Source organism: Mytilus trossulus, chromosome 6, assembly GCF_036588685.1.
Source record: "Mytilus trossulus isolate FHL-02 chromosome 6, PNRI_Mtr1.1.1.hap1, whole genome shotgun sequence".
NCBI classification, from domain to species: domain Eukaryota; kingdom Metazoa; phylum Mollusca; class Bivalvia; order Mytilida; family Mytilidae; genus Mytilus; species Mytilus trossulus.
In genome coordinates, this window is record NC_086378.1 from 55,186,415 (window position 1) to 55,258,503 (window position 72,089).

Sequence of the window (72,089 nt, forward strand, 5' to 3'; positions counted from 1 at the left end):
TGTTTCTTGAAACAAGCGAGAAAGAAACAAATGAGATCGTGGACTCCATATTAAACACATGAGACGGAAACATGCACTGACTGATTGGTTGGTTGGCTAAACATGTTGATTGGTTGATTAAACACGTTGGTTGGTTGGTTAAACACGTTGGAAAGTGTTTCTTGAAACAAGCGAGAAAGAAACAAATGAGATCGTGGACTCCATATTAAACACATGAGACGGAAACATGCACTGACTGATTGGTTGTTTGGTTGGTTGGTTGGTTTGCTAATTATGTTGATTGGTTGATTTAACACGTTGGTTGGTTGGTTAAACACGTTGGAAAGTGTTTCTTTAAACAAGCGAGAAAGAAACAAATGAGATCGTGGACTCCATATTAAACACATGAGACGGAAACATGCACTGACTGATTGGTTGGTTGGTTGGTTGGTTGGTTGGCTAAACATGTTGATTGGTTGATTAAACACGTTTGTTGGTTGGTTAAACACGTTGGAAAGTGTTTCTTGAAACAAGCGAGAAAGAAACAAATGAGATCGTGGACTCCATAATAAGATTTATTCCTATGAAGAATAAATCCGGTTATCGGAGGAAAGTGGGCTTACGTTTTGGGAGTTGTCCCGCTTTGCACACGTGGTGGAACTTGTTATGTATTATGAGTCACGTTAATTATTTTAACCTTGATAACTGTGACGTCATCATTCTTTCTTTACCACGTACGATACAGCAGAGGGAAGACGCAAACAATTGGGTTCCGTATGAATGAACTAATGTTTGTTTCAAAAGTTCAATGTTGCCATGGTACATGTATAGAAATAACAGAAACTAAACTAAAATATTGTTAACAGTATGAAATGCAAAGACCAAAGGTTAAAGTTCCCTTATTCTCTGTCTTTGGTGAAAAGTACCAGTGTTCATGTGCTCTAAGTTTTAAAGGTTTGAATACATGTAGGCATAATGGATTCAGTTTCAATTTGAATCAAAGATATGGTAAAAACCAATAAGCACGAATTAAGCAGCCACAAGAATGTACACCTTTGCCGCTTAGCTATGAATACAATTGGGAGGTTGTTACATAAAATAGCCTGAAATATATAATACGCCCGGTATATTCACATCTGACGGCATTACTTTATCTCATGTGGGCAATTGTTTTTCTTATTTCATTACAGGGTAATTTAGATATAAATATATGTGTGGTCATTTAAAAGTACGGTCACGGCGGGTGTGTTGTGTCGCTACCGCATTGGTGGCGGTGGTCGAACTAAGTGTCCAATAACTCTTGGTATAGCCACTGAATTCGACCATGTGGCGAAAATAGCGACACAACATCTACAAATATATTATGCTTCTTATAATGGAATTATGTATCCGCTGAGCTTCTGTTTCCCAGGGCCAGCATCCGATATATTTTGGAAGCAATAATGTTCAGTAATAAGGATATTATATTGATATATAAGGAAATGACATTATAAGGAATAACAATAAGGTGGAAATAAGGAATAAGAATAATGTGGAAATAAGGAATAAGGAATGGACAATAATGTGGAAATAAGGAATAAGGAATGGACAATAATGTGGAAAAAAGGAATAAGGAATGGACAATAATGTGGAAATAAGGATTAAGGAATGGACTATAAGGTTTAATTATATATACTAGGGACTTGCCAATTATGTTTCTCGGCAGTCCCATTCTTTGTCAAGCCGTGGCCGTACAATTTTGTACTTTTGCCAAATAAATATTTCTTACTTTATATGTGTATCTCATTTGGCCCCACGTTGTCTCAGATAATAAGATTTATTCCTACGAAGAATAAATCCGGTTATCGGAGGAAAGTGGGCTTACGTTTTGGGAGTTGTCCCGCTTTGCACACGTGGTGGAACTTGTTATGTATTATGAGTCACGTTAATTATTTTAACCTTGCTAACTGTGACGTCATCATTCTTTCTTTACCACGTACGATACAGCAGAGGGAAGACGCAAAAAATTGGGTTCCGTATGAATGAACTAATGTTTGTTTCAAAAGTTACCCACCCACCCACCACTTAGATTAAAGACATACTCCTAAAATGTAGTTAATATGCACGTGTTAAAATGTTACTAGAACACACCCGCGAAATCGCGGGCATTCAGATTTGAAAGGATGTAAAGTGTTGTAGGAAGAATTTTGTAAAAGATTTAATGACTTGAGAATTTCAGGAAAAGTATCAAAAGTACTAAAAGGTACTTGGGGACAGGAAAATGTTTTTTTTAACCCTCCTCCTTTATTTCCAAAATTCCCATTTTTTGTTTTCTATTAATTTCATTCTGAACATAAATTTAGTGTACATGTATTATGAACATTCCAGTCAGGAGCCTGTAATTCAGTGGTTCAGTGATATTTGTTTTTCGTTCATTTTTTGTACATAAATAAGGCTGTTAGTTTTCTCATTTGAATTGTTTTACATTGTCATTTTGGGGCCTTTTCTTATCAGACTATGAAGTATCGGCTTTGGCTTATTGTTGAAGGCCGTAAGGTGACCTTTTAAAAATGTTAATTTCGGTGTCATTTTGGTCTCTTGTGGAGAGCTGTCTCATTGGCATTCATACCACATCTTCTTTCTTTTTTTTGGCAAAACATTTAGTGACTTGAGAATTTCAGAAAAGATATCAAAAGTCATAGGTAATTTGTGACAGGTTAATTGTTTTTCTAGCCCTGCTCCTCCTTTTTCCACAAAAAAATCCTTTTTTGTTTGTTTGTTTGTTCTCTATTAATTTTAATGACACATGAATAATTCTAGCGTTTATCTGTATATAATGAACTTGCATTAAAGGGGGTTGGGGTCGGGACTTGACGGATTTAGGGGCCCGCCCTGCCCCCCCCCTTCTGGAAAATAATTGGTTGCTTATATAGGGAATTACTGAAGCATTACCCGGAGCGGGCCCCTCTTAGGCAGTCAACGGGCCCCTGCGTATGAAAAATTTCAGAAAAGATATCAAAAGTCATAGGTAATTTGTGACAGGTTAATTGTTTTTCTAGCCCTGCTCCTCCTTTTTCCACAAAAAAATCCTTTTTTGTTTGTTTGTTCTCTATTAATTTTAATGACACATGAATAATTTTAGCGTTTATCTGTATATAATGAACTTTCATTAAAGGGGGGTGGGGTCGGGACTTGACAGATTTAGGGGCCCGCCCTGCCCCCCTCCCTTTTCTGGAAAATAATTGGTTGCTTATATAGGGAATTACTGAAGCATGACCCGGAGCGGGCCCCTCTTAGGCAGTCAACGGGCCCCTGCGTATCAAAATTTCTGGATTCGCCACTGCGGAGTGTCCCTGATCCCAATATCCCGGGCTTAAAAACATGAAATCCTGAGGTTCTGAATTTATTGTTCCAGGCGTCCCGAAAGTGTATTTTCTTTTTACAGTCAATTCTCAGTTTAATAATTGATCCACAGCGGTCATTGATCAATTATTCAGACCCACTCTTAAATAAACCCTGTGACTGCCGTGGATAGTAAATTGAAAATTATATCAGAGAGAAAAATACACTTTATTCGTAGTATATGTATTTGTTTCAAAGTAAAAAGAAAAACCCAAACCGGGGTTCTAATTTGACTTTAATTTCGTCCAATGACGGATATAAAACAGAAAATACACTGTATTCGTAGTATTAATGTATGTTCAAAGTATACAGACAAACGCAAACCGGAAGTCTAATCTGACTTAAAATTTCGCCCAATGACGGAAACATATCCGGACGTATTTTTTCTCGTTTTTCACCCAAAATAACTCAATCCGAATAATCATATGAATGGATGACAAATGCGATTATGCACTGTATCAATAGGACACAGAGGCATGATGATTAATTTATTGTGGAAAGAAGAGAAGCGACACCCAAAATGAGGTCTTCTCGTTTAATAGTATAGATATCATGTTTTTCGTTTTCAGTCTGCTGTTTTTGTTCTATTTTTCAGGTTGAAACGACTGGAAGCTTATTCCGATAGTAATCCCAATCTTTCGTCACGGGTTCAGACAAAGACTCCGACCATTGTAATCCCAATCCTTCGTCACGGCTTCAGACAAAGACTCCGACCATTTAATGGCGAAAATAGCGACACAACATCTACAAATATATTATGCTTCTTATAATGGAATTATGTATCCGCTGAGCTTCTGTTTCCCAGGGCCAGCATCCGATATATTTTGGAAGCAATAATGTTAATAAGGATATTATATTGATATATAAGGAAATGACATTATAAGGAATAACAATAAGGTGGAAATAAGGAATAAGAATAATGTGGAAATAAGGAATAAGGAATGGACAATAATGTGGAAATAAGGAATAAGGAATGGACAATAATGTGGAAATAAGGAATAAGGAATGGACTATAAGGTTTAATTATATATACTAGGGACTTGCCAATTATGTTTCTCGGCAGTCCCATTCTTTGTCAAGCCGTGGCCGTACAATTTTGTACTTTTGCCAAATAAATATTTCTTACTTTATATGTGTATCTCATTTGGCCCCACGTTGTCTCAGATAATAAACACATGAGACGGAAACATGCACTGATTGATTGATTGATTGATTATTGGTTGGTTGGTTGGTTGAACACGTTGATTGGTTGATCAAACACATTCATTTGTAAGCGGGGGGGGGGGGGGGGGGGGGTAAAAAAAAGGGGGGGGGGGTCCTTGGGATTTTTTTTTATATAAACGGAACAGAATGGTTGAAATTGCCGTTTAAACAATTTAAATCAATTGCTTCTTAAAAGCAATTGTAAACGGTCCCCCCTTTTGAAACATGATTGATTGTTATGTGTGTGTGTGTGCGTGTTTGTTTGTTTGTTTGTCTGTTTGTTTGTTTGTTTGTTTGTTCGTTTGTTTGTTTGTTTGTTTCTGTAAGGGGTCTATATTATTCCGGGGAAGTTTCATGTTTAGTTCGGAAAGTTTTTATTTTATTTCAGGTCCAGCGCGCGCGCCAGATTGAGAAGACATCACGTGACGCGGGTTGATAATAACGAAAACTCAGTCTTTTTATTTCTTTTCAGGTGGGGACGTTGAACAGACAACATCTATAGAGATGGAATGTGCACAATGTAATTTCCTTTGTCATTGTAGGAAATTGACATTTCGGTCACAGTTCACCAGCAGGGCATGATTTGGATTTTATTGATCCGGTGTAACTTTAAAACACGCGTTGCATGATTATTTTCTTGTAATGTACATTTTTCAGCACCAGTTTGTAACACAGATAAGTATTTTAATCTAGGAGCGGACATTTTATTTTAGGATTTCACTGAGATTTACGGCCCTGCACTGCTAATTTTGCATAGGTACTTTTTCTGTACAAAAAATCTGTAGTACTGGAAAATTACTTTTAAAATATAGTACTTTTTTAGTACTTTAAATTTATTGTAATACAAAAATGTATTTACGTACTTGTTTTTTACAGTACTTGATTTGTACTTCAAATTTTAAGTACTCAATTTGTACTTTAATTGTGTAGTACTAAATGTGTACCTCAAATATTAGGTACTCATTTTGTACCTTTATTTTGAAGTGCTTGATATGTACTTAAATTTTAAGTACAAATCAAGTACTGTAAAATAACAGGTACCTAAATATTACAATAAATTTAAAGTACTAAAAAAGTACTATATTTTAAAAGTAATTTTCCAGTACCACAGACTTTCTGTACAGAAAAAGTACCTATGCAAAAGTAGCAGTGTATAACTATGTACCAAGTTGTACTTAAAATAAAATTAATATCTATCTATCTCAAGCGGAAACATTAACAACTTAATTAATTTGTTTTACATACATGACCATACACACAATTCAAAGAACTGATATATTAGTCATTGTCCTTTGAATTTTTTTTTGCCATAGATGGTCCGCAAATATCAAAAATCATCAAAAGGACATTAAGAGCTACGTTTTCGCAGCCACAGTTAGTTAGGATAGATAATAAACAGTTAAAGAGCTGTGTTGCCAAATTGTAATGTTTTACATGAAGTTATATGTATCTCAAATATGTCAGCTGTTTTCGTGTTTATTATTAACTACTGGTATATATCAGTATTTATTTGATTCTTTTATGTTGACAGTATACATATTCGTAGTACTTTTCAAAAGTAAATATTAAATTTCACTCTATACCAGAGTATACTGGGTGATCGATAATATAATCTGTTTCTGCATGCCGTGTACAAAGTGTCGTCCCTCCTCTGACTCTATACAAAGAACTAGGCCGCTTATCAAAACAAATCCAATAAATTGCCGGTTCCCGTTATCATATAGCCATACCTATAGAAATATGTTATTTTGCCCACTGCAATCAAGATGTTTTAATCAGAGTATATAAAATAGAATATTTTCAATTTTGCTGTTGCCGGTTGAAATGGCCACTGTCTTTAATTTTTTAAAAGGTGGTTATTATTTACCTAACTTGCTCTTTTTTTTTCTGCGTAAAATATTAAATAATTTGACGTCTTATGATTCGCACGTCAGTTGACAGCAAGACCAACCACTTGTTCCGTTACTAGTATATAATTATCAAAGCATTCTCTTTTACACAATACTACAATACCATGAATACTTGACTATTGCATAAAATATTACAAAAAAAACCAGATATATAACTCACTGTTATATTTCTGAAACATTATTTCGAATTCATAAACTAATGAATGTACATACATGTAATCACTCCATTTACAAAATAGTTTTATTTTAATCGGATATTACTTCCTTATTAAAATGGAAAAAAAAATAATGTTTGGTTTTATATCTGGCTAAACGTTCTCCTTATATTACAATTCTGTGTTATTAACAAACAATAAAATGGGAAGAAACCATACATAATACATTCTTCTTCATTTCTCTTGTTTTTTCCTGTTTGAGGATCCGTGTTGAAGAGCGAACTTCGCTCTATAATGGTTTGTTTTTACTTGGTTGCAGAGTTGTCTTATTTGCACACATACAACATCTTCTTTTATCTAATAAATAAATAAACATAATAATGAGGTAGATACTTTCCTGTACGTTGCTTCCTATATCACAAAAATCTGGGACTTGTTTATATTTGTGTTAATTTAAATAATTCATTAAAATGACGTCCTGAATGATCCAATACCGTTTATGTAAAAAAATATTATAAAGCCATGACTTTATAAATGAGTTTTTGCAACCCTGAATGTCTTTGTTAAGATTTTACAGGGCATATATTAAGAGCTAAAATGATTTTTAGGTTAGCACTTTATATGCTTCATTTGCCTCCAAAATGTATCAGCAAATTTACAACCAGTTCCAACTATTTTTCTGTTTATTTATCAAATATGTATCAAATAAACCAATGTGGAGTAGTAAATAAATACCTTTCTAATTTGTAAAACAGCGCACCTACACAATGATATCAAATGGACACAGGCCTATAACATTTTAGGAAACAAAACAGTTTTAAAGATAAGTGACAGAAAATTATTTTTAAACTAACAAATGATAGAATGTATAGAATAATATAAATTAAAAAAAAAAAAATATCATTTGAAAATTGCATCCTCTTCCATTCTTTAAGTAGTCAAACAATAATGTCTTGTATTTTGTCACAAACCTTATTGATTCCTATAAAAAAAACTAGACCAAGTTCAATTACATTATCATTCAAACATGTAGGACACATTTTGTATATAATTATCTAACAGTCATGTCAAAAGACAAAAGAAATAAATTGAATGAGGATATTTAAAAATAATAGATTTGGAAAGTGTGGTTTGTTTGTACAAACTTTGAAATTAAAAGTTTTGATAATGTCAATAATGTAGCACTTAGTAGTCATTCACAATTTTATATGATACTTTCAATGAATACAAAACTACATTGAATTTATATAACAAGCAACATCGAAGTGCAAATTAGTTCCAAAAATGCTCTCCATAGGAAAAAGGAAAGCGCACTTCATGTTATTTTTATAAGTAAGTAAATTGGATAGAAGTTTTTTTTACCAAAATAATTGGAATCAATACAATGAATGTCACTAAACTAACAGTGATGGATGCTCATTAGGTTTTTACTTGTCTATCCTGTGGTATCGTTTGGTTTTAGTTGTTTCTGTACAATATAGAGAACACCTTTATTTATTGACGTATTTCTTGATTGAACTATTTGACTATTTCCTTATAAATTTCTATTGTTTTCAATAGCTTTAGAAATTATGTACCAGCGGAATCTGACCTAGGGATTTTTGTTTTTGTTTCTGTATAATATACTGAACATCTTTATTTATTGAGATATTGCATGATTAAAATATTTGACTATTTCCTTATAAACTTTTATTTCTTTGAATAGCTTTATAAATTATGTTCCAGCGGAATCTGACCTAGGAATTTTTGTTTTTGTTTCTGAATAATATACTTAACATATTTATTTATTGGGTATTTCATGATCAAAATATTTGACTATTTGCTTATAAATTTCTATTGTTTTCAATAGCTTTATAAATTATGTACCAGCGGAATCTAACCTACGGTTTTTTTTTTTTTTTTTTGGAAAATTCGAGTAGATCAGCTACCTCTGTATTTAGCTGTATTTGTCAAAACTTTTAGGAATTTCGTCCTCAATGCTCTTCAACTTCATACTTTATTTGGCCTTTTTAACTTTTTTGGATTCGAGATGAGTCTTTTGTAGACGAAACGCGCGTCTGGCGTATATACAAAATTTAGCCGTGGTATTTATGATGAGTTTATTTATATACATGTATTTCGGAAATATTATTTCGATCTCATAAACTAGTACCTGTAAATAATCATCCCATTTTAAAACATGCAAAACGTTCTTCCAATAGGATAGTATTGTATATTCTAAAACGAATTTGGTTTTTATAGCTAGCTATATAGATAAACACCCTACTTGCAATACATTTGGCTCACTCTTTTCTGTTGATAGATACGGCGTCTGGCGAACCAATGAAAAACTATTAAAACAGCGCACATATTTAATGATTCAAAAGAAAAACAGGCCCATAACATTCGATGAAACCAAATAGATTCCAAAGATAAGTGACATTTAAGTTTTAAAAGAAAAAATATATAAATTTTATGACAGAATGTATAGAATATTGTAAATTGAAAAGAAATAATTAAAAATTCCATCCTCTTGTTTGTTTCATTCGTAAAGTGGTCAAACAATCAGTTCTTGTACTTTGTTTACATAGATTAAACTAAAGTGATTGATTCATAGAAACAAATCTAGACCAAGTTTATTTACATCATCATTCCGACAAGTGGGACGAATTCTGTATTTGATTATATTACTGTCAGGTAAAAAGACAAAAGAGATAATGACGATTTAGTTTATTTCAACTTTCAAATAGATTTGCGCAAAGTGTGATTTGTTTAAACAGATTTTAAAATTAAAAGCTTGAGTAATATCTAAATGTACAACATTTGTCTCCAATATCATGTTTTAAACAATTTTTACTTTGAATGTTCCATGAATATTGGATCACATTAAATTTTTTGCACAAGCAACATCGAAGTGAAGTGTAGTCAGTTAAGAAAACAATGTCTTTTACTTGTAGTATATTCTTTCTCGATATTATGATTTGTCTACTCTGTTTTGTTCATACTACAACTGTCTTTTTGAAGGGAAAATTGATTATATCTGGACAAGTTCATTACACCGGAGCATTAGTTATATCAAATGCAAGTACATTGACATTTTGTTTACAGCAATGTTATAGCAATCAAAAATGTATGACAATTTTCTACAACCGACATACTCAAAGATGTATATTACATTCTAAAACATTTAAGTACAGCGTTTCTTTGCAAGAAGAAGATGGATGGAATTTTTATCTTTTGGAAGTGAGTAAGTACACATATTTATTAATTTATTTTGACAATGTTTAAAATAATGATGAAATGTGGATCGTGTTTGTACATTGCCGAAAAAAATGGTTGAAACAAGATTACAATTCAACGATAGGATTCCAAATAATTCAATAAAGCAATTTTGTACTCTAGATATTCAAAGTGATTTTATCAGTCTATTAGCAAAAATGAAAAGATTACCAGCAAGTACGGAAAAACCATAAAATCGTTACAACTTTTATTGGAATGCCGATATTATACCACTTATTATGGTTTCATACTTATAAATTAAACACCATGTTTTACAAATCAAAAAAAAAAAAAATATATTATCATTTTTTTAAGTAACAGCAAAATTCATTTTCAATTCAAAATAGCAAGCATTATCCGAATATCTTAGTTTAACTACAAAGCAAGATAACGTAAATACAGAACTCCAAGAAAATATTATAACGAAAAATAAAATCAAAACCTCAAACATCACCCGAATAGCAAACAACTGTTATATATCTGACTTGTTAAAGGTATTTTGGCACAACTTTTTGGAATTTTGGATCCTCAATGCTCTTCAACTTTGTAATTGTTTGGCTTTATAAATATTTTGATATGAGCGATACTGATGAGTCTTTAATATGTAGACAAAACGCGCGTCTGGTGTACTAAATTATAAATTGGTGCCTTTGATAACCATTCTCATGTACAAAATGATGGTTTGAATCAGTATATAAAGCGAATACATCCTTGTAATAATAGTCTTATATCGTTATATTGTTTCATTTACAATGAAACTATCCAAACATTAGGTTTTAGAATAATTTAAAACTTAACATGTTAACAAATATACAAAAACAAAAATGCGTCCCAAGTTTTATTTTATATTGAGCGTTTTTCGTTATTGCATTTTAAAATGAAATTGGATATTCCATATTCTTACATGACGTCCTTCAAACGCTTTAAGTACACACTCGTGGTAAAATATGAAAATATTGGTTGGGCTGTTCCGATTGTACTCCAACGTCACATGATTGTTTATGAATGAAGAACACGACGTCATAGAATAATGACGTAATAATTTAAGCATTTTACTGGAAAATACACGCTTCTGATACCGAAAATCATCACAACAAAGAAACGTAAACAAACGATGCTAAAATGTGGTATAAGGCCTTTTTTATATACATAGAAGATATATAGGTTAATTATTATTAAAATGCATCCAAATTTATCTAAAAATGTTATTGTAAATAGTTTGAGCATGTCAGTAATTCTGTTTCCTTCGTTCTTTACCACCAATCTAACAGTGCGTTAATTTATGGGAACGGCAAATATTTGCCTCCACCTAGAGCGCTTCGATCCAAAAGAATTGCCGTATTTGTCTTAATAGAATGGAAATAATTCATGGGGGCTTGAATATATCTAAATTTTACCACGGGTTGTCCCTTTATGCCATTGATTATTTTATATCAAAAAGCAACATAAACAAATCCAATATAGACATTTGCAAGACAGTCTTTTGTTATTTTGAATTAATTGTTAAATTGCAGTCCACAATAGGTCTTGATTTTTGATAAAATAAAATATGCAAGTAATCACTATAGAATGCATTTTTATTGTTTTTTTTTACAAAAGAAAAGAGGGACGAAAGATACCAAAGGAACAGTCAAACTCATAAATCTAAAACAAACTGACAACGCTATGGCCAGAAATGAAGAAGACAAACAGAAAAACAATAGTACACATGACACAACATAGAAAACTAAAGAATAAACAACACGAACCCCACCAACAACTAGGGGTGATCTCAGGTGCTCCGGAAGGGTAAGCAGATCCTACTCAACATTTGGCACCCGTCGTGTTGCTTATGTGATTACAAATCCAGTAAATAGTCTAATTCGGTAGGTCACATTCATGAAAGGGAAGGGGATTGTAGTTACGACGCAAGGAACATATTCGATATCATTTGTGAAACGGTTATTCCAAAACGGTCAACCAACTCATGATGGCGTCCGTAAAATTTACGAAGGGATGATTTTAACTTTACCATTTGGAACCCTTGGTTTAATAGCTTCCTTGTGAGAAGCAACCCTCTATCAAGAAAATCATGATAGGAAATGCAAGCACGGGAATATCGTATCAATTGGGAGAAATATACCCCGTTTGCAGGTGCTGCTGGAATGTTGCTAGTAAGAAATGGAAAGTTCACAATTGGAAAGCTGAAATCATCTCTTTTGTCGTTAAGTTTTGTTTTCAACCGACCCTCATTGTCAATTTCTAGATGTAAGTCAAGATATGAAGCCGACTTAACTGTATCTGAATTATCCTTTATCTCTAGTTCGATGGGATAGATGTGTTCCACATAGTCACCAAAGAATGTAATGTGTAAACCTTGTCATAGTGACTTTTAACAACATCAGATTATTTATATCGAATTCAATGTTGTTCTTAAGCTGAGCCATATCAGGGGTGTTTACTAAGATGCAAAAATACTAAATTATATAAAAAAAAAATGAAATAAAAATAAAAATAAAATGCGTAACCCATATCTTTATTTGTAATTTTATAAATATAAAGAGGATGTGGTTTGATCGTCAATGAGACAACTTATAAAGCACATAATAAGTCGAGCTACCTTCTCACGATGAATTTTAGAATGACATCGCTTAGTTTTCATTGAACTTACAAAAAGACTGGTTTCTCTTTGTAAAATTTTACGAAATCGGACAAATTTGCAAAACCTTTTGTTTGAAATATCTCCGTACACCAACCTCATTATTATATTTTTTTAACATAAGCTAAAGTTTAGTCAAGTATTAACACAATCCACGGTCTGTATTTGGACTATCATGTTCCTTAAAGACATGATTCATTTATAATTCGGAATACCAAGATGAACTGAGGCAAACAAAGACAAAAAATTCCTTGCATTACATTTGTTTCTCGATATCGTGTATTTCAAACTTGTTTTATATTAATACGGAATAACTTTTATAGCGCAACATCTATCAAGTCTGCGCAAGCTTATTACGCTAGAACATAAGCCATTGAAGCGATAATGCAGACTAGTTTAATTTTCTTGTTTACTGCAAATCTGAAAAAAAACCACAAAAATTTACAAAAGAATGTGCAAAATTGCGATCTTAAATATTTAAAGATTGCGTTCCTGAGCAGGCACAGGACGGGTGGATATACAGTTCTGCAATCAGGGTTTATTTTTTTAGCTCATCTGGCCCAAAGGGCCAAGTGAGCTTTTTTCATCACTTGGCGTCCGGTTTCCGTCGTCGTCCGGCGTCCGTCGTCGTCCGTCGTCGTTGTCCGTCGTCGCTAGCTTTTACAAAAATCTTCTCCTCTGAAACTACTGGGCCAAATTGAACCAAACTTGACCACAATCATCATTTGGGTATCTAGTTTAAAAAATGTGTCCGGTGACCCGGCAAACCAACCAAGATGGCCGCCACGGCTAAAAATAGAACATAGGGGTAAAATGCAGTTTTGGCTTATAACTCAAAAATCAAAGCATTAAGAGGAATTCTGACATGTTGTAAAAATGTTTATCAGGTCAAGATCTATCTGCCCTGAAATTTTCAGATGAATCGGTCAACCTTTTGTTGGGTTGCTGCCCCTGAATTTTGAGGAAATTTTGCTGTTTTTTGGTTTTTATCTTGAATATTATTATAGATAGAGATAAACTGTAAACAGCAATAATGTTCAGCAAAGTTAGATTTACAAATAAGTCAACATGACCGAAATGGTCAGTTGACCCCTTTAGGAGTTATTGCCCTTTATAGTCAATTTTTAACCATTTTTCGTAAATCTAAGTAATCTTTTACAAAAATCTTCTCCTCTGAAACTACTGGGCCAAATTAATCCAAACTTGGCCACAATCATCTTTAGGGTACCTAGTTTCATAAATGTGTCCGATGACCTGGCCATCCAACTAAGAAGGCCACCACGGCTAAAAATAGAACAAGGGTAAAATGCAGTTTTTAGCTCATAACTCTGAAACCAAAGCATTGAGGAAATCCGACATTGGGTAAAAATGATTATCAGGCCAAGATCTATCTGCCCTTAAATTTTTCGATGAATCAGTCAACCTGTTGTTGGATTTCTGCCCCTGAATTGGTAATTTTGAGGAAATTTTGCTGTTTTTTTGTTATTATCTTGAATATTATTATAGATAGAGATAAACTGTCAAGAGCAATAATGTTCAGCAAAGTTAGATTTACAAATAAGTCAACATGACCGAAATGGTCAGTTGACCCATTTAGGAGTTATTGACCTTTATAGTCAATTTTTAACCATTTTTCGTAAATCTAAGTAATCTTTTACAAAAATCTTCTCCTGAAATTACTGAGCCAAATTAATCCAAACTTGGCAACAATCATCTTTGGGGTATTTTGTTTGAAAAATGTGTCTGGTGACCTGGCCATCCAACCAAGATGGCCGCCACGGCTAAAAATAGAACAGGGGTAAAATGTAGATTTTGGCCCATAACGCTGAAACCAAAGCATTTAGAGCAAATCTGACATGGAGTTAACTTGTGAATCAAGTCAATATCTTTCTGCCCTGAAATTTTAAGATGAATTGGACAACTGGTTGTTGGGTTGCTGCCCCCCAACTGGTCATTTTTAAAGAAATTTGCCGTTTTTGGTTATTATCTTGAATACTTTTATAGATAGAGATAAACTGTAAACAGCAATAATGTTCAGCAAAGTAAGATCTACAAACAGGTTAACATGACCTAAATGGTAAATTGACCCCTTTAGGAGTTATTGCCCTTTATAGTCAATTTTTAACAATTTTCATTAATTTGGTAAATTTATGTAAATTTTTACCAAAATTTTTTCTCTGTTACTAATGGGCAAAGTTCATTATAGATATAATTGTAAGAAGCAAGAATGTTCAGTAAAGTAAGAACTTCAAATACATCACCATCATCAAAATACAATTTCGTCATGAATCCATTTGTGTCCTTTGTTTAATATGCACATACACCAAGGCGAGCGACACGGGCTCTTTAGAGCCTCTAGTTAAACTTTAATGTTCCGGAAGAACACATATCTAAATTATATATCGATGAAAAGAGGAAAACGTGTACAATAAGAAAATTTGGTAGTAAAAATCCAGAGTGGTCATATTTTTGTTATATTGAGGCCAAAGGTCAGACCTAACAATATCAATATTTCAACCACACGAAAAAAAAGTAATTTTTGTCTGATCTTTATTCAATAGAATGCTACAAAAACTGTTCAATTATAAGCATATGCTATATTCGATGTTAAAATGAAAAATTTGACTACTTATATAAAGTGCTGCCATTACTATATGGCGTTGATCTGGAACCCTCTGATTTTTTTCCGTTTATGTCATAGCAAAAAAAGAGGTGGCCTTAACCTTTTAACATCCATAAACTTTTATATTGCCTATACTTTTTCACTACAGTTTATTACAGGATTATTTTCAAAACTATAAATCACCAGCCAATTAAATTAATTCAGTATTTTTTCTATCTTTGAAAAAAACAAATTCAAGCTCTGAAACAGTGTGTTTGATATTTGCATCTAAAAGGTTGTGTATTTTGTGAAAATTAAGATCAAGTTATAGATAAGTACATGTTATATATTTGCAAAGTCTGAGCAGATAATTTATAACACAAAAAATACCATAGTCAAACGAGGCGAAGTTTAAAGGGAAAATTCACGATTTTTTACTTATGGTTTAAATATGTTCATTATGACATAATATATATATTCACAAAGTTTTATCGCTATATGTGCAGTAATAAAGGAGAAATTCAATATTTAATGAAAAAATATTAACTACTTCCTGTAGGTCGTGACGTTTTCTCCTGGTTTTTGCATGCCGGGATTTAAAAAACAATCATTAAAAGTCTTGGTTTTTAATCATATTTCAACGTAATCGTAAGCGCGCCGATGACTTATGCTTTATCTAATAACCATCCGATAATAAGAAGATAAAACGCACATACGTTCAATTGTACATATTCATGAGATAAATTTTCTATGTTAAACGTATATATTCGAATTATTTTTGTAGACAACACAAAAATTTATAAATTGATTTTTAATTAATGTTTTTTTTCGGACTGATAAGGTGAACAAAGTAAAGTACAATAATCTATAAAGACAATATGTTGGTGTACTCTTATTGACCTTTTACTATCTCTGCTATGACTTGGTTGATACGATGTGTGTATTCACGGTTCTGTAGCAATACTCGTAGATGGCTTGTTGAAAGGTAAATTGTTATTTGCACTTCGGTATTTAACCCCGCCTCTCGGGCACACCTTGCCAGGTGTGACTGTCTATTCGGATCAGTGAATTATAAGACATGGGGAGCATCCAATATACATATTTAAAATATATATTCAAGTTGGTGACAAATAAAAATTGATCGCCGTGGAATTATTTAATTATGTTTGGTGCTATTATTTATTTGAATTCAAATAAGTTAATTTACTAAGAAATACACAATTTTTGGTTAAAGACGGGAAACTTAATTCATATGTCCGATTGAAATGATTTACACATTTTGTCCTTGATTGATGTCTAATAAAAAGGAGAACTTAGAAATTATAAATAGCTTTACCAAAGTATTTTTATTTGTCTTTATTAGGCAAATAAATGAATGAGAACACTTAGATTTAGACTTTTTAAAAGTCACGTACAAATTAATAACTGGAACTCACTGAAGATAACTCTACCGAAGCGGAATATAATATGAACGAATAAAGAAAAAATACTTTTGTACTTGGAGAAGTCTTAAAACATTGACAGCAAATTTAAGGTCTTCTTGGAATGGAATCGAAAAATTACGAATAGATATTCTTTATCAAGTATGAAAAACGTCAACCAAATTTAATCATAATCGGGGACGTCCTTATTAAAGTAGTCTTCGTCTCACAACGTATAATACTTAATAACTATTTGACCAAAGATGTTTAAAAACAAAAGACAACGAATTTAATGTCATCTTTCCCTATTTTTGAATGTAATTATAAGTCTGTTCAACTGGCAAGAATACCCCTAAAGCGGACAAATATCTGACAAGCAGTTTATTCTTTAAATTTGCTGTCATTGAATATCAAGAAAGAAAATAAATCCCGAAAATGATTTGAAACTTTAAAACTCAATAGCTTTCCTAGAAAATATTCACATCCCTCGGGGATTATTAGTGTACGTCCAGTTGCATATGTCGGAACAGTTGTGGTGATGACGAATTTCTTTCTTTATTCGAGAACAATCTAATTGATATATAAATCTGTGATTTTACTATGTTCATAACTTCGATGAACCAAAGCAAGTTATAGATCGACATGTATTTTAATCAAATTGGTCCTCTTCTTCTTCTTCTTTTGGTATACAATAGTCTATCGAATTGGATGATTACATACTGTTGGTATACGTGGACTAGTCTATTTACAAAACTTTTACCCCAATTTGCACAAAATGTATGTTTCTTTCTTATGTTCAATGTATACATGTATATATTTTAAATTGCGCTGTAGTTCCGTAACTTTCTATCCGGGCGTATAAACGAATCGTCGACAAGTGCGCACATTTTTTTAATCAACATTTCTGGAATGATCCAACTATGTCCTTTACTATTGACAACGAGTAAATATTACATCGTCCCGCGCAGAGACATATAATACAATTATATGTCTCTGATTTCCCCCAAATTAACCCTTGGAAAAAATACGTATATTTGTATATCTTCAATTTTTTTATTATTTTTTTTGGTATCATTTTTTTTTTTTATAAATAATATTCTTTACACCAGAAATTTTATTTATAAACAAGCGTATGAGTTAAGTAATGACTAGTATATTATATCACTTTCGGACACGCAAGACAGAGATGTATATTATACATGCACCTGATAGTTCAAAATGGAAAGTTATAAGTTATCGGCCGTGTACACTGATCAATACCTACAGAAGTGAAACGATGCATGAACTTGCAGGCCCGACAGGAAATCGCTTGAATACCTGGTCGTGTCACCTTACACCCCTCACAATACCTTTGGGAGTAATACCTTAAGCCATGCGGGTGATCAGTGGAGCGAAGATCCTAATTTATTTGAATAAAGTATATTACTTTAAAGAATTATGAACGAATTAGATTTCGAAAACAATTTTCACGGAACTCTTATTTATGATTTGAACTTTGACTTTTTAACTAATTCCAATATTAACAGTTTAAAAATAACAGACTATATGGTTATTAAAAATATAAGAACATTTTCCGAATCAAGTTGGTTAGTAAGATAAAACAACCGTACGATTGACAAGATATCGACACGTAATTACGACAACATCGGTTACTGTAGTTTTGTTTCTTTATGGTTTATAGACATATCGTGATTTTTATTTGGACAAGATAACAAAATGGCGGAACGCAAAGAACTGATACTCAAAATTTAAAATCGATGGTGATCTCTTATCTAGCGGAATAAAACTTTAATATTTATAAATTTGAGCATTTTTATACAGAATGGACATAATATGAATTTTTGATTTTTTTGCGAAGTTTCCCTTTAAAAACATCATAAGTGTGACTTGCATCAATTTAGCGTTTAGTTGAGTGTAAAACAAGGTCATTTTGGTGCATGAAGATTGTCTCCGTGGAATTATCCTGGTAAAAAGTGTAGACTCATAAATTTTTAGGGAAGTGATGGAAAATAAAATTTAATAACACAATTTAATGCTAATTTGCTATTGTTGTAAATTTAAAAATAGTCATGACCCTTATATAACTTGTCTGTTAAAAGCGACATACAATAGCTCAATAATGTGTGAATCAATCTCTTCGTCATCGTATGCGGATTCAGTAGGCGTATAAGCATTACAACACACTTTCCTGTTTTGACACGAACACGTTCGGCGCAGGGACGAGTTTGTTCAAAGCAAACACAGCTTTTAAACCCAAAGATTTACCTTTTGCAGGAACAAAGTTAATCTTGTAAGTTGTTGGGGTTTATCCATTTTTGTCTTCCCGGTCGAATTATTGAAAGAATTAGGAACACGAACAGGACCTCTTTTACCTTTGGTAAAATGAAACAGTTGCTAACGATGATGCACTGTAAGTCAAGTGAAAATTGTTATCTTATCACTTTCATCTGACGCTTTCTGAAATCAACTAAGGATGGATAATAATATTGAGAAAAGAAATGGGGAATGTGTCAAAGAGACAACAATTCGACCATTAGGCAGACAACAGTCAAAGGCCACCAACGGATTTTTAATGCAGCGAGAAACCTGAAAATCTGCTCGTGCCATTGAATGAAACTTATCTTACTATCAATTGTCTCTTTGTTGGTGCCTATATTGTCGGCACCTTTTTGTATCAAACATTCCCCTTTGTGTTTTTAAACAATGCCATCTGGAGCGTACATACTGCTTTGATTCGGTCAAACTCGTGCATGGCAATGCCTGTCAGGTATAGTCTTACCTCTGCATTGGAAACACAAAAGCTATGTGGGTACAAAGTTTCTATTAATGTTCGTCACCCATATTCCCATATTCAAGATATAATTGCACGGCCAGTCCCACATGTAATAGGGCAAATGTTGCTACATAAACGAAATATTTTGAAATAGCCATTATACATTTTTTTTTATCTTTTGGGACAATATACGGTCCAAAAGCGCCTTTGTTGGATTTGTCATCAATTAACTAACACTTAATCAACTTCAGAAGCGACATGGGCAGCTTTTCCAAAGAAACACCCAACGATGACATAGCTCATAAGAGCGCCGGCGGCAGAGTGAAGTAAATGATCTTCTTTTATTGTATCCTTAATTTCTTCTGACACACCTTGATGTAATTCTGAAAGTCTTGACATAGACTGCAATTTTCCGGCAGCCGATATGACATCCCCTATATTGAGTTCAGAGTTAAACTCTATATTTGATACCCCTTGGCCCCGCTGTGTCTGAATTGTAAGGTGTCTTAATATCTAGTTAGTTAGTTCTGAAGTTTGGAAGTTTACAGACATCAGAGACAATTTTGGGTAAAAGTGATCGGTACAGGTATATGTCGAAGATGTACTTTTTAAAAAAGAACAGATCCTTCCTTACAATCGTTATCAATAAATTGAAAGCAATTTCAAATTCTAATTTTTCAGTAACTGTTTGACCTGATTGCACAGGTGTTGACTTAAATAAGTATTTTGTAGTGCATATTGAAAATAAATATGTATTCGAGATGATGATTACCATGCCATGCATGGATAAATAATAACTCACATTAGCACACATCAAAAGACTGTCAAAATGTTCAGACGACTCAGTTTTGTGTGGTTTTCTGTCATTTTTAAAGGTTGTGCTTTTACACAAAACTTCTCCAAACTAGAAGGAGGTAACTGAGCGCGAGACCGAATAAAAGTGTCAGGATTCATGTGGATCAGTTTGATCACACAAATGGCTTTCTGTTGTTTCTTATTTAAAGACGCATTAATTTTGCCTTCTGGTGTAAGTCTTATAAATAAAGGCAACAGTAGTATACCGTTGTTCAAAACTCATAAATCCATGGACAAAATACAAAATCGGGGTCACAAACTAAAACCGAGGGAAACGCATTAAATATAAGAGGAGAACAACGACACAACACTGAAATGTAACTCACACAGAAACGGACCAAGCATCAAACAAAATCCCACGACAATAACAAATATAACATCAAAACCAAATACTAGTACATGAATTTGGGATAGACAAGTACCGTGACACGTCTTATCGCAATGTGAATTTACACTCAAAAACATTATAACATCACTGATGATGCACACATTTTCCAGTGCCGTATTGTCCTTCTGTTATAAATTTAGTCACGATTGAATTGTCGAATAGATTTGTTAACGGTACCTTCATTGTTTAATTTCATATTTCCTCCTCCTTTTAAAAGCATTTCGTCTGTATAAAAATTTAAAACATCTGTTTGCTGCCTTGAATGTTGTAAACGTAGAATTCCAAGCGTTCATAATTTATAAGTTAACACCATCTTTGTAGAAAATAACAGTCACCAAACAGTTTCCTACATGTATTATACAGACGTTTCAAAAAATACAAAAGACACAGCATACACTCCGACGGTACAAACATTCGGCCATCTTGTTCATCCGGCAACGTCAAATATGCGGGAAACCATGTTTACACTGTTTTTCGACATTACGGACAGGAAGACAAAGTCACTATTACAACACAACTTCCTCTTTTTAAGAATATTTCGTCCTCGAAATAAAAATTGATCAAGACAAATTGCGTTTGCGTGTTTTCCAGTTCATCTCAGGTAACATTGACGATCCACATACATCATGTGTATAGCTGTTTTCATAGACGTTACTATCTCTGAATAGGATGAACTTGGCATTTCCACATGCATGTTCTTTATATGTGAAGTCCTTTTTTTACATAACTGGTGTCGATAATCTAGAATATGATGAAACTCTAGACGTAATTAACAGAATGTCACTTTGCTCAAAGGGTGATCATTTTCGAACGTGAACTGCCTCTACCACACCGGTGATTACTGCCTGCTTTTCAAAGTTCGGACGTTCCAAGTATTGTCTCTAGCTCCGAAACTTGTACAACTTCTACTTAAGTTGATTTGATAATGTCGCTAAGTTCCTGACATTTCAATTCCACCTTTCTAACGCTAACAACTACTGTTTCACCAGTAACCGCTTTTCAACGCGCGGAAGTTTCAAGATAGCTATCTCTTCGTCCAAAACTTTCGAAACTTCAACTTCAGTTCCCTCAATAACATCACAAAAATCTTCATATTTCAATTGATATGACTCGGCGATGTAATAAACAGACTGTTCACTCGAATAAACGAAATTATTACGTACATTTAATTTACCAACAGTGCATTTGTCTTCTTCCAATTTATGGTTACTAGTATATAAACTATTGATATTGCGTTTCAAAGTCAGTATTTGCTAAAACGTCCTTCCTCCGATTATCATACTTTATGGAATTTATATTACGCTTCGTGCCTATTTCAAATATTTTCTCAGAGTCACTGTCGGCATTGCAACGCGATTATTCTACGAACTTTAAAGATTGTCTGCAATGTTCCTGCCACAATATTTCTTTGATAAGTTCACTAATTGTTGATGATTCTTTAGTCAGAACTCTATATCCTATATCACCCTCAGGTTATTTGTATATAGCATACTCAGTAATCAGCTTTACTAATAAATCTTCGTTCACACCAGGGAACGATTTCCGAAGATTTATCTGAACTCTACATACCTACTGTTGGACGCTTTCACTTTCAAACATAGTTATATTTCTCAATTTCATTCTACAAATCTGAGCAGTCTCAATATCACCAAATCGACATTTCAATGCATAAAGCTTTACCTCTAAGTGAAGTAACCACATAAAAAACCATATCAGCTAGGTGAACAACTACAACGTTCACCTAAAATAGAAAATTTCATCCAGAAACCTTCAAAAAGTTCAGTAAAGTCAAACTCTGGTTAGTCACACCAGCTCATGGTTATTATACATCAAAACGAAATGCTGACAAATATATTTTATAGACAAATTTAAAACGTGACAATATTAATTTCTTCCAAATTTATACCTTAGATTGTCATTTTATCCTTGATGTTAACACCAACAATAATGTTCAATCATTTTTCTTCCATTTTTGCCGATTTAATACTTCTCTGTAAATTATCTGGTCGAATCTGTTACAATTCAAATATCAGTTTCAAAACGGTGAATCTAATTTAAGTACTCCAGTGCCGTATTGTCCTTCTGTTATACATTTGGTCACAATTGAATTGTCGAATAGATTTGTTTACGGTACCTTCATTTTCTAATTTCATATTTCCTCCCCTTTTTAAAAGCATTTCGTCTGTAAAAAAATTAAAAACATCTATTCGCATCCTTGAATGTTGTAAACGTAGAATCCCGAGCTTTCATAATTTATAAGTTAACACCATCTTTTTAGAAAACAACAGTTACGATTTATTCTCACTACATGTATTATAAAGACGTTACATAAAACACAAAAGACACAGCATACACTCCGACAGTACAAACATTCTGTCATTTTGTTCATCCGGAAACATTCCTCTCCCTCTCACGTCGCTAGCACACAACGTCAAAAATATGGGACACCACGTTAACACTGTTTGGCGACATTACGGATATGAAGACAAAGTCACAATCACACAATATTAATAAGTTTTGTATTATTATAACGCGCATTATATGGTGGAGCTGATTGACGGATTGGAAATTTCCGTAATTAAAAAAGGTACAAATGATGTTTTTATTTTTGGGTTTTGACAAAATTGTTTGGAACTTTTACAATTTGCATGCAGTATCGCAATAGTATATGTTGTCCTCTCAAATGTCCAATACTGTTTTCGAATCATATGTTTTTTCGTTGTAAAAAAAACCGTGTTAAATTTTCATCTGAAAAACAGTCAACTTTAAGTTTGAAAGTTTGAGGTTGGTATTATATAATAGTTATGTCTTCATCCTTCCTATTATACTTGCAGATATTTAGTTTTTGGATTCTAAAGTGACTACCAAAAACCGTAAATTGAGGGATACCTCATTAAAGAGCTAAACTACAAAAATGTGACCATTGAAACTTTTACGACCAGGTTGAAATTTAAATATAGATATTATTCTATCATTCAAAACAATTTGCATCCGTGTGTCATTCCGGAACATCAAACTCGTTAACTAAGCGTCTTTTTTAGGTCAGTTGTAGTACTAATTTGATCATTAGAAAGAGAGTTATAATAATTATGAATGAAGAATCTAAATAAAAATGCCATAGACACTGTATGTTCAATATGAACATATGTTCATTGTATTTAAACAAAAGTGTGTCTAATGCTTTATCAAACACAAAAAGTAATCTATTTTTGAAACATTGCCATTGTTATTATCTTAGGTTTATTCGCATAAAGGAAGAATAAAAAAAAACCTTTTAAATTGATGTAAGTATATCAGTTCGTATGAGACTACTCTCAAATCGAGTCACAAGTCACAATTTGTTAAAATGAGCCATTATAGTAAAATATTGCACGTAGAGGAACAAGTTGAACACAGCCACATTCTGTGTGTCGCAAGTCAGGAGAATGTAATTTTCGTATGCTGCTGTTTTACATGTTTGTTGTTCGTTAATCATTTTTTACATATATTAGGCCGTTAGTTTATCTCGTTTGAATTGTTTTAACATTTTTCATAGCATGTGGCTTTTTATAGCTTGCTATGCGGTATTGGCTTTGCGTATTGTTGAAGACCGTATGAAGATCTTTAGTCGCTTATTTCTGTGTCATGTTCTATTGTTTGTATGTTTGTCTTCTTTCATAGTTAGCCAGGCGTTGTCAGTTTATTTTCGATTTATGTGACTATCCCTCTTGTATCTTTCGTCCTCCTTTTTGAAGCTACTAACAAGTTTATTTTCTAAAATGTAATTTAATACATGTGGATCTGGATCTGATTCCACTTCTGGAGAATTGAGTTCTCCCCCAGTCTTTGGTGGGGTTCGTGTTACTTAGTCTGTAGCTTTCTGTGTTGTTTCTTGTGTACTATTATTTGTCTGTTTGTCGTTTTCTATGTTAGTCATGGTGTTGTCAGGTTTTTTTTTCGATCTAAGAGTTAAAAAATCCCTTTGGTATTGTTTGCCCGTCTTTTATATTGCCGTAAGTACTGTCGTCATTACTTCCATGATAGAAAAAAGCTGAAGCAGTTCAACTCAAAAGGATAATGCAATCAGTTAAAAATTTGTTATTTGACAGGGAAAAAGACCGCGCATTTGATGTTCTCCCACAATTCAATGATTTGCATTGATGTTTTCATGTCCAATTAGTAATCACGTTCCAGATATTTAAAACTGAACCATTCATCTGAATCAAACTAAACGATACATATAACACTGCAGTTGATAGACAACCAATATACTGATTTATACTGATCTATTGAATCTCTATCCCTTTTTTATTAAAAAGTTTGTTTTTATCAAATTTGACTTTTCAGCATTGAACTTTTACCTTGTGTTGTAGTCTGTGCAAGCCGTTATGTAGTTGTTATTGCGTGCAAAATTATGCCTACAATGGAATAAATTATATCAATATATCGAATGTCACTAACCTAGCAATGATGCATACTCGACAGGTTTTGATTTGTCTGTCTTTAAGGCAAATTACTTCACAAACATTCAATTGTGTCTTTATAATATGAAGAACATTGTTCAACCCACCATTTTTTTCTTAAAATATTCTATACCATGTCAGGAAAATTGCAGTTGTTATCTTATAGGTCGATTCTGTGTGTGTTGCATTGTTGTTTGTTTATTGTAAACTTCAGTGTTTCTGTTGCTTCATTGTTTTTCTCTTATAATTGATGTGGTTCATATAAAAAAAGAAGATGTGGTATGATTGCCAATGAGACAACTATCCACAAAAGAAAAAATGACACAAACATTAATTAACTCGGTTTCAGTTTGTTACCCGGATTTGTTTAGGTCACCGTATGGCCCTTAACAGTGAGCAAAGCCCATACCGCATAGTCAGCTATAAAAGGCCACACAATGAAAATTTAAAATATAAAACAATTCAAACGAGACAACAAACTTATGTATAAAAATTGATCGAAAGACAATTATGACAGTGATGTAACAGTACAATATAAAAACAAACTATACAAATCAGTTGAAAAAGCTTAATTAACTCATCAGATGGATAAAAATACAAATACTGCAAATACAGGTGGAAGTGGCCGGGTACTTGTACATCCAAACAACAAAAAGACAACTAAGTACAGATCTGAAAGTAATCGCAGTTACTGACCACTAGTTCAAAGCCACTAACAACTAATAAAAAAAAATTATGCACCTAGGACTATATCTATATAATAGTTAATTATATATTTTATGGAAAATATTTTTACTACATTGATCTCCCATAATAAAACAGAAGCTTCTTTTTTAATTATCAATTGTTAATTTGTCAAATTGACCGATGTGGTTCATGTTTTTTTTTTTTAAATAAATCTATTTTTCAATGGATCATTTTCAAAACCGGACTGTATGTGCTAAGTTGTGACTGGTTCTCTAAACTAAATTTTAAAAATGTAGTCGTACAAAGTGATAAAATGAATTTTGTTATTGTAAGACCTTAAACTAGTCTGTTCATAGAAACGGTGTCAAACAAATCAATAAGGAGTTTTCAGAAAATACTTTTTCTAATTTGTTAACAGCGCAACTGCTCAATAATACAAAAAGAAAACAAGCCCATGAAACGCTATGAATCCTTTAGATCGCAAAGATAACAAGTGGCTTTTAGTTTCTAAAATAAATGTTTTATCTAATAATTGAACACACATATAGAAAAGTATAAATTAAAAAAAAAATTTGTTTTAGAATTTTGTCCTTTTGTTTATTTCATTCTTATTCAAACAATAATTTCTTGAATTTTGTTTACATATATCAAAATAAACATATTTTTTCCTGACAAAATCTCGACCCACTTTATAATTGATATCAGTATTCTGACATGTAGGCCAATTTTGTAAATACTATTATGACTTATTACTGGAAAATGACAATAAGATAATGCATATATCTTTATTTTACTTCGAAATAGATTTTTAAAGTGTTGTATGTTTATCATAGATAAATTTTAAAATTAAATGCTTTGGCGATGTCAATATAAACATGTACCAATATGTTTCTTAAATATAGTAATTTGAAAAAGTCAACACATTGTATGTACTATAAAAATAATGTTACATTGATTTCAATTCACAATCAACATAGAAGTGCCACATAATAAGTTGTAAAAATGTATCGCAGAATATTTTTTCTCGTTATTATGATATTTAAACTCTGTTTTGTACATACTGCAACCGTCCATTTTGAGGGACGAGCAGTTGATTCTGGACAAGTCCATTACACCGGAGCAATTGTCGTTTTGAATGCAAAAACTTTGATATTTTGTTTACAGCAATGTTATAACAATAAAAAATGCATGACACTGTTCTACAACCGTCAAACTAAAGGATGTGTTTTGCATTCTAAAACATTTAAATACAGTGTTCCTGAGCAAGTACAAGATGGATGGAAATTTTATCTTTTGATTGTTTGTAAGTACAGACACATGTATTTCAGATAAAAAAATCCTTGACAATTGTAATTGTGAAAGAAAAATATTATAAATTATTATAAATTAAGGAATGTATCTCCCTCATGCAAAGCTCTATTTCCTTTTACGTATTTGGCTATACTTTTTGGACCTTTTGGATTATAGCTCTTCATCTTTTATATCAGCTTTGGATTTCAAATATTTTGACCACGAGCATCACTGAAGAGACATGTATTGTCGAAATGCGCATCTGGTGCAAGAAAATTGGTACCGGTAATTTTATTGTAATTAATGAAGAAATGATGATCGTTTTTGAATAATGCTAACACCATTCAAATCTTTTGTTTTTGTTTTATTTGTTTAAGAATGATTGTTGTAAGTTTTGCCCATTATTACGTGGAATAAAAAGTCAATAAATTAATTAATTTAAGTATTTTTTTTAATTTAAAATGCAGTTTACAATTCACACCTTTTTAAAAGTCTGATTATCTAAAAAAAACTATGATCAAAGATTAATTGCGTTATTTTATTTAGAAAACTAATATAATTCAATATTTAACTCATCATAGATACTACCAGGATTGCAATTTTGTATTTGCGTCAGACAAAAGTCTCATCAGTGACACGGAAATAAAACAATGTTAAAAAAGCCAAATAAAATACAAAGTTAAACAACTGTTCATAATCAAATCAACAACATTGTTTCATTCTTAACTTAAATAAGAATGTTCGTACCTGTAGAGATTATCAGTCATCGACGGCTATTAAACCTGTATCATTTTGCCTAGGTCTTGATTTATAAAACTGCTAAGTTTTGGTTTGAGACTTCATATATGCTTTGTTAATTAGCATTTATAGCTTTGTTTGGTTTAATCGCCCCGTTGTCCGGTTTTGAAAAGTTTTACAAAAACTTTCTGTAGTCTAATAAACGTTTGTGATAAATCAAGCAAATTATTGTTTTATTATGAATAACACGCAAACACAATAAAAAATTTCCAATTTTCAACATATCAGTCTTGTTAAAGTTTCAGCTGGTAAATATGGTATGAAGCCTTTTTGACCTCACTAAAAATAGATCTTTGATTTGTCTTGTAGCTGTAATTTACTTGAGTCTACTGGCAGGTATAAAATATTGGTAGGGTTCAACAGTTACGTTTTGATTTAACATTCTTATCAACTACATCGTATACTCTTTTAAATTCTACCTTTAATTAACTTTAATATGAAAAACAAACGTGAAATATTTACTCGATGATGGTCTAGCAATGACAAGAAATATGTTTTTCTTTTTTAGAATATCGTTAAAATTATACTCGTAGAAGTTTATGTTTCACAAATTAAAATAAATATAGAACATCATATTAAACTATAATTCAACTGCTTGTGTTTTATATTCAGCAAACAGCAGGTGTCCATCCGACATAGATGGCTTTATGCACTATCGCCATCTTGATTTGTGTTACAACTTTAATCCAGAACACTATATCGACTATCTTGGACACATCAAGCAAACGTGTTCGTCATATGCTGGAGAATTACTGAGAATTGACTCACAGGAACGCCAAACGTACATAGAGCATATTCTAGGTTGGTTAATTAAAATATAAGACATTAAGTTAAAACATATTAGAATATATCGTTTTATTCATGACAAATGGTAACATTCACCTTTGTTTCTCATTTTTGTCACAGTGAACAGGAAAAAGATAACAATTTGAATGCAGTAAATAGAGATTAACAACATGAAGTCCTATCCTGTTTTACTTGTTGATGACTTAGGAATGCATTTGAATTTTATGACGGTTTTCAACAATCGTCGTACAGATAACTTGACTGTCCTGATACTTACGGTTATATCACAATAGAGAGATGCGGGAAACTGAAAAATCTAATTACTGTTTTGAGTTGATGAACTTTTCGAATTAATTTATTAAAAGGATTGATAGGTTTACCCTGCCATATCTTAATCCTCGGTAAATAGCATCGCCTTCAAAACAAAAATGCGCTTTTTCTTTTGAAATAAGTTTTCGACGGATACTACAAAACTTCCAAACCAAATCTTTGTCTCGAAAGAAATAATTAAGAATAAGATTTAAGTATTTGTGGTAAGGACATTCTTAATTTATTTGTAACATATATATCACTCTCATTGAAATCTAATATTTATACCTGTTCTTGGTCTTCTGTTATTTGTTAAGTAAAACTGTCTGTCTTTTAGTTATCTCATTACTGTATTCCCTTTATCGATTGTTTAACCCATGATCATGTTGACATTGTATAATTGTTTTTACAGAAGGAAGAACAGCTTCACGTGTAGCTATACAAGGCCACTGTAACAACCCGGGTAATGCGTGGACTTTAGATGACGGAACTGAACTACCATACACTAACTGGCGTTCTGGAGACCCAGCGTACGGGTCACATCTACAGATATTTACAAATGATCTTTGGAGTTCTCAAAATGGTTATAACCAAAATAAAAATAACATTTTCCTATGTGAAAGAAGGCCATAGAATGATTCGCTTGAATAGTTTTCATTGTGTTAATAACACAGTCACGCATATAAATTATGTTTAAAGAAATGTATCTACCTCGGTTTGAATAATTCATTCAAGTATATACAATTTTAATAACCTGATCAATTTATAACATACACGCTTTTTGGTATTCGAATGTAATGGACCCGATATGGGTAAAAATGTTTAAAACTGTCCTTATCCTCTATATAGCTTATTATATTGTCTAGATGAACAGTGTATCTAATGTATGAATCTTGAAATGTCATTTTAACTGTATTCGTGATGAATTTCTGATGTAGAATGATAAATAAACAGACGACAAATTCGTGATTTTTGAAAAAAATAAATAAAATAAAATATATATTGTGTACTCCTTTTATATATTCATGAAATAGTTACGAGAAGCGGACGGATTTTCATCGCACTTATAGCCATCCAGGTGCAATATTTAATACACAAACAGATGAATATTAACAATAGTTCCCGAAAAGAGCTTGCAAGAAATTCAAAAATAGCAGTTAAATTTTATTTGCAGAAAAAATGTCAATTTTAACATAATTATTAATGTTGTTTAACTTGAAATAGGTTTTGTTATTCTGCTTGTTGATATTAAATCAAAATTCCACTATGCTGGTTTAATTATCCAATTCATGTTTGCTGTCGAAAAATGATACTAGACTTTCATTTTCACTGCATGGCGATTCATTTCCACTGAAATGTGAGGCATTTTCACAGAAGAAAACTAATTTATTTTAGTTAATTTTCTTTACATAAAATCCTAAAAGTTATCAAGGGTACAAACAAGGATTATAATTTAGTACGGCATAAAAGAGTGACCAAAGATACCAAAGGGACAGTCAAACATAAATCGAAAATAAACTGACAACACCATGGCTGAAAATGAAAAAAAAGACAAACAGACAAACAATAGTACGCATGACACAACATAGAAAACTAAACGATCCCCCACCAAAAAACTAGGGGTTATTTCATGTGCTCTGGAAGGGTCAGCAGATCCTGCTTCCAATGTGGCACCCGTCGTGTTGCTTATGTAATAACGAATCCGGTAAATAGTCACATTTGGTAGTATCATTCATGAAAGGGAACGGGATTGTATTTACGACGTAAGGAACATATCCGATATCATTTGTGAAACGGTTATTCCATAACGGTCAACCAACTATCTATCAACAAAATCATGATAGAAAATGCAGGCACGGGAATATAGTATCAATTTGGAGATATATACCCTGTATGAAGGTGCTGCTGGAATGGTGCTACTTAGAAATGAAAGTTCATAATTGGAAAGCTGAAATCATCTTTTTGTTGTTAAGGTTTGTTTTCAACCAACCCTCATTGTCCTTTATCTCTAGTTCGATGGGATAGATGCGTTCCACATAGTCACCAAATTTTTAATTATTTAGTGAAAGAACTTTATCTATATAGCGGAAAGTAGAGTTAAAAGATATCGCTAACTTCTTATCTGTCTTCCAAAGAAGTTCCTGCATAAATTCAGCCTCATAATAATAAAGAAACAAGTCGGAAAGTAGAGGGGCACAATTTGTTCCCATAGGAATTCCGACAGTCTGTTGAAAAACACGTACTCCGAATGTGACAAATATGTTGTCAATCAAAAAATCAAGCATCTTGATAATGTCAGCTTCAGATAATTTTTTGTTTGAATCAGAGTGATCCTTTACAAAGTAGGATTTATCCCTCCCTAAGACACGATACTTGTATCTACGTTGGCCATTCCTTTTAATGAAGCAAAGCAGTACCAACTCTTTAAATTTGGCTATTAGTTTGGAATGTGGAATACTTGTGTACAGAGTAGAAAAATCAAATGTTTTAATATTATTGCAAGATGATAAAGTTTGATTGTATGTACTCTAAACGATCTTTGAAATTTTTTAGTATCCACATCTGATTCACGCCACCTCTAGAATATGCAGTTTCACAACAATTTTTAAGCCCGGCTTTGATTGCTGGTAAAATAGATGTTAATATTTTAGAAAGAAGTTTCGTGGAGCACTTGGAAGTCCCAGCAATATACCATTGTTGTAACGACACGTATGTAATTTATTTATCAAATACAATGATGGAAGAGCCAGTTCTTCATCAAAGGAACATAGAACAGGCCTATGATAAAACAATTATAAAAGAGAAATATAGAATTCATAGGTTTGTGTTCTAGTCTTTGAGCATTTACAAACTAAAACGATTAGCAAAGAGGAATTCAATAACAAATTACAAACATTTTAATCAAACGTGAGCATTTATCAACCAAAAGAACGTACAGTATGTAAAACAACGTTCATATTCACTACATTGAAAAATGAGCTAACCCTGGTAGTTCAACATGAGAATTTTTCTAAAGTTTCGTTATGTTGACAAAACTGTCTTTTGGAAGAAAAAAAAACATGCAAAAGAAGTAAGTGATTGAATACAGTTGTTCAATGATGTTTGTTTTAAAGATGTACACATATGTCATATATCTATTTACAGCTAGTTGATAGGTAAAACAATGATGCATTGATCGTGTAGGTTAAAAATTGTCCGTGTTAAAAGATCGTACCTTGACATATAAAGGTTTACTTTTAATTTAAATTGTGACTTGGATGGATAGTTGTCTCATATAACACCATCCTATATATATATATTTGCAAGGATCAAGACGTAAACAAAGGAACATTTATCAATACATGCAAAGTTATATAAATATCGCAGTAGCATGAGTTCAAATCCCGGCGAGGGAAGAACAATTTTTAACGCTTTAAACAAAAAATTTGTATAATTATACTGTTAAACACTATTGTCTATGTGCAGTTTGTTTACTAAATATGAATATGTCTCTAGTTTGTGCAAATAAAATTATCATAATTATACAATGTCAAAAAATATTCATAGTGACACTATTGTTATATTCAATAAAGATATAAAGATGCATATTTGCTCAGGACCTCAGTTTCAGGGAAACCTGTTATTACAATGAGTTGAAAAAAATAAGACAAATGATCCACTATTGGTTTTTGGGATTAATCATTTGATTGGAATGTAAACACATAAATGAAAGATCGCTGCTTATTCGACTCACAGTTATGTATGGAATTTCTGCATTTCTTTGCAGATATTAGTCAATACGCTCACAAACAGATAAATTTTCGAAAAAATGAGACGTTTAGGGTTCACTTCAGTTGCAACAATGAAGTATCTAAATGTTTGTATTAGTTATATTGATCTATTTTATTCGTAAGAGTTTGACTGTAAATCAAAATTTTAAAGCAAGATGTTTAACTTCGGGAAATTATCAAATAATTAGGGCCGAAGGATCATCCTTAGTTCGAGGTTTAGCTTCTTGGACAACTCAATGCTTTCAAAATAAAAAAATGCATGACGTGTTTTTTTAATAATGTAACGAACCAGTGTTAACTTCATTCGAAAACGTTCAAGTACAGCCAGCCAATGCAAATAGGGACTTGTTGGAAAATGTATCTCTTAATAGCAAATAAGTGTCATGTTTTAGTCTGTCAGTGTTTGAAACAGTTATTTAGGTTTCGTTCGAAAGAAAAACAATTGTATTAAAACAAAAGACCCATAATACCTGAACATACTTTTCGTTTATGAGCGTCTTTTGGTAAATGATTTCTGTATTCATTTACAAAATATTAACAAACGCAGAAATTTTTCAAACATATCAATTGAAAAAAAATCAATTTCACTTTGTCGTTTGTCTTCCTGTCAATATTTTATTCGTTTGCCTTTGCGATGTCATTTATCTCAATTGTTAGTTATGAAAGTCCCGTTCGTATCTCCTGCGTAACTTTTCAATTTCATGATGTATACATTCATTTTTTTAAAGTTATTTTATTGAAGCATTTTATTTTTCAAAAATAATATCTTTTTCAAATTTGATCATTGAAAGATTTACCTTTGCTATGGCGTTGCCGGTTTCTTTTCGACAATCTTTTTTGATTGTTTTGAAGGTTGTTAATTTTAAAAGAATAAGCGTGTTTTTCTGTTTTTTATTTTTTTTAAAAAAGAGTTCAGACATAAGTAATTAAAATGTTATTCATCACATTGGCCATGCAATTAATATTCCATTGATTGCATTTCGAAATTGATGTAATTTTAATTATCATTTAAAAAAAGAATTAACTATACCTGTCAATAACAATAAGAATAGCATGACATTGACGTTAGGTCTATATGTCATATTGTTACATATCGCCTGCGTCCCTTCTATTCAAAAGAAATATAATTTGACAAGTTGTGTTTCATCATAAATAGGAATTTATGAAGAGATGACCAATCATAGATCTTTCAGTTGTCTGTTTCTCTTAATTTTGCTTAATTCCTTATACCAAAAAGGTAAACCATGGGGAAATTTAAATTATATAATTCGATGTTGATAAGTCTATTTCATGTTAGTAAAAAAAATGTTTATATTATAAATAACAAATACACTCATAATACAATCAATCAATTTCACCATAGTGATTTGTTAAATGACAGCTTCATATTGTGCCCGTATTAAGGAGTATACTGATTTAAGATTTTTTGTTTATGCAAGAGATGTCTTACGCGCGTCTAGTGAGCTTACAACATTTAATTCTGGTTTTCTATTATGAGTTTACTGAGTCGATGTCACTGCTAATGAAGTTTTAATTCCCCGAGGGTATCACCAGCCCAGTTATCGGCTACCTCAGGAATAGATTAATTTAGCTGTACTTGCCAAACCTTTTAGCAATTTTGGTCCTGAATGCTCTCAAACTTCGTACTTTATTTGGCCTTTTTAACTATTTTACGATTCGAGCGTCATTGATGAGTCTTTTGTAGACGAAACACTCGTCTGTCGTATATACAAAGTTTAATCCTGGTATCTATAATGAGTTCATTCACCTTTTTATATCAAACAATTGGACAAACTATTTAACTTAAATACGACCAATACGCTAGAATATTAAAACACAAAACATGTTATATGAGTCTCATGATTTTCTAGATAGGACAAACAAATATTTATGTAAGACAACGGACTATATCGTTGTATGGCAGACACGAAACGATGTTTTCTTTTCAGTATGTCATGAACATTTCATTTATAGATTTTTACGTTAATGCAAATAAGATTCACAATATGTTATTTAACAATAATTTAACCTCTTGTGAATTATGTTTAGAGGGTAGCAGGTGTCCATCAGACATAAATGTTTTTATGCACTATCGCCATATTGATTTGTGTTACAACTTTAATCCACAACACTATGTTGACTATCCTGGACACATCCAACATACATGTTCTTTATATAGTGGAGAATTACTCAGGATTGATTCACAGGAACTCCAAACGTACATAGAACATATTCTCGGTTGGTTAATTAAAGTATATGATATTCATTAAATGTAAAGAAAGGATAGATAAACAAAAAATCAGTAGATTTAGCTGTACAAAAAATATTATCAAAGTCCGAAAATTTCGTTTTTAGAACTATGCCACTTGCTCATTTTTCAATGGTTGTTTCAACGTTACTAAAAAAAACATTGATTCATTTATCAAATCGATTGACTGAATATATCTGGCCGCATTACTAGCTGCATGTATTCTCTAATGCTCCTCAATAATAAGGTCCTTGTTCAAACGCGATTGATTGATTCATATACCGTTATTCTTAAGATTTTTTTGTACGTCACATATATTTTGCCTATAGCTTTGAGGATATCTGTTATGACACAAATCAAAAGCCCATGATTTCCAATGTGTATTTAAGTGTCAATAAAGTCAGCTAAGCATGAAAAAAAACCCCGATAGCTTACATATATGAATGTTCAAAACAATTTTTATTAGATAATTTTTTTCAGTCTAACATGAGTTTTGAAATTCTATCACATCTACATTTTAGTATTGACACACGGCGACGTTTTCCATGACTGTACATCTTTATCACGTTAGTCTTTTGATTATGCGAATCGTATTTGTAGTCCTTTGGCAAATATGACAACACAAATTATTAAGATTTATCAATTGAACAGGAAAAGGCAACGCTATTACATTTGTAATAAAATATAAAAACAAGAACTCATATCCTGTATTATTGGTTGACTAATCAACAGATTGAATATGAATGAAGGGTGTCACCAAGTTGAGAAGGAACTGCTCTTCTGTCCAAAATCACCCCTGCTTAGGGGCGGTATTCCTGTACACAGTTGTTTTTCTGGGTAGTTTGTGGGGTATTACTGTTAAACTGATTGTATTTTAAGTTGATTAGTAATGTACGCCCTTTACCGAGTCAGTATTGCCCTCTTAATATCTTATTCCTTGTTTTTACAGAAGGAAGAAAAACTATACGTGTAGCTATACAAGGACACTCATACAACCCGGGTTTTGCATGGACTTTATATGACGAAGCTCCACTACCATTTACACCATGGTGTTCCGGAGCACCATTAGTTGGGAAATTTTATTTACAAATGTTTAAAGATGATTGTTGGACTGAGCAAAATTCTTTTGATCAAAGTAGGAATAACATGTTCCTCTGTGAAAGACGACCATAAAATGATTCTATTTAAACAGTTTTCATAATGCAAATAACACACACATAAAATAAGGTATCTACTCTCAAACAAACAAAAACCGTTTAATTATTGATATATTTGAAACAGTCGAATAATTCATTTTATACAAGCGTATATGTATTTAAATGATGTACCTAAGAAAGATGAAAGCTTTCTTAACAGTAATTTAAATCAGTTTACCAGACGAATAGTCTCTAGTGATTATTGAAATCATTACACTTAAACACTTTGTGCATTGCACAGGCAACACGGAATATTGTTGAAAATGCATAATAATTACCAGCGTAGTCTTAACATTTTACCCAATGTTAATTTTTCCAAGGATATACTGGATCGAGCCAGTTCTTCCTAAGTATCCACAGCCCTGGCAAAAGTAGCATGATACTACCCCTTCAGTGAGAATAGAGAAAACCAAGGTCAGACCTGTTACCCCGTACCGTAGCACGATATTGTTATTGTCCACATTGTGTAGTAATGTGGGCGACGTCAGTCGGAAGATAATTATCACACACATTAAGCGTAATAAAGAAAAATAACAAAAATCACGAACTCCGAGAAATATTAAAGACGGAAATTCTGTAATCACATGGCAAAATTAAAAGCTCAAATTTTTACACGAATGGATACCAACAAAAAAGGAGCATTGAGGACCCAAAATTCCAAAAAGTTGTGCCAAATCCGGCTAAGGTATTCTACTCCTGGGGTAAGAAAATCCTTAGTTTTTCGAAAAATTCAAAGTTTTGTAAACAGAAAATTTATAAAAATGACCATATAATTGATATTCATGTCAACACCGAAGTGCTGACTAATGGGCTGGTGATACCCTCGGGTCGAAACGTCCACCAGCAGTTGCATCGACCCAGCGGTGTAAATAGTGAACCTTGGTTTGTGTTACGTGGCTTTCTGTTGTAGTTCGTAGGTGTTAATGGTCAAACATAATTGGTCCGATGATACCATTTGGTGTAGAATTGTTTGAAGTTTTTGATGTGTTCTAGATTTTTTTATATACATTTCCGAATCATCAGGTGTTAAGTGAAAATTGTGAGAGGGTCCCATCAAATCGGATTTAATAAAATCATTTCTAGTGTTGCATTGTTTGCGTGCTGCTTGGTGTAACATTGTGCGTTCTGAGTATCATATCCCCCTATCCATTCAGTTTAACATTTGTCCCATAAGAAAAGGAAATTACATATTAGCGTGACCTGACTGAACGACGTTATGAAATATTTGTGCGAAAAAAAGGAATGAAAGAGACAAAAGTACAGCAAAACAGTCGAACATAAATTTACGACGCTATGTCTAAATAATAAAAGCATCAATAGAATAACAATAGTACACAAAACACAACATAGAAAACTAAATACTGAGCAACACGAACCCTGCCAAAAAAGTTAGGGTGATCTCAGGTTTTCCGTAAAGGTTAGCAGATAAATTTGTTGCTCATGTTTGTACAAACGCGGTAATAAGTCTGGTTGGTCAACAAGTTTGTAGTTAAAATGTGCTCTATATAAAAATGCAACAAAAATGTGTACGCTGCGTAATTAGTTTGTTGCAACCACTGACGTCAATGTCATGATTGTCCGTGCAATTCTGATATATACATAGATATAAGAAGATATTTTCTTTATAATATTTAAAATCTGTAATCTTCACAATATTACTTTTTTTATATATTTTACAGGATATTAAAAAAAAATACTTAAAAATGATTCAATTTATCAACAATTTGAATTAATTAAAACATTTGCATTTGATTGTTTTAGAAGACAAAATATATGTCAATCTCCTTCTAAAAAGCAGATCTGGAAATTGTTGACTTACAGCATTTTTTAATTTGACTTCAAATAATGAAATGAAAACTACTCTCAAGTGGAGCATTTTTTTTCATTTTGATTATTGAAAACTTAAAACTGCTCAAACGAGGAGCTTTTGTCAATATGAAAAATTAAAAATTCTGAAATATGCAGCATTTTTCATTTTGATATTATAGATTCAAAAACAAAAAAACAACTTAAAACCAGATGATTTCTCATTTTACTTTGCAATAGTCAAATTTGAAAATGATCGAATCTGCATCATTTTTTATTTTTTTAAATAAGTAGAACGAAATGAAATTGTTTCAATAAAGGTTTTAAAATTTCAAATTGTCGACACTGTGGACATGCCAAATACCCGTATATAAATACATATTTTGACAAGCCTAAATTGAAAACAACGATCAAAATGTTTGCGTTGGATTACACCAGCAATTTTGATACGTTTGTATGTCTAACAAATTTCTTGGTAGAGGGGTCTAATTACAGCACAAACAACATTTTCCAAGAGACCAAAAAAGTGAAAACTATATTTTAACAAAACGCATTTTTTGACTAACAGGTCGAATAATTGATGTTCTTAAACCCTGTCGACAGCCAATGTCGATTGCTGACAAATAAATTGATCACGAGATTTAACATGGATCTTGATAATTATAATTTAATACCAAATTAAACAGAAAACAATTAACTTACGCAGATGATAGTTACCACAAACATAAGGTGCAAAAATTTGTAAACCATATCCTGATTTCGACAATTAATGTCTTCAGTGATGTTAGGGATCAGAACGGTATTTGGAAGACCATACATATATATTTAGTTCAATTAAAATTAACGTCACATTTAACATGTTTAATTCCAAAATATGTTTGAAATAAAATTGAAATTGAAAAAAAGTCCGATGTCAGATAACAAACAAAACTAACAAAATGACAATGATACATAAATAAACAATGGATTACTGGCAGTCACTTATATAACCACACCTGACCTATATTATTCTGATTGAAATACAATGGTTTCATAATATGAAAATCAAGCACAATCTGTGCCGTTAGGAGTTTAGTATCATATCATCAAAAATATATAAGAAGAACATAACCCGTTTCATGCCAACAATATGTTTAAGAATATATTAGTTTATTATCTGCCATATTTAAGTAACTGACCACAGTATCGTTAATATATCCCTTCTGAATAAGTCTGTTAAAAAGTTTGGTCAGCTTTGAAGAACATATTTTATTCTCTGAGATATTTCGTGAATATATTTGACAATTTGCTAATAAATTGCATGCTTGATACAAACATTATAGGTTGTGGATACTGTCGATGATATAGCAGCTGAGTCCAGTTGTTCTCGGTAGTTTAACATGTTATGTACCAGTGCATTCTGTATTCTGTACTATGGAGTGTTTTGTTTTCGGGAAAATTACGCGTATATCAGCATTAATGACAAATAGTAGTGGTTCAAACATAGAATAAATGTAACAGTAGTATATCGCTGTTCGAAACTCATGAGTCGATAGAGAAGAGAAAAAAAAAAAGTCGGGTTACAGTCTCAGATAGTGATACAATTACGCTTTTATTGGTGTTAATCAGATAAAACTAAATTGCAACGATTTTTACAAGTTACTCCAATACTTGACCATTGCAGTAGAAAAAAGGAAAAGTAAAATAACTTATTTTTATAATTAGGAAAAAATATTTCGAATCCATATTATTTTAAATAATCACTCCATTTACGTATCGACTTCACAAATAATACAACATGGTCTTGAAGTATAGATTGTGCGTACTGACTTTGGGTTATCATCTTAATAACGTGCTATAGTATTCTTTTATTTGTCTTTATTAATATTACTTGTACTGTTAAGTGGGTTTTTGACATATTCTTATGGAGTGCCTTTGTGGTTGTGTAAAACATCATACTTTGAACGACAAAATTATTTCAATAATATTATTACTTTTACGTATTATCTTGAATACTATTAATGACAAAACTATTTTATTCAATAATACTACATTTTCTGTTAAGTCTGTTTTTTATGATATACATTTGACGTGAAACTGTACTTATGTATCCCGTCATACTTTGAACCACACAACTATTTTATTTATTATTATTACTTTTACTGTTAAATCTGTTTTGTTATATCTACTTTAAGTGACTCTACATGTATGTAGCCGTCATACTTTGAACGACAAAATTATTTTTATGTCTACCTGTGCGAATTTCAAGCGCCCAATTTTACACCGGTACTGAAAACCTTCTATCCTTTACGGGAAGACTTTACATACATAAATTAAGTTGTATTAGAAAAACAAAATTAGTATGTTAAATTTGCCTTTTTGTGCTTCTTCGTTCGTTTGATGTTTTTACACTGATATTAAGATGATAACAGTTGAGTTGAGTTGAGTTGAGTTGAGTTGAGTTGAGTTCAGTTCAGTTGAGTTCAGTTCAGTTCAGTTCAGTTCAGTTCAGTTCAGTTCAGTTCAGTTCAGTTCAGTTCAGTTCAGTTCAGTTCAGTTCAGTTCAGTTCAGTTCAGTTCAGTTCAGTTCAGTTCAGTTCAGTTCAGTTCAGTTCAGTTCAGTTCAGTTCAGTTCAGTTCAGTTCAGTTCAGTTCAGTTCAGTTCAGTTCAGTTCAGTTCAGTTCAGTTCAGTTCAGTTCAGTTCAGTTCAGTTCAGTTCAGTTCAGTTCAGTTCAGTTCAGTTCAGTTCAGTTCAGTTCAGTTCAGTTCAGTTCAGTTCAGTTCAGTTCAGTTCAGTTCAGTTCAGTTCAGTTCAGTTCAGTTCAGTTCAGTTCAGTTCAGTTCAGTTCAGTTCAGTTCAGTTCAGTTCAGTTCAGTTCAGTTCAGTTCAGTTCAGTTCAGTTCAGTTCAGTTCAGTTCAGTTCAGTTCAGTTCAGTTCAGTTCAGTTCAGTTCAGTTCAGTTCAGTTCAGTTCAGTTCAGTTCAGTTCAGTTCAGTTCAGTTCAGTTCAGTTCAGTTCAGTTCAGTTCAGTTCAGTTCAGTTCAGTTCAGTTCAGTTCAGTTCAGTTCAGTTCAGTTCAGTTCAGTTCAGTTCAGTTCAGTTCAGTTCAGTTCAGTTCAGTTCAGTTCAGTTCAGTTCAGTTCAGTTCAGTTCAGTTCAGTTCAGTTCAGTTCAGTTCAGTTCAGTTCAGTTCAGTTCAGTTCAGTTCAGTTCAGTTCAGTTCAGTTCAGTTCAGTTCAGTTCAGTTCAGTTCAGTTCAGTTCAGTTCAGTTCAGTTCAGTTCAGTTCAGTTCAGTTCAGTTCAGTTCAGTTCAGTTCAGTTCAGTTCAGTTCAGTTCAGTTCAGTTCAGTTCAGTTCAGTTCAGTTCAGTTTCTTGTATATTCCTCCATTAAATGTGGAGCACTACCCAAAGGGTATAGTTTGAGCAACTATGTACACCTTAAAACATAGGGAAACAATTAATTATATAGGTTATATTTGGTTATAATGATCACTAAATAATAGATATCATAATTAATTCATAGGATTGCCATCATAAAGTTTTTTAAAAATATATAATATTTTTTATGTGCTAGGGTGTAGGAAAATGTTAAGAAACGAACTGCATATACATGTATTTACAAGAATTAAAATGGTCAAAAATTTAAAATTACTTATAATCATTAGTTGAGAGTGCTATACATATATCAGGAATAATAATGAAAATTTTCCTTGTAAGACTTATGTAGAATGGTTGGGGTTTGGACAAAATTTAAGCTATAATATGTACAAAAATTTTCTTTACAGTTTAATTTCTATATGGAGATCTTGTCATTACTCTTTTTAATTATAACCGATATCTTAAAATTTTAAAGGGAAGATTTATTTTTAAAAACTTATTAGTCGTAAAATAGTTAGATGGTATACTATTTGTAAGGAACAATTTTATCTTAAAAAGTTTACTTATACTGTACTTGTGATCAGGTTTTTTATCCTTTTTGTGCGCAGCATGTGCATCTCATAACACATATTTCTAGCCAGAGTTTCAATGTTTTCATACTCAGTTGGGTAACAGTTTATGTCCTTGCTAGTACAGTCTATTATGAGCTGCAGTAAATTCCCTTGTTGTATGATCTTCTTGTATGTTGACGTATCAATTTCATCCATTGTCTGTTCGATTTTTGAGCAGTATTTAGATCTTATTTGCTCTAGTTCTTTGCAGTGTAGAATAAAATGTTCTAGATCTTCATTTTCCTGTTCACAAATTGTACACAAAGGGTTAACTTTTGGATCGAACTTAGCTCTTTTGGCTTGTAATATTCCTTTACATCTTTACTATTGTTTTTTACACTTTTCCATATATTGTGAGCTTCATTTAATGGATTGTTCTGTATCTCTATGTATTTAAGTGATGTTTTTTCCATTTTTTCATTATGACATTTATTTTTCCAGTATTCCTTGATCTTTATTCCTACTAGTCTTTTCCATTCCATTTTATTCAGTGGAATTTCTATGTAGTAGCTACTGGATTTCAAATTGTATTTTGATAGAGTTTTTTCTACTCTGGTGATAAAGTCTTTTCCTCTTTGGTCTGAGAATACTATTCGTCGGCGCAGAATTTCGCATTCTATGGTTCCTGGATTTCGAACAATATTCATGAAGAAGGTAAGTACATTTTTGTCTAATGTGATGGCAATAGGTTCTGCTCCTACCAGGGTATAGACATCCATATTTGCTGTATTATTTGGAAGCCCTTGAATTTGTCGGAGAATTTTTGTCTCTGCCAGTTTTAGCATATCCTTTTCTTTTGCAAGTAAGTTCATCACCTCAAGTCCGTATATGCTTCTTGGTACTGCATATGTTCTCCATAGCTTATATGCGACCATGGGTGAGAATCCCCTTCTGACATGTAACCCAGCTCCAAGAAGGCTGTATATTGTTGCCCTTCCGGTTCTTATTCTTTCTGAGATATTTGCACGGTTTTGCTCGTTTCTTTTGATACCTAGATGTTTGGTTTCATTTGTTAGATTGATTTCATTGTTTTCAAATTTCAAAGTTGATATGTTTGAGCCTTTTGTATTGTATAGAACCGCTTCAGATTTAGTTGTATTTATTATGACTAGATCTCTGCTCGTATGGTGTTGTACGATGTCTAATAGTCCTTGTGCATCTGCAGTACTATTTGCCAGGACAGCAATGTCATCGGCACATGTTGGTGCAGGGACTTGTATATCACCAATACATGCTCCAAGTCCAATTTTTAATATGCTATCAAGTATGACGTTGTTGTAGCATTTATATAGCGTTGTAGATAGTTTTGCACCTTGCTGAATTCCTTGTAGCACCATTACATCTTCTGTACATTGCCCTTCCCATTTAACCTTAATGCTCATTCCTTTATACAAGTTTCTCAGTAATATCCAGAGTTTTCCTTTTATTCCATAATGGTACAGTTTGTTGAATAGTATTTCATGGTTTAGCTTGTCAAATGCCTTTTCTGCATCAAGAGTTATTAAGATCAGCAGTATCTTTAATTTCTTACTTTCTTCGATTGCTTCTGATGTGAGGAATGCTGCACATAGTGATGATACTCCTTCTGTGAAGCCTCTTTGCAGGGAGTTTTGTATGTTGTTAAATACAGAGTCAACTCTATCCTTCAATATACTTTGTAATATTTTTGCAAAGGTTTTAGTTACAGTTATTCCTCTATAGCTATATGGTAATGTTTTGTCTTTTTCTTTCTTTAAGATTGGTGTTAGAATCCATGTCTTTAGGAAGATTGGTACATCCAAATATGTTAAGATTAACTTTAGCAAATGTACTATAAAGGGAGTTAACTCTTCCATCCCATGTTTGTAGTGTTCTGCCAAAATTCCATCTTCATCGGGTGCTTTTCCTGCTTTAAGTTTTTCTATAGCTTTGTTTACTTCCTTTACATTAACAAGATCTATGCCTTGACCTTTTCCCCTTTCTATTGATTCTATTATATTGTTATGTATCTCTACTAGCTCTAGTTTTTCAGTGTCAAAATTTTCCTCTATTGTTGGAGTAGCTAGTTGTTGGAAATGTTCTTGCCAGATGTTCATTATGCTTGGTCCATCTTCTGCAGTCTTTTCGTTTAGTTTCAGAATCTTGGTATTAATAAGTGGTGTTTTTCTTTGCATGTTGATAAGCTTGTAAAAAAGTTTTGTATCTGAGTTTGAAGCTTTCATAATTTTTCCCGCTGTTGATTCTCTCTGCGAGGCAGAGGCTTGTCTTTGTGCTTTTCGAAGTATCCTCTTTGCAGCTGTCATTTTGATTTTGAGCTCATTACTTCTTTCTTGAGGTGCTCCATGTTGCCTCCAAACTTTAAATGCATTTTTTGATTGCTTTGATGCCTTATCTATTTGTTCATTCCATATCGCCTTTCCCTTTGATTTGATTTTGATTTTTCTTCTATACTTTGGGATTGCTGCTTCTCCGGCTTTATGTAGCAATTTTTCTAGATTTTTTATATCTTGCTCAATAATTCCTTTTGATTTTTGCATGAGTTTTGATAGATCTTTATTGATGACTTCCTTATAAATTTGATGGTCGCAGTCAGTCCATTTAGGTTTTGCTATGATAGTTGTTGCTTTTTCCCGGACTTTTTTCAGTTGGCTGTTCAGTGTCAAGATAAAAGGTACATTGTCCGAGGTATTCTCTGGGTCAGTATCAAGGACATCAATTTGCCTGATTTTGTTAATGATGTCTGAGTTACTCATTATTGACTGTTGTACTCCTATTTTTGACATTTTTACTCTTTGAGTATGTTTGTTTTGTTCATTCATCGTTGACAATGTAATGGAATATGATGCGACTGTCATAAAAGTGAGAGGTTTAGCTAGCTATAAAACACGGTTCAATCCACCATTTTCTACATTAGAAAATGCCTGTACCAAGTCAGGAATAAGACAGTTGTTATCCATTCGTTTATTTGTTTGGACTTTTGATTTTGCCTTTTGATTTTTGATTTTCCTTTTTGAATTTTCCTCGGAGTTTAGTATTTTTGTGTTTTTACTTTTACAAAAATGCAAAACAATGTTTTTCCAAACGGATATTATTTTCTTTCTAAACGATAACAAATTGTATGTCTTATAGCTAGTTAAACCAGTCCTGTATAAGCAAACCATATGAAAAAGAAGATGTAATATGATTGCATTGCCAATCATGCCAATGAGGCATTTCTCCACAAGAAACCAAATTACACAGAAATAAAAATAATATAGGTCACCGTATGGCCTTCTACAATAAGCAAAGACTATACCGCGTTGTCAGCTATAAAAAAAACTCCGAAATGATAATTTAAAATGTCAAACAATTCAACCGGGGAAACAAACAGCATAATTTATGTATAAAAAATTAACGAAAAACAAATATGTAACATATAAACAAACGATAACCACTGAAATACAGGCCCCTGGCTTGGGACAGGACATTCATACAAAATGTGGTGGGGTTAACCATGTTAGAGGAATCCAAATTCACCCCTGACCTCAGATAGTTGTGTAACAGTACATATACAATATTAGGTCAATGTCAGAAAAATATCAATTTTTGGGTATGAGGCTGAGAAACTGGGGAAATGCGAGGTTGTACCGAGCCCTTCCCCAGTTTTGGACCGAGTACAAAACAGTTGATAGTTTTCTGACATTGATTGTTTTTATACTGCAACTTAAATAAATAAATACATAGCTATTTAAATTGTTACACAAATTTTAAACTAATTTTCATCCCTTTATGAACCCCGGATTGTGGAAAAAGGGTTTCATGATGACATTGACATTTCACAAAATATAACTGTGTTACTATATTTATGAAATAAACACAATTAGTTGCAGTATAAGATATAAGAAAGAACGTTGACAAAAGCTCAACTCATCAGATGGATAAAAATACAAATACTACAAATAAAAGTTGACGGGGCCGGGTACTTGTACATCCCAACAACATAAATACACTAAGTACAGTTCTTCAAGTAAAGTTTTTAAATTCTTAAATTATGTATAAAGTGCCTAAAAAATCAACCTAATTCCTACGCCAAGGTAACACCTCCCTAAACACAAGCTTATTTTTATAAGCTAGCGTTAGAGGAGGGGATAAGGTATCTACGCAATGCTAGGCGGTGTTGTCGTAGAAGTTAGAAATAAAAAGTACAGGTTCCAGCCCCGGCGCCGGGGAGGAAGCTACGAATCAAATCTATATAATAAATAATAATATATTTCAGGGAAAATATTTTTACCACACTGATCTCCCATAATTAAACTGGAGCTTCTCTATAATTATTAACTGTTAATTATCAAATTGACATTTGAAATGATCCGATGTGGTTTATATATATATATATTTTTTAATAAAACTGTGATTCAATGAATCATTTTCAAAACGTGACTATGTGTGCTAGGTTTTGACTAGTTCTATAAACTGAATTAAAAAAATGTAGTCGTACAAAGAGATAACATGAATTTTGTTATAGTAAGACCCAAAAACTAGTCTGTTCATAGAAACGGTGTCAAGCAAATCAATGAGGCACTTTCAGGAAATATTTTTCTAATTTGTTAACAGCGCAACTGGTCATAAAAATACAAAAGGTAAACAGGTCCACGAAATGCGATAAAACCTTTAGATCACAAAGATAAGTGGCTTTTACTTTCTGAAAAATATGTATTAACTGATAACTGATAGAACATATAGAAAAGTATATATTCGAAAATTATCTTTTTCGAAAATTTTATCCTTTTGTTTATTTCATCCTTATTCAAACAATCATTTCTTGCATTGTGTTTACTTATATCAAAATAAATATATTATTTCCTTGACAAAATCTCGACCCACTAAATAATTGATGTCAGCATTCTGATATGTAGGCCAATTTTGTAAATACTATTATGACTTTTACTGGAACAAGACAATGAGATAATGCATATCTCTTTATTTTACTTGGAAATAGATTTTTAAAGTGTTGTATGTTTATCATGGGTATAATTTAAAATTGAATGCTTTGGCGATGTCATTATGAACATCATGTTTCTATAATATCATGACTAAAAAAGTCAACTTGAACACTTTGTATGCACTATAAAAATAATGTTACATTGATTTCAATTCACATTCAACATCGAAGTGCCACATAATAAGTTTTAAAAATGTATAGCAGGATATTTTTTTTCGTTATTTTGATTTATAAATTCTGTTTTGTACATACTACAACCGTCCATTTTGAGGGACGAGCAGTTGATTCTGGACGAGTGCATTACACCGGAGCGCTTATCGTTTTGAATGCAAAACATTTGATTTTTTGTTTACAGCAATGTTATAACAATAAAAAATGCATGACATTTTTCTACAACCGACATACTAAAGGATGTGTATTGCATTCAAAAACATTCAAATACTGCGTTCCTGAGCATGTACAAGATGGATGGAAATTTTATCTTTTGGTAGTGCGTGAGTACAATTTTTTAACTCTTAATAAATAATCATTGACAATCTAAATACTATGACCCTTGTAAAGCTCTTCTGTTATCAATATAAAAAATGAATGATTTTTTAAATTTGCCACATATTAGTATCGTAAAATGTCAGCTTCCTGACTTGATTTAAAGCAATTGTGAGCTCATTTGACAAGAGGCATTTGAGCGTGTCTCACTAATCTTAATATACAGTAAACTGGTTTCAAATATTAGTTAAGGTTCTAGAGTTACTTTTTAATAAATCAGTCGTGTAAATTTGCTAAAATATGAAAAACAGAATATGTAAAAGCTACTCCCTGGCGGTCTAGTCTGAAAAATAAATTCTCTCTTTTTCTTTTAGCTATAATATTAGATGAAAATATAATCGAGAAGTTTTACTTTATAGCAATAAGAATTAATAGATTTGTTTTTTATCAAACAATAATTCTACTGCTTGTTTTTATATATTTAGAGGGAAGCAGGTGTCCATCAGACATAGATGGTTTCATGCACTATCGTCATCTTGATTTGTGTTACAACTTTAATCCTGAACACTATATCGACTATCCTGGACACATCCAACCAACGTGTTCGTCATTTGGAGGAGAATTACTGACGATTGACTCACAGGAGGGACAAACGTACATAGAGCATATTCTAGGTTGGTGTATTAAAGTATATAACATTCATTAAAATGCCAGTTAAACGAATATTCAAATTAGCCGAACATGCAACATTATCAAAGTCCTTCAGTCCAATAGTGTTTGTTATGGAACTACATGTATGTAACGTGCTTGTTTTTAAACGGTTGAAACACTGTAACGCATACACCTTGATTTATCCATTAGAGCCATTGACGGAATATATTTTCCGGATTTCTAACTATCTTTTACTGCTATGGCTATGCTGTGTTAATGTCCCTATCCAGCTGCGGTAAATTCATTCGTATACCTCTTTCTTAAGAAATTGTTTTACGTCTCATACTTTTTGCCTATATATTATGGGAATGAAGAGGAAAATGTCAATTTGACGATTTTTGACACATCTCACATGACCACGATATCCCTGTGTGTTTAAGTGTGAGTAAAGTCAGCCATGCATAAAAACACAGATAGCTAATATGTATAAAAATTCATAACAGTTTTTATTTAAAGACACTTTCAGATATTCTAGCATTTTTACTTTTTTTCGTTTTTCATTACTACCCCTCTTTGGGTTTTGTTTATAAGAATCTCCATTTCATTTCAGTCCTTTGTCGAAAATGACGATTCAAATTATGAAATTTGCATATTGAACAGAAAAAATACAACACCATCACTGTTGGAAATAAAACAAAACAACAAAAAAAACCACCATAACCTGTATTATTAAAATTGAGAAAGGAAATAGGGAATGTGTCAAAGCGACTACAACCCGACCGTAGAGCAGACAGCAGTGATTTATCAACAGATTGCATTTTTATGATCGGCGTCAATATGTATGCCAGACGCAGCTCTTCTCCCTAATGCACTTCACATCAGCAAAGCCATTTTTTTTAAGTTCTATTCGTGTATGTATGTATTTTTTGGGATGATACTGTTATTATTAAAAATTTATCAGTGATGTATGACGTTCATTAAGTTATCATTGTCCTCTTCGTATCTTAATCTTTATTTTCACAGAAGGAAGAACAACTATACGAGTAGCTATACAAGGGCACTCATACAACCCGAGTTTTGCATGGACTTTAGACGACGGATCTCCACTACTATTTACACCCTGGTGTTCCGGAGCACCTTTAATTGGCAAATAATATTTACAAATTTTTGAAGATGATTGTTGGACTGAGCAAGATGATTTTAACCTAAATAAGAATAACATTTTTCTTTGTGAAAGAAGACCATAGATGTATTCGCTTGATAAAGTTTTTATAATGCCAATGACACATACGTATACAAATTGTAACAAATAAAATGTAACATTTGATCAACCGATGTAACTCTTTCATAACAACAACTTAAGATTGGTATATTAAGAGGTAGTTGTATTTTGACAGTTTTGCACCTTCTTTTTTTAGTAAAACGTCATTCGTTCTTAATACTTTAGAGAACAGCCCGGATTTACTCTGATATTCTGCATTGAAACCGTGTAATTGATTGTTTATATAAGCAATTAAATGATTAGTTTAAGTGCTTCTCTCACAGTTGGTGTCCACTGATTTTAATATATCATATAACTTTAATATAACTTCTTTTGAATCGAAATTGGATTGATTGTTAGATAGAGCTTCCAAAAATCTGAACTGTTAATTTTATGAGACCGTATACCGAAAATTCTTCCAGATACAACAGTTATTTACTAAACTAAACAAACAATATACAACAGCACCCGTGCTTGTTCCGACTAACAATTTAATCCTATACCTACAAAAAAAGTATACTTGAATATACATATACAGATAATTATTAAAAACTATTTACATAGAATAAATAAATATGAATTAAAAACAAAAGTAGTAACGGCACACAATGAGTAAAAGAAAAACACACAAAACTCCTAGCTTAACGAAACCGACTGAAGGTAATTCAAATGGAGTTTAAAAAAACAGGGTGTTGAACTCGGGTGGTTTGAATTGGTCAATTCTACATGCTTTAAAATGTTTGAAATAGAAACACAGATTTTAGTATTGCATGATGGACACTAAAAGCTGTATAATATACTGAAAGGTTTTATCGAATATACACAAAGATGCGATACCTTTTATTTAATTGATTTTTTGGATAGATTATTACAACAGTGGATAAAGTGTCAGACGACAGTCATGAAAAAGTTTTTATCTTGGAATTCTGAGAATTAGTTTCAATATTATGTCCGACATTTGCATGATTGGATTAAATACATAATAGTTTGGTTAAATCAGTGGAAAATGTTATCCATCATGTCACAATCTCAAGTGTCATAGATTGATAATTTAGAATAAAATATCAGTATTGAGTGTTTAGTTTTCATGCATTTAAAATGTGATATGTAAACATGGCACGCAAAATACCAAAGGGACTGTCAAACTCATAAATCTAAAATAAACTGACAACGCCATGGTTGAAAAAAAAGACAAACAGACAAACAATAGTTCACATGACACAACACAGAAAACTAAAGAATAAACAACACGAACCCCACCAAAAACTAGTGGTGATCTCAGGTGCTTCGGAAGGGTAAGCAGATCCTGCACTACATATGGCACCCTTCGTGTTTCTTATGTGATAACAAATCCGGTAAATAGTCAAATTCGGTAGGTCACATTCATGAAAGGGAAGGGGGTTGTAGATGCGACGTAAGGAACATATCCGATATCATTTGTGAAACGGTTATTCCATAACGGTCAACCAACTCGTGAGGGCGTCCGTAAAATTTACTAAGGGATGATTTCAATTAACTTTTTGGAACTCTTGGTTTAATAGCTTTCTTGTGAGAAGCAACCCTCTATCAGGAAAATCATGATAGGAAATGCAAGCACGGGAATATTGTATCAGTTGGGAGATATATACCCCGTATGCAGATGCTGCTGGAATGTTGCTGCTTAGAAACGGAAAATTCACAATTGGAAAGCTGAAATCATCTCTTTTGTCATAAAGTTTTCTTTTCAACCGACCCTCATTGTCAATTTCTACAGGTAAGTCAAGATATGAGGCCAACTTAATTGTATCTTTAGTATCCTTTATATCTAGTTTGATGGGATAGATGCTTTCCACATAGTCACCAAATTTCGAATTATTTAGTGAAAGAACATCATCTATATAGCGGAATGTAGAGTGAAGGATATTGCTTACTTCTTACCTTTCTTATTTAGAAGTACCTGCATGAAGTCAGCCTCATAATAATAAAAAAAAAAACAAGTCGTCAAGTTGAGGGGCACAGTATGTTCCCATTTGAATGCCGACAGTCTGTTGAAAAAACACGTCCTCAGAACGTAACAAATATGTTGTCAATCAAGAAATCAAGTATCTTGATAATATCAATTTTAGAGAAATCTTTTGTTTGAATCAGAGCGATCATTTACAAAGTAGGATGTAAGTTAGTCGTCCTTTTTCTTGATTTGTAAAGTTGCAGTCAATGCAACAATTGGTCTTGATTGCATAATAAAAATGCACAGTGCGACTACTTTTTAAGATTTTCCATCTTAAAGAAGACAGTTGTATTTTTTGGTATTTGTCTTATCATTTCGACTCTTTAAAAAAAAAACCAGAATACTTATGTTCCATTCAGATTTTTCTTCAACTTAGCCAAACAAGGCGAGTTAGCTCTGAAAAAAAATACTAATCTATATAGGAATATATAGTTTATTTACCTATTTGATATTCTATCGAAAACAAAGGGGCGTAACCCTTATTTCTTTTCTTTTTTATATCATAAAACATATTATAAGAGCGAAATTCTTAGGATTAATTCTACAATTCTTGATATAGTTTTCTTTCTATTCACAAAAAGACCGTTTCCCTCCATTCTTTACAAATTTCGACAATCTTGCACAACCTGTAGCTTGCAAAATTCTCCTTAACCCAACCTTATTATCATATGTTTAACAATAGCACGACATAAATAGTTTGGAAAATTGTAAAACATTCAATCTGCTTTACATAAAATACTTTATCATGCATATATTTTGAAAACACAATTCCTTGGTAATAAAAAATATCAAGATGCACAAATAACATTACCTGAACTTCTTAGTGTAAAAAGCAAGCACGCACATACTTTCTTGCATTATATATGGTTTTTTTTTGGAACAAGTTTATTAGATAAGAGCACTTGATGTTTTGGAGGAAACTACTTTGCTATTTAATGTTCACAGCAGTGTTATGAAAACAAATTTAAACATTACAATTTTCTTCAACCAAAGAATCTGAAATATTTTAATTTTAGATATTTAAAGATAGCAGTCCTTGGACGGGTAAAGGATAAATGGATAATTTCAAAATCTAAAACACATCAAACAAATGGATAACAACTGTCATATTCCTGACTTCGTACAGGCATTTTCCTATGTAGAAAATGTTGGATTAAACCTGGTTTTATAGCTATTCAAAATAACTCACTTGTATGACGGTCGCATAGAATCATATTATATTGACAACGATGTGTGAACTAAACGAACAGTCGAGATACAATGTAGGTAGAAAGAATACTTTGGCAATTCAAATACTGAAACAAAACGTTAACACCATTGAATTTATCATTCCAATTCACATTTTTATAGACAATTTCTTTCTATCAACTTTTGTCTGTAAATTTTCCAGATAAAAGAGGATATCGAATCAAGTTTTAGCTGATTACCACATTTGGGTACTATTCAGCCATATTACATTTAAGTTTCTGTCAAGGGTCGGAAGTTTTGGTTCTTTTCAAGGGTCGGAAGTTTTGGTTCTTTTGTATCACAATTTCCTTCGCCAACAAAACAGAACATCCTGATTTAATTCAGATATTGTTGGATGATATTTTGAAAATAGAATAATTATGGTCACCTTTTGCAAAGTTTACTTAACCATATGTCGGGCATTTTTTTCTTCGATTTGCCGTCATCTTGTTTTGGCAATCATTTATTATATATTACGCCTTTGTCCCTCTAGTGATTCATACCCAGATAGTAATAGGCAATACGAATCACATACGGCTCGTGAAAAGTGTTTTTTTTTCCTTAAACATTAAAATCATACACGGTTAAAATATTTAGGTTTGTTGAAAAATTGTTGAGACAACCATGATATGAATCAAAATTAATTAAATTATCTGCTGAAAAGATGAGTTGTTTGACTATTAAAATCTACTATCGGTAATGTTATTTAACATCGTCACGAAACGACAGACTTTGCCATCTATGCAACTCAAACGAAATTGGTGACGAATATCATTATATAATGACTTGTAAATCTTTAGATTTAGAGAGAAAGAAATGTTTACCTGAATATTGCTGTAAAAATCCAAGTACATACAAATTTAATAGTTTATTTAATTCATACAATACTATTATTTTAGAAAAATTATGTAAGTTTATAAAAACAATACAGGTGAAAGTCAGTCCTCCAAGTTAAGTTACGTTATTTATTCACACATGTGCATGCTTATATATACATATATGTAATTGTAAATATATATTAATTTTTCTCTGTAACTATGACATGTAGTTTTGTGAGAATAAAGTTCGTTCATGAATTCCTTTCCTAACACGTCTATTGCATGACCTACATTGTAATTAAAACTTAAGTGATCATTTTATTAACATGCATGAAATATTTTCCTCTGGACGTAACGCAAACAAAATTCGACTTCAAAAAATAATCCATGTACATGGTATACGAGGACAAGAACGTTTAAAATGCTATAATGTAAAATTGCCATTAAAATAATAAATTATATAGCTTAGTAATAGGTCGTACTTTTTTTATGGTTTTGCTATTAAATCGATAATCGAACCCTTATAAAGCACATTTTAAATATCTATTTACATATCTTTTTATCTAATCCGGGAACACAGTTATCGTCCTTTGATCTACGTTGTCCACAAATATAGCCCTAGTGTGGACAGTGTGTTACTTGCCAATTTTTTGTATACCCTTTAAAATTTATTTCATCATGTTTTATGCCTCAAATTTCAAATAGGGGGATAAATTACACTGTAAAAAAATTTATGAATTTGAAAGTCAAGAAGTGATTTGGGCCAGCTAAACCCTTCAGGGTTGAAAAGTAATGGGGGTAAGTATAGGAATTCAGTGCGAATCTACATGGCTTGTAAACAAGGCCATGTGAATGCCCAAAAATGCCGCATGACCGCATAGATTAAAATCTAATAATCTCTAAAAATCTAAAACACCGACTCAATCATAGAATACATCTATACATTTAAGTTTGCACTGCATGCTATGATTTCAAACCACAGTCTACATCTGTTGCGAACGTTGCCCTGAACGAGACGGAATGAAACCCGTACGTTCATGAGGCGAAAGACTTTAATCTTAGATACTAGTAGTCCTTCTTCTGTCCTCTTCAGGTTGAATGACAAAAGGGGGGTGTTAGTAATAACATTTTAAAAAAAAGAGCTTTATAATCATCCCATTTACATTTTATTAAACGTGTGTGGGTCCCACGTCAGGTACGTTGTCGTGAAAGGTTGTTTATCATATCTAAATGGCTATGCCCCACCACTTTTTGCTCATTGTAAAGGACCTCTCACCCCCATTATTTTCACGCAGTACTTAATTTTTCATGTGCACTAATTGCTGACAACAATATCCTATAAATCGGATAGACTAAGCACTGCGAGTGTTTCTTTGCATCAAGTGTAGTGGATTGATTTGATTGTTTTTGCTTAACGTCCAGTGGCAAATAGTCCATGCAAATTAAAGCCATTGTGTTAGAAATTCACCTCAAGTCTAGTTAAACATTAGCTTTTATTTGTATTTTTGTGAGAGATGAAGGAAAAAAAAACACGAATGATATAGAATTGCACACACGCACTTGCTTCAAATGTGTTTTCTAAAATAAAACCACTATGCAATCTTAAGCATTGATGACTATTTCGACTTAAGTTACAACAAAGTGGCATTTATTTGATAGCCAAATTATCTGATCCCGACTTGACTGTGATGAAAAAAAGCAACATATTACATGGTAGAGCACACTGGTTCCCGAAAAGTGGATCATAGTATAAGAACAGGTACTTCCGATTTAGGCAACAAGGCAAACACATCATACTTTCAAATATTTATTTCATTATTCACGTGAAACTTCCGTCATGGGTTCTACCGTCACCCTGTAACGTGGAGCCTTTCGATTTGTATCAATTCATTGCCCATTGTCTTTTAGTTTTGCACAAAGTAACAGCTACTCGTAGGAACTACATTTTGTCTAAAATGTGTACTACTAGTTTTCTGCAGACATATACAGTAAATTTAGTAAATAAACATACGTCATCAGGGACCGCCCATTTAGGGGAGAGCTTTCTGTATAACACTGAAGTTATATGCTCTTCTGATTGGCAGATAATGTTTGTAATAAATATTTTTTGGTAGATGGATCAAAACTAGAGTTGAAAAAAAATTAAAAAATATATGCTGAATGGACTAACTTTTTTCCCTTCAGGGTTGAAAAGTAATGGGGGTCAGTATAGGAATTCAGTGCGAATCTACATTGCTTGTAAACAAGGCCATGTGAATGCCCAAAAATGCCGCATGACCCTATGTTTTTATTGTTGCAAAAGATAGGGCTACATTTGTACTTTCATGAATGATATATGAAAGATTTTAATTTCTAAAGGTAAATCAGGTATAAATTTATTCCCACACATAGATTAGCATTAAAGTCAATGGGAGATTTTTTTTACTGAATTTACCCCTACAAGTAAGCAAAAACTAAACGAAGAGACAAATGACCAAACATAAAAGAAAGAAAAAAACTCCGCCACGGCTTTCTGGATTAATTCTTTTTTCATATCAACAATAGTCAGACAATTTTATTGAAACTCCACCACTTGCACGTGGACAGAAGTGAATATTTCCACACTGAGATTCTCCTAAAACAATACAACAAACAAAACACAGCGAATTTCATACCGTTCAGTTTTGAGTTGTTGGTTTGATTGATGTATACACTGCATCTCCTATGATTCATATGACTGTTTCATGCGTCAACAACGTTGTTGCTCATTTACTAAACAGTGAAGGTTATTTCGCCTTTTATAGCTGATGTTTATCATTTGAAAATCTATTTCAAGGTATCCCCCTTTTCTTCATAAAATAATATCAACCAAAACAATGCAAAAAGCAAAAAACACCAAAAAATTGTTTTCAAAACATTACTCGTAACAAAACAAGCTTCGTCTTTCAGAGGTAAGCATACGATGTAATGGGTTTGAAACCATTATATACTACCCATTTTGTAAAGTTTCCTCAGAGAAGGTATTGGCAAAAATCTGGTTGGTTATATACGTATAGTATACGTTTGCGGCTTGTGGCGTTTTTCTTGTTTTTGAAATTGTGCTATGTATAGATTAAAATCTAATAATCTCTAAAAATCTAAAACACCGACTCAATCATAGAATGAGTCCTTGTCAGGGCTTTTTCGTATTAACAAACAAAAATTTTGCAAATAATCGATATAGTACACCCTTTTAATTGAATAATCTATACATTTAAGTTTGCACTGCATGCTATGATTTCAAACCACAGTCTACATCTGTTGGGAACGTTGCCCTGAACGGGACGGAATTAAACCCGTACGTTCATGAGGCGAAAGACTTTAATCTTAGATACTAGTAGTCCTTCTTCTTTCCTCTTCAGGTTGAATGACAAAAGGGGGGTGTTAGTAATAACATTTAAAAAAAAAGAGCTTTATAATCATCCCATTTACATTTTATTAAACGTGTGTGGGTCCCACGTCAGGTACGTTGTCGTGAAAGGTTGTTTATCATATCTAAATGGCTATGCCCCACCACTTTTTGCTCATTGTAAAGGACCTCTCACCCCCATTATATTCACGCAGTACTTAATTTTCCATGTGCACTAATTGCTGACAACAATATCCTATAAATCGGATAGACTAAGCACTGCGAGTGTTTCTTTGCATCAAGTGTAGTGGATTGATTTGATTGTTTTTGCTTAACGTCCAGTGGCAAATAGTCCATGCAAATTAAAGCTATTGTGTTAGAAATTCACCTCAAGTCTAGTTAAACATTAGCTTTTATTTGTATTTTTGTGAGAGATGAAGGGAAAAAAAAAACACGAATGATACAGAATTGCACACACGCACTTGCTTCAAATGTGTTTTCTTAAATAAAACCACTATGCAATCTTAAGCATTGATGACTATTTCGACTTAAGTTACAACAAAGTGGCATTTATTTGATAGCCAAATTATCTGATCCCGACTTGACTGTGATGAAAAAAAGCAACATATTACATGGTAGAGCACACTGGTTCCCGAAAAGTGGATCATAGTATAAGAACAGGTACTTCCGATTTAGGCAACAAGGTAAACACATCATACTTTCAAATATTTATTTCATTATTCACGTGAAACTTCCGTCATGGGTTCTACCGTCACCCTGTAACGTGGAGCCTTTCGATTTGTATCAATTCATTGCCCATTGTCTTTTAGTTTTGCACAAAGTAACAGCTACTCGTAGGAACTACATTTTGTCTAAAATGTGTACTACTAGTTTTCTGCAGACATATACAGTAAATTTAGTAAATAAACATAGTTACGTGATCAGGGATCGCCCATTTAGGGGAGAGCTTTCTGTATAACACTGAAGTTATATGCTCTTCTGATTGGCAGATAATGTTTGTAATAAATATTTTTTGGTAGATGGATCAAAACTAGAGTTGAAAAAAAATTAAAAAATATATGCTGAATGGACTAACTTTTTTCCCTTCAGGGTTGAAAAGTAATGGGGGTCAGTATAGGAATTCAGTGCGAATCTACATTGCTTGTAAACAAGGCCATGTGAATGCCCAAAAATGCCGCATGACCCTATGTTTTTATTGTTGCAAAAGATAGGGCTACATTTGTACTTTCATGAATGATATATGAAAGATTTTAATTTCTAAAGGTAAATCAGGTATAAATTTATTCCCACACATAGATTAGCATTAAAGTCAATGGGAGATTTTTTTTACTGAATTTACCCCTACAAGTAAGCAAAAACTAAACGAAGAGACAAATGACCAAACATAAAAGAAAGAAAAAAACTCCGCCACGGCTTTCTGGATTAATTCTTTTTTCATATCAACAATAGTCAGACAATTTTATTGAAACTCCACCACTTGCACGTGGACAGAAGTGAATATTTCCACACTGAGATTCTCCTAAAACAATACAACAAACAAAACACAGCGAATTTCATACCGTTCAGTTTTGAGTTGTTGGTTTGATTGATGTATACACTGCATCTCCTATGATTCATATGACTGTTTCATGCGTCAACAACGTTGTTGCTCATTTACTAAACAGTGAAGGTTATTTCGCCTTTTATAGCTGATGTTTATCATTTGAAAATCTATTTCAAGGTATCCCCCTTTTCTTCATAAAATAATATCAACCAAAACAATGCAAAAAGCAAAAAACACCAAAAAATTGTTTTCAAAACATTACTCGTAACAAAACAAGCTTCGTCTTTCAGAGGTAAGCATACGATGTAATGGGTTTGAAACCATTATATACTACCCATTTTGTAAAGTTTCCTCAGAGAAGGTATTGGCAAAAATCTGGTTGGTTATATACGTATAGTATACGTTTGCGGCTTGTGGCGTTTTTCTTGTTTTTGAAATTGTGCTATGTATAGATTAAAATCTAATAATCTCTAAAAATCTAAAACACCGACTCAATCATAGAATGAGTCCTTGTCAGGGCTTTTTCGTATTAACAAACAAAAATTTTGCAAATAATCGATATAGTACACCCTTTTAATTGAATAATCTATACATTTAAGTTTGCACTGCATGCTATGATTTCAAACCACAGTCTACATCTGTTGGGAACGTTGCCCTGAACGGGACGGAATTAAACCCGTACGTTCATGAGGCGAAAGACTTTAATCTTAGATACTAGTAGTCCTTCTTCTTTCCTCTTCAGGTTGAATGACAAAAGGGGGGTGTTAGTAATAACATTTAAAAAAAAAGAGCTTTATAATCATCCCATTTACATTTTATTAAACGTGTGTGGGTCCCACGTCAGGTACGTTGTCGTGAAAGGTTGTTTATCATATCTAAATGGCTATGCCCCACCACTTTTTGCTCATTGTAAAGGACCTCTCACCCCCATTATATTCACGCAGTACTTAATTTTCCATGTGCACTAATTGCTGACAACAATATCCTATAAATCGGATAGACTAAGCACTGCGAGTGTTTCTTTGCATCAAGTGTAGTGGATTGATTTGATTGTTTTTGCTTAACGTCCAGTGGCAAATAGTCCATGCAAATTAAAGCTATTGTGTTAGAAATTCACCTCAAGTCTAGTTAAACATTAGCTTTTATTTGTATTTTTGTGAGAGATGAAGGGAAAAAAAAAACACGAATGATACAGAATTGCACACACGCACTTGCTTCAAATGTGTTTTCTTAAATAAAACCACTATGCAATCTTAAGCATTGATGACTATTTCGACTTAAGTTACAACAAAGTGGCATTTATTTGATAGCCAAATTATCTGATCCCGACTTGACTGTGATGAAAAAAAGCAACATATTACATGGTAGAGCACACTGGTTCCCGAAAAGTGGATCATAGTATAAGAACAGGTACTTCCGATTTAGGCAACAAGGTAAACACATCATACTTTCAAATATTTATTTCATTATTCACGTGAAACTTCCGTCATGGGTTCTACCGTCACCCTGTAACGTGGAGCCTTTCGATTTGTATCAATTCATTGCCCATTGTCTTTTAGTTTTGCACAAAGTAACAGCTACTCGTAGGAACTACATTTTGTCTAAAATGTGTACTACTAGTTTTCTGCAGACATATACAGTAAATTTAGTAAATAAACATAGTTACGTGATCAGGGATCGCCCATTTAGGGGAGAGCTTTCTGTATAACACTGAAGTTATATGCTCTTCTGATTGGCAGATAATGTTTGTAATAAATATTTTTTGGTAGATGGATCAAAACTAGAGTTGAAAAAAAATTAAAAAATATATGCTGAATGGACTAACTTTTTTCCCTTCAGGGTTGAAAAGTAATGGGGGTCAGTATAGGAATTCAGTGCGAATCTACATTGCTTGTAAACAAGGCCATGTGAATGCCCAAAAATGCCGCATGACCCTATGTTTTTATTGTTGCAAAAGATAGGGCTACATTTGTACTTTCATGAATGATATATGAAAGATTTTAATTTCTAAAGGTAAATCAGGTATAAATTTATTCCCACACATAGATTAGCATTAAAGTCAATGGGAGATTTTTTTTACTGAATTTACCCCTACAAGTAAGCAAAAACTAAACGAAGAGACAAATGACCAAACATAAAAGAAAGAAAAAAACTCCGCCACGGCTTTCTGGATTAATTCTTTTTTCATATCAACAATAGTCAGACAATTTTATTGAAACTCCACCACTTGCACGTGGACAGAAGTGAATATTTCCACACTGAGATTCTCCTAAAACAATACAACAAACAAAACACAGCGAATTTCATACCGTTCAGTTTTGAGTTGTTGGTTTGATTGATGTATACACTGCATCTCCTATGATTCATATGACTGTTTCATGCGTCAACAACGTTGTTGCTCATTTACTAAACAGTGAAGGTTATTTCGCCTTTTATAGCTGATGTTTATCATTTGAAAATCTATTTCAAGGTATCCCCCTTTTCTTCATAAAATAATATCAACCAAAACAATGCAAAAAGCAAAAAACACCAAAAAATTGTTTTCAAAACATTACTCGTAACAAAACAAGCTTCGTCTTTCAGAGGTAAGCATACGATGTAATGGGTTTGAAACCATTATATACTACCCATTTTGTAAAGTTTCCTCAGAGAAGGTATTGGCAAAAATCTGGTTGGTTATATACGTATAGTATACGTTTGCGGCTTGTGGCGTTTTTCTTGTTTTTGAAATTGTGCTATGTATAGATTAAAATCTAATAATCTCTAAAAATCTAAAACACCGACTCAATCATAGAATGAGTCCTTGTCAGGGCTTCTTCGTATTAACAAACAAAAATTTTGCAAATAATCGATATAGTACACCCTTTTAATTGAATAATCTATACATTTAAGTTTGCACTGCATGCTATGATTTCAAACCACAGTCTACATCTGTTGGGAACGTTGCCCTGAACGGGACGGAATTAAACCCGTACGTTCATGAGGCGAAAGACTTTAATCTTAGATACTAGTAGTCCTTCTTCTTTCCTCTTCAGGTTGAATGACAAAAGGGGGGTGTTAGTAATAACATTTAAAAAAAAAGAGCTTTATAATCATCCCATTTACATTTTATTAAACGTGTGTGGGTCCCACGTCAGGTACGTTGTCGTGAAAGGTTGTTTATCATATCTAAATGGCTATGCCCCACCACTTTTTGCTCATTGTAAAGGACCTCTCACCCCCATTATATTCACGCAGTACTTAATTTTCCATGTGCACTAATTGCTGACAACAATATCCTATAAATCGGATAGACTAAGCACTGCGAGTGTTTCTTTGCATCAAGTGTAGTGGATTGATTTGATTGTTTTTGCTTAACGTCCAGTGGCAAATAGTCCATGCAAATTAAAGCTATTGTGTTAGAAATTCACCTCAAGTCTAGTTAAACATTAGCTTTTATTTGTATTTTTGTGAGAGATGAAGGGAAAAAAAAAACACGAATGATACAGAATTGCACACACGCACTTGCTTCAAATGTGTTTTCTTAAATAAAACCACTATGCAATCTTAAGCATTGATGACTATTTCGACTTAAGTTACAACAAAGTGGCATTTATTTGATAGCCAAATTATCTGATCCCGACTTGACTGTGATGAAAAAAAGCAACATATTACATGGTAGAGCACACTGGTTCCCGAAAAGTGGATCATAGTATAAGAACAGGTACTTCCGATTTAGGCAACAAGGTAAACACATCATACTTTCAAATATTTATTTCATTATTCACGTGAAACTTCCGTCATGGGTTCTACCGTCACCCTGTAACGTGGAGCCTTTCGATTTGTATCAATTCATTGCCCATTGTCTTTTAGTTTTGCACAAAGTAACAGCTACTCGTAGGAACTGCATTTTGTCTAAAATGTGTACTACTAGTTTTCTGCAGACATATACAGTAAATTTAGTAAATAAACATAGTTACGTGATCAGGGATCGCCCATTTAGGGGAGAGCTTTCTGTATAACACTGAAGTTATATGCTCTTCTGATTGGCAGATAATGTTTGTAATAAATATTTTTTGGTAGATGGATCAAAACTAGAGTTGAAAAAAAATTAAAAAATATATGCTGAATGGACTAACTTTTTTCCCTTCAGGGTTGAAAAGTAATGGGGGTCAGTATAGGAATTCAGTGCGAATCTACATTGCTTGTAAACAAGGCCATGTGAATGCCCAAAAATGCCGCATGACCCTATGTTTTTATTGTTGCAAAAGATAGGGCTACATTTGTACTTTCATGAATGATATATGAAAGATTTTAATTTCTAAAGGTAAATCAGGTATAAATTTATTCCCACACATAGATTAGCATTAAAGTCAATGGGAGATTTTTTTTACTGAATTTACCCCTACAAGTAAGCAAAAACTAAACGAAGAGACAAATGACCAAACATAAAAGAAAGAAAAAAACTCCGCCACGGCTTTCTGGATTAATTCTTTTTTCATATCAACAATAGTCAGACAATTTTATTGAAACTCCACCACTTGCACGTGGACAGAAGTGAATATTTCCACACTGAGATTCTCCTAAAACAATACAACAAACAAAACACAGCGAATTTCATACCGTTCAGTTTTGAGTTGTTGGTTTGATTGATGTATACACTGCATCTCATATGATTCATATGACTGTTTCATGCGTCAACAACGTTGTTGCTCATTTACTAAACAGTGAAGGTTATTTCGCCTTTTATAGCTGATGTTTATCATTTGAAAATCTATTTCAAGGTATCCCCCTTTTCTTCATAAAATAATATCAACCAAAACAATGCAAAAAGCAAAAAACACCAAAAAATTGTTTTCAAAACATTACTCGTAACAAAACAAGCTTCGTCTTTCAGAGGTAAGCATACGATGTAATGGGTTTGAAACCATTATATACTACCCATTTTGTAAAGTTTCCTCAGAGAAGGTATTGGCAAAAATCTGGTTGGTTATATACGTATAGTATACGTTTGCGGCTTGTGGCGTTTTTCTTGTTTTTGAAATTGTGCTATGTATAGATTAAAATCTAATAATCTCTAAAAATCTAAAACACCGACTCAATCATAGAATGAGTCCTTGTCAGGGCTTTTTCGTATTAACAAACAAAAATTTTGCAAATAATCGATATAGTACACCCTTTTAATTGAATAATCTATACATTTAAGTTTGCACTGCATGCTATGATTTCAAACCACAGTCTACATCTGTTGGGAACGTTGCCCTGAACGGGACGGAATTAAACCCGTACGTTCATGAGGCGAAAGACTTTAATCTTAGATACTAGTAGTCCTTCTTCTTTCCTCTTCAGGTTGAATGACAAAAGGGGGGTGTTAGTAATAACATTTAAAAAAAAAGAGCTTTATAATCATCCCATTTACATTTTATTAAACGTGTGTGGGTCCCACGTCAGGTACGTTGTCGTGAAAGGTTGTTTATCATATCTAAATGGCTATGCCCCACCACTTTTTGCTCATTGTAAAGGACCTCTCACCCCCATTATATTCACGCAGTACTTAATTTTCCATGTGCACTAATTGCTGACAACAATATCCTATAAATCGGATAGACTAAGCACTGCGAGTGTTTCTTTGCATCAAGTGTAGTGGATTGATTTGATTGTTTTTGCTTAACGTCCAGTGGCAAATAGTCCATGCAAATTAAAGCTATTGTGTTAGAAATTCACCTCAAGTCTAGTTAAACATTAGCTTTTATTTGTATTTTTGTGAGAGATGAAGGGAAAAAAAAAACACGAATGATACAGAATTGCACACACGCACTTGCTTCAAATGTGTTTTCTTAAATAAAACCACTATGCAATCTTAAGCATTGATGACTATTTCGACTTAAGTTACAACAAAGTGGCATTTATTTGATAGCCAAATTATCTGATCCCGACTTGACTGTGATGAAAAAAAGCAACATATTACATGGTAGAGCACACTGGTTCCCGAAAAGTGGATCATAGTATAAGAACAGGTACTTCCGATTTAGGCAACAAGGTAAACACATCATACTTTCAAATATTTATTTCATTATTCACGTGAAACTTCCGTCATGGGTTCTACCGTCACCCTGTAACGTGGAGCCTTTCGATTTGTATCAATTCATTGCCCATTGTCTTTTAGTTTTGCACAAAGTAACAGCTACTCGTAGGAACTACATTTTGTCTAAAATGTGTACTACTAGTTTTCTGCAGACATATACAGTAAATTTAGTAAATAAACATAGTTACGTGATCAGGGATCGCCCATTTAGGGGAGAGCTTTCTGTATAACACTGAAGTTATATGCTCTTCTGATTGGCAGATAATGTTTGTAATAAATATTTTTTGGTAGATGGATCAAAACTAGAGTTGAAAAAAAATTAAAAAATATATGCTGAATGGACTAACTTTTTTCCCTTCAGGGTTGAAAAGTAATGGGGGTCAGTATAGGAATTCAGTGCGAATCTACATTGCTTGTAAACAAGGCCATGTGAATGCCCAAAAATGCCGCATGACCCTATGTTTTTATTGTTGCAAAAGATAGGGCTACATTTGTACTTTCATGAATGATATATGAAAGATTTTAATTTCTAAAGGTAAATCAGGTATAAATTTATTCCCACACATAGATTAGCATTAAAGTCAATGGGAGATTTTTTTTACTGAATTTACCCCTACAAGTAAGCAAAAACTAAACGAAGAGACAAATGACCAAACATAAAAGAAAGAAAAAAACTCCGCCACGGCTTTCTGGATTAATTCTTTTTTCATATCAACAATAGTCAGACAATTTTATTGAAACTCCACCACTTGCACGTGGACAGAAGTGAATATTTCCACACTGAGATTCTCCTAAAACAATACAACAAACAAAACACAGCGAATTTCATACCGTTCAGTTTTGAGTTGTTGGTTTGATTGATGTATACACTGCATCTCCTATGATTCATATGACTGTTTCATGCGTCAACAACGTTGTTGCTCATTTACTAAACAGTGAAGGTTATTTCGCCTTTTATAGCTGATGTTTATCATTTGAAAATCTATTTCAAGGTATCCCCCTTTTCTTCATAAAATAATATCAACCAAAACAATGCAAAAAGCAAAAAACACCAAAAAATTGTTTTCAAAACATTACTCGTAACAAAACAAGCTTCGTCTTTCAGAGGTAAGCATACGATGTAATGGGTTTGAAACCATTATATACTACCCATTTTGTAAAGTTTCCTCAGAGAAGGTATTGGCAAAAATCTGGTTGGTTATATACGTATAGTATACGTTTGCGGCTTGTGGCGTTTTTCTTGTTTTTGAAATTGTGCTATGTATAGATTAAAATCTAATAATCTCTAAAAATCTAAAACACCGACTCAATCATAGAATGAGTCCTTGTCAGGGCTTTTTCGTATTAACAAACAAAAATTTTGCAAATAATCGATATAGTACACCCTTTTAATTGAATAATCTATACATTTAAGTTTGCACTGCATGCTATGATTTCAAACCACAGTCTACATCTGTTGGGAACGTTGCCCTGAACGGGACGGAATTAAACCCGTACGTTCATGAGGCGAATGACTTTAATCTTAGATACTAGTAGTCCTTCTTCTTTCCTCTTCAGGTTGAATGACAAAAGGGGGGTGTTAGTAATAACATTTAAAAAAAAAGAGCTTTATAATCATCCCATTTACATTTTATTAAACGTGTGTGGGTCCCACGTCAGGTACGTTGTCGTGAAAGGTTGTTTATCATATCTAAATGGCTATGCCCCACCACTTTTTGCTCATTGTAAAGGACCTCTCACCCCCATTATATTCACGCAGTACTTAATTTTCCATGTGCACTAATTGCTGACAACAATATCCTATAAATCGGATAGACTAAGCACTGCGAGTGTTTCTTTGCATCAAGTGTAGTGGATTGATTTGATTGTTTTTGCTTAACGTCCAGTGGCAAATAGTCCATGCAAATTAAAGCTATTGTGTTAGAAATTCACCTCAAGTCTAGTTAAACATTAGCTTTTATTTGTATTTTTGTGAGAGATGAAGGGAAAAAAAAAACACGAATGATACAGAATTGCACACACGCACTTGCTTCAAATGTGTTTTCTTAAATAAAACCACTATGCAATCTTAAGCATTGATGACTATTTCGACTTAAGTTACAACAAAGTGGCATTTATTTGATAGCCAAATTATCTGATCCCGACTTGACTGTGATGAAAAAAAGCAACATATTACATGGTAGAGCACACTGGTTCCCGAAAAGTGGATCATAGTATAAGAACAGGTACTTCCGATTTAGGCAACAAGGTAAACACATCATACTTTCAAATATTTATTTCATTATTCACGTGAAACTTCCGTCATGGGTTCTACCGTCACCCTGTAACGTGGAGCCTTTCGATTTGTATCAATTCATTGCCCATTGTCTTTTAGTTTTGCACAAAGTAACAGCTACTCGTAGGAACTACATTTTGTCTAAAATGTGTACTACTAGTTTTCTGCAGACATATACAGTAAATTTAGTAAATAAACATAGTTACGTGATCAGGGATCGCCCATTTAGGGGAGAGCTTTCTGTATAACACTGAAGTTATATGCTCTTCTGATTGGCAGATAATGTTTGTAATAAATATTTTTTGGTAGATGGATCAAAACTAGAGTTGAAAAAAAAATAAAAAATATATGCTGAATGGACTAACTTTTTTCCCTTCAGGGTTGAAAAGTAATGGGGGTCAGTATAGGAATTCAGTGCGAATCTACATTGCTTGTAAACAAGGCCATGTGAATGCCCAAAAATGCCGCATGACCCTATGTTTTTATTGTTGCAAAAGATAGGGCTACATTTGTACTTTCATGAATGATATATGAAAGATTTTAATTTCTAAAGGTAAATCAGGTATAAATTTATTCCCACACATAGATTAGCATTAAAGTCAATGGGAGATTTTTTTTACTGAATTTACCCCTACAAGTAAGCAAAAACTAAACGAAGAGACAAATGACCAAACATAAAAGAAAGAAAAAAACTCCGCCACGGCTTTCTGGATTAATTCTTTTTTCATATCAACAATAGTCAGACAATTTTATTGAAACTCCACCACTTGCACGTGGACAGAAGTGAATATTTCCACACTGAGATTCTCCTAAAACAATACAACAAACAAAACACAGCGAATTTCATACCGTTCAGTTTTGAGTTGTTGGTTTGATTGATGTATACACTGCATCTCCTATGATTCATATGACTGTTTCATGCGTCAACAACGTTGTTGCTCATTTACTAAACAGTGAAGGTTATTTCGCCTTTTATAGCTGATGTTTATCATTTGAAAATCTATTTCAAGGTATCCCCCTTTTCTTCATAAAATAATATCAACCAAAACAATGCAAAAAGCAAAAAACACCAAAAAATTGTTTTCAAAACATTACTCGTAACAAAACAAGCTTCGTCTTTCAGAGGTAAGCATACGATGTAATGGGTTTGAAACCATTATATACTACCCATTTTGTAAAGTTTCCTCAGAGAAGGTATTGGCAAAAATCTGGTTGGTTATATACGTATAGTATACGTTTGCGGCTTGTGGCGTTTTTCTTGTTTTTGAAATTGTGCTATGTATAGATTAAAATCTAATAATCTCTAAAAATCTAAAACACCGACTCAATCATAGAATGAGTCCTTGTCAGGGCTTTTTCGTATTAACAAACAAAAATTTTGCAAATAATCGATATAGTACACCCTTTTAATTGAATAATCTATACATTTAAGTTTGCACTGCATGCTATGATTTCAAACCACAGTCTACATCTGTTGGGAACGTTGCCCTGAACGGGACGGAATTAAACCCGTACGTTCATGAGGCGAAAGACTTTAATCTTAGATACTAGTAGTCCTTCTTCTTTCCTCTTCAGGTTGAATGACAAAAGGGGGGTGTTAGTAATAACATTTAAAAAAAAAGAGCTTTATAATCATCCCATTTACATTTTATTAAACGTGTGTGGGTCCCACGTCAGGTACGTTGTCGTGAAAGGTTGTTTATCATATCTAAATGGCTATGCCCCACCACTTTTTGCTCATTGTAAAGGACCTCTCACCCCCATTATATTCACGCAGTACTTAATTTTCCATGTGCACTAATTGCTGACAACAATATCCTATAAATCGGATAGACTAAGCACTGCGAGTGTTTCTTTGCATCAAGTGTAGTGGATTGATTTGATTGTTTTTGCTTAACGTCCAGTGGCAAATAGTCCATGCAAATTAAAGCTATTGTGTTAGAAATTCACCTCAAGTCTAGTTAAACATTAGCTTTTATTTGTATTTTTGTGAGAGATGAAGGGAAAAAAAAAACACGAATGATACAGAATTGCACACACGCACTTGCTTCAAATGTGTTTTCTTAAATAAAACCACTATGCAATCTTAAGCATTGATGACTATTTCGACTTAAGTTACAACAAAGTGGCATTTATTTGATAGCCAAATTATCTGATCCCGACTTGACTGTGATGAAAAAAAGCAACATATTACATGGTAGAGCACACTGGTTCCCGAAAAGTGGATCATAGTATAAGAACAGGTACTTCCGATTTAGGCAACAAGGTAAACACATCATACTTTCAAATATTTATTTCATTATTCACGTGAAACTTCCGTCATGGGTTCTACCGTCACCCTGTAACGTGGAGCCTTTCGATTTGTATCAATTCATTGCCCATTGTCTTTTAGTTTTGCACAAAGTAACAGCTACTCGTAGGAACTACATTTTGTCTAAAATGTGTACTACTAGTTTTCTGCAGACATATACAGTAAATTTAGTAAATAAACATAGTTACGTGATCAGGGATCGCCCATTTAGGGGAGAGCTTTCTGTATAACACTGAAGTTATATGCTCTTCTGATTGGCAGATAATGTTTGTAATAAATATTTTTTGGTAGATGGATCAAAACTAGAGTTGAAAAAAAATTAAAAAATATATGCTGAATGGACTAACTTTTTTCCCTTCAGGGTTGAAAAGTAATGGGGGTCAGTATAGGAATTCAGTGCGAATCTACATTGCTTGTAAACAAGGCCATGTGAATGCCCAAAAATGCCGCATGACCCTATGTTTTTATTGTTGCAAAAGATAGGGCTACATTTGTACTTTCATGAATGATATATGAAAGATTTTAATTTCTAAAGGTAAATCAGGTATAAATTTATTCCCACACATAGATTAGCATTAAAGTCAATGGGAGATTTTTTTTACTGAATTTACCCCTACAAGTAAGCAAAAACTAAACGAAGAGACAAATGACCAAACATAAAAGAAAGAAAAAAACTCCGCCACGGCTTTCTGGATTAATTCTTTTTTCATATCAACAATAGTCAGACAATTTTATTGAAACTCCACCACTTGCACGTGGACAGAAGTGAATATTTCCACACTGAGATTCTCCTAAAACAATACAACAAACAAAACACAGCGAATTTCATACCGTTCAGTTTTGAGTTGTTGGTTTGATTGATGTATACACTGCATCTCCTATGATTCATATGACTGTTTCATGCGTCAACAACGTTGTTGCTCATTTACTAAACAGTGAAGGTTATTTCGCCTTTTATAGCTGATGTTTATCATTTGAAAATCTATTTCAAGGTATCCCCCTTTTCTTCATAAAATAATATCAACCAAAACAATGCAAAAAGCAAAAAACACCAAAAAATTGTTTTCAAAACATTACTCGTAACAAAACAAGCTTCGTCTTTCAGAGGTAAGCATACGATGTAATGGGTTTGAAACCATTATATACTACCCATTTTGTAAAGTTTCCTCAGAGAAGGTATTGGCAAAAATCTGGTTGGTTATATACGTATAGTATACGTTTGCGGCTTGTGGCGTTTTTCTTGTTTTTGAAATTGTGCTATGTATAGATTAAAATCTAATAATCTCTAAAAATCTAAAACACCGACTCAATCATAGAATGAGTCCTTGTCAGGGCTTTTTCGTATTAACAAACAAAAATTTTGCAAATAATCGATATAGTACACCCTTTTAATTGAATAATCTATACATTTAAGTTTGCACTGCATGCTATGATTTCAAACCACAGTCTACATCTGTTGGGAACGTTGCCCTGAACGGGACGGAATTAAACCCGTACGTTCATGAGGCGAAAGACTTTAATCTTAGATACTAGTAGTCCTTCTTCTTTCCTCTTCAGGTTGAATGACAAAAGGGGGGTGTTAGTAATAACATTTAAAAAAAAAGAGCTTTATAATCATCCCATTTACATTTTATTAAACGTGTGTGGGTCCCACGTCAGGTACGTTGTCGTGAAAGGTTGTTTATCATATCTAAATGGCTATGCCCCACCACTTTTTGCTCATTGTAAAGGACCTCTCACCCCCATTATATTCACGCAGTACTTAATTTTCCATGTGCACTAATTGCTGACAACAATATCCTATAAATCGGATAGACTAAGCACTGCGAGTGTTTCTTTGCATCAAGTGTAGTGGATTGATTTGATTGTTTTGCTTAACGTCCAGTGGCAAATAGTCCATGCAAATTAAAGCTATTGTGTTAGAAATTCACCTCAAGTCTAGTTAAACATTAGCTTTTATTTATATTTTTGTGAGAGATGAAGGGAAAAAAAAAACACGAATGATACAGAATTGCACACACGCACTTGCTTCAAATGTGTTTTCTTAAATAAAACCACTATGCAATCTTAAGCATTGATGACTATTTCGACTTAAGTTACAACAAAGTGGCATTTATTTGATAGCCAAATTATCTGATCCCGACTTGACTGTGATGAAAAAAAGCAACATATTACATGGTAGAGCACACTGGTTCCCGAAAAGTGGATCATAGTATAAGAACAGGTACTTCCGATTTAGGCAACAAGGTAAACACATCATACTTTCAAATATTTATTTCATTATTCACGTGAAACTTCCGTCATGGGTTCTACCGTCACCCTGTAACGTGGAGCTTTTCGATTTGTATCAATTCATTGCCCATTGTCTTTTAGTTTTGCACAAAGTAACAGCTACTCGTAGGAACTACATTTTGTCTAAAATGTGTACTACTAGTTTTCTGCAGACATATACAGTAAATTTAGTAAATAAACATAGTTACGTGATCAGGGATCGCCCATTTAGGGGAGAGCTTTCTGTATAACACTGAAGTTATATGCTCTTCTGATTGGCAGATAATGTTTGTAATAAATATTTTTTGGTAGATGGATCAAAACTAGAGTTGAAAAAAAATTAAAAAATATATGCTGAATGGACTAACTTTTTTCCCTTCAGGGTTGAAAAGTAATGGGGGTCAGTATAGGAATTCAGTGCGAATCTACATTGCTTGTAAACAAGGCCATGTGAATGCCCAAAAATGCCGCATGACCCTATGTTTTTATTGTTGCAAAAGATAGGGCTACATTTGTACTTTCATGAATGATATATGAAAGATTTTAATTTCTAAAGGTAAATCAGGTATAAATTTATTCCCACACATAGATTAGCATTAAAGTCAATGGGAGATTTTTTTTACTGAATTTACCCCTACAAGTAAGCAAAAACTAAACGAAGAGACAAATGACCAAACATAAAAGAAAGAAAAAAACTCCGCCACGGCTTTCTGGATTAATTCTTTTTTCATATCAACAATAGTCAGACAATTTTATTGAAACTCCACCACTTGCACGTGGACAGAAGTGAATATTTCCACACTGAGATTCTCCTAAAACAATACAACAAACAAAACACAGCGAATTTCATACCGTTCAGTTTTGAGTTGTTGGTTTGATTGATGTATACACTGCATCTCCTATGATTCATATGACTGTTTCATGCGTCAACAACGTTGTTGCTCATTTACTAAACAGTGAAGGTTATTTCGCCTTTTATA

At 32.8% G+C, this 72,089-nt stretch overlaps 1 protein-coding gene across 1 annotated transcript; it reads left to right on the forward strand.

Annotated features, from left to right (window-relative positions):
• Positions 1-9,502: 9,502 nt before the first annotated feature.
• On the forward strand, positions 9,503-36,066 carry LOC134722824 (uncharacterized). Its single transcript, XM_063586451.1, has 4 exons — positions 9,503-9,854; positions 28,393-28,581; positions 29,288-29,458; positions 35,843-36,066. Exons 1-4 carry the CDS (start codon positions 9,548-9,550, stop codon positions 36,064-36,066), a joined length of 891 nt encoding a protein of 296 aa, XP_063442521.1. The 5' UTR covers positions 9,503-9,547.
• The last annotated feature ends 36,023 nt before the right edge of the window (positions 36,067-72,089 follow it).

Coding starts and splice junctions, on each gene's coding strand:
- LOC134722824 (XM_063586451.1), top strand. CDS start 9,548: ATGTCTTTTACTTGTAGTATATTCTTTCTCGATATTATGATTTGTCTA. Junction 28,582..29,287: donor GTACATAGAGCATATTCTAG/GTTGGTTAATTA, acceptor TTGTTTTTACAG/AAGGAAGAACAGCTTCACGT. Junction 29,459..35,842: donor TCTTTGGAGTTCTCAAAATG/GTTATAACCAAA, acceptor TTGTTTTTACAG/AAGGAAGAAAAACTATACGT.